Genomic DNA, 72,089 nt, shown 5'->3' on the forward strand with positions numbered 1-72,089 from the left:
ATTTTTTCTTTCTTCCTTTAGGACATTCGCCAAGCTATGGAGGAAGATGGACACTTTTTTTTTTTGTTTCTCATCTACTAACATTAATTGTTTATTCCATACCCTTATTTTATTCTTTCCATCATAACCCATTTACCAAACATGTTTCATGACATGATTTTTGCCCATAAATCCTTGTCATGGCCGGCCACTAGCTATGGGGAAATTTGACATGCAAGTCCATTGTTTTGCATGCATCCTTTAATTAGTCATCACACATTTCCCTCATACTTTCAAAGTTTATTACTAGGTCCTTTCTAGTGAAATTCACATCTATAATTCTAAATCAAAGCATAAAAATATCACACATGAGTTAACACATTATAGGCAATAAAATAAATATTAAATTATTTTTATGCCTTGGTTTTGTGGTCCCGAAACCACATTTCGACTAGGGTCGTTTTAAGGTGTCACAACTCTCCCCACTTTAGAAATTTTCGTCCCGAAAATCTTACCGTAAATAGGTTTGGATATTGCTCTTTCATAGAGTTCTCGGGTTCCCAAGTAGCTTCTTCTATCCCGTGTTTGAGCCATAACACTTTCACTAGCGGAACCTTTTGTTTCGCAACTCTTTCATTTCACGAGCTAGGATACGAATCGGTTCTTCTTCATAACTCATATCGGCTTGAATTTCAACCTCGATGGACTAATTACGTGCGACGGATCAGATCTATAGCGTCGAAGCATTGAAACATGGAAGACGTTGTGAATCTTTTCAAGTTCAGGGGCAAGATCAAACGATCATGGCGGGCCAACTCGTTCGGAGATTTCGTGCGGCCCAATGAATCTCGGCTCAACTTGCCCTTACGGCCGAATCTGAGTATCTTTTTCCACTGCGAAACTTTAAGAAACACTTTATCTCCCACGATACTCAATGTCCTTTCGTTTCAAATCCGCATACGATTTACGACGATCGGAGGCTATCTTGATTTTCACGGATTACTTTTACTTTTGTTCAGCATCTTTAATCAAATCCACTCCAAAAATTTTGTTCTCACCGAGCTCGGTCCAAAACAATGGTGTACGGCATTTACGCCCGTACAAAGCCTCGTAAAGCGCCATCTTAATACTTGATTGAAAACTATTGTTGTGGCGAATTCAATCAAAGGTAGGTACCGTTCCCACGAACCACTCGAACTCGAGGATGCAACATCTCAACATATCCTCAAGTATCTGAATTATCGCTTCGGATTGACCATCGGTTTGGGGGTGAAAGGCGGTCTGAAATGCAACTTGGTGCCCAATGCTTCTTGTAATTTCTTCCAAAATCGCGAGGTGAACCTCGGATCTCTATCCGACACAATGCAATCGGTACCCGTGTAATCTCACAATCGAGAAACGTACAATTCAGCTAGTTTATCCAATGAAAATCCATACGCACGAGGGATAAAGTGAGCCGACTTAGTCGGTCTATCAATAATAACCCAAATTACATCCTTCTTACTTGCGACAACGGCGGTCGGACACAAAGTCCATTGTGACTCGATCCCATTTCCACTCGGGTATCGTGATCGGCTGAAGTAACCCTGAAGGCACTTGATGCTCCGCTTTCACTTGTTGACATATTAAACATCTTGCAACAAAGTCGGAGATGTCTCGTTTCATACCATGCCACCAAAACCGACGTTTCAACTCATTGTACATCTTCGTACTCCCCGGGTGGATTGCCATTCGGCTACAATGAGCTTCGTTCGAATTATCGAAATAAGTTCAATTCTTTGGAACACACAAACGACTTCGAACCTCAAACAATCGTCATCATCAATTTGAAACTCCGATTCCTTGTTCGAAACACACTCGGCCCGTTTTGCACGCAACTCCTCATCAACTTTACGAGCTTCACGAATTTGATGAGTCAACAATGGTTTGGTTGTTAATTCGACTACTAACACATTGTCGGGTAGGATAGACAAGTGTACATTCATCGCTAAAGTAAAGCAAACAGTGATTTCCGGCTTAAGGCATCCGCAACCACATTAGCCTTTCCCGGGTGATAGTCAATGACCAGCTCATAATCCTTTAACAGCTCGAGCCAACGTCTTTGTCGCAGATTTAAGTCTCTTTGAGTCATCAAATATTTGAGACTTTTGTGATCCGAATACACATGGCACTTCTCACCAAATAAGTAATGTCGCCATATCTTTAAAGCGAATACGATGGCGACCAATTCGAGATCATGGGTCGGATAATTTTTCTCATGTGGCTTTAATTGTCTCGACGCATAGGCCACAACTCGACCTTCTTGCATCAATACGCAACCTAACCCAAGTAGGGAGGCGTCACTATAGATGACAAACTCTTTGCCAGATTCGGGCTGTACTAATCTTGGAGCTTCCGTCAAATGAGTTTTCAATTGGTCAAAACTTTTCGACACTTTTCCGTCCATTCAAACTTGACATCTTTACAAGCGGTTTAGTCATGGGTGTGGCTATCATCGAGAATCCTTTTACAAACCGTCGGTAATGTAAGCAAGTCCCAAAAGCTCGAACCTCGGTAATATTTCTTGGAGGTTTCCGATTAAGTATGGCTGAAATTTTGCTTGGGTCGACTCGAATACCCGATCACGAGATACCACGTGACCCAAGAAGCTAACCTCTCTTAACCGAACTCACACTTGCTAAACTTAGCATATAACCGCTTATCCGTAAAATTTGCAACACTAATCTCGGTGCTCCGCATGTTCGGTCTCATCTCTTGAATAGACCAAGATGTCGTCGATGAACACAACTACGAACCGATCCAAATATGATCGAAGATCCGATTCATCAAATCCATAAATACCGCGGGGCATTAGTGAGCCCAAACGGCATCACTAAGAACTCGTAGTGACCATATCTCGATTAAGGCGGTTTTGGGTATGTCCGAATCTCGGATTCAAGAATGGCGATAATAGCCCGATCTCAAATCTATTTTTGAGAACACCGAGGCTCCTTCAATTGATCGAACAAATCATCGATCGTGGTAGCGGATACTTGTTCTTTATTGTCACTTTATTAAGGCGGCGATAGTCGATGCACAACCTCATGGTTCCGTCCTTCTTTTCACAAACAACACCGGTGCACCCCAAGGTGAAAAACTCGAGCGAGCAAAACCTCTATCCATCAACTCTTGCAACGAGCTTTCAACTCCTTTAATTCCGTTGGTGCCATACGATATGGAGCTATCGAAATCGGTGTGGTCCTGTACAAGCTCAATGCCAAACTCTATCTCCCGAACAGTGGCAAACCCGCAATTCTTGGGAAAAACGTCCGGTATTCACAAACCACCGCATGATTTGGGTTCTATTCCTAACTCCTTATCATCAAGTACATACGCAAGGTATGCTTCACACCTTTTCTTACATATTTACGGGCCAACATTGATGATATTACGGTGGCAACCCTTCAAGTTCGTAGACTCAACTCGGATCATCTCGTTGTTTGCATCTCAAATCAATAGTCTTGCTTTTGCAATTCACAACCGCATCATGCACGGTCAACCAATCCAACCCAAGAATAACATCAAATTCATCGAACGGCAAAAGCATCAAGTCCGCCGGAAAACAGGTACCTCGAATTACTAGGGGGCATTTCTTACACACTTTGTCGACCAGCACATAACGACCCAAAGGATTTGACACCCGAATTACGAACTCAGTAGACTCAATAGGCAAAGTCTTACTGGATGCTAAGGTTTCGCATATATAAGAATGAGTAGAACCAGGGTCAATCAAAGCAATCACATTAGTATCAAAGAGAGTGAAAGTACCCGTAATAACATCCGCGAGGAGGCATCCTCGCGTCGCCAGTATAGCATAAGTCCTAGCTGGGCGCGAGCCTCGGATCTGGTCGCAGATCTCTAGATCCTCTCGACCACCACTAGCCTTGCCGTATTTCCGGATGGTCTACCTCGGCGGTGGTAGTACCGGTTTCCCACTCCGATCTACATTCTGCTCGAGACAACCTCGGGCAATCTTTAATGAAGTGGTCAACTGATCCACACTTGTAACAGAGGCGGTCACGGAATCTCTGACTTCAAAATGCCATTTGCCACAATCGGCACTCAGTCCTCTCTCGTCGATCATTCCCACTCTGGCGATCGAAGTGATTCGTGTGGTCACAGGGGTCGATCGCGATCTCGTCTAGAAAAGCCGAAGTGTCTCTAGATCGGCCTAAGCCATCTCTAAGTTTCTTTGATGATTGTTGGAAGGGCTTCCCGAATACCTCTTCTGAAACTCCCTTGCTCCCGCTTCGCTTTCCTTTTCTCCATACTAAACTCCTCGGCTTTGCATCGCTCGCTCGACGAGAGTCACAAACTCTCGGATTTCCAAAATGCCAACATACAGCTTTATCTCATCATTCAGTCCATCTTCGAAGCGTTTACACATCACAGCTTCTGAAGAAATGCATTCTCGCGCGTACCGGCTAAGCCTCACGAATTTTCGTTCATAGTCGATGTAAACATGGAACCTTGTTTAAGTTCGAGAAATTCCTTTCGTTTTGGTCCATAAATCTCGATGATATACTTTTTCCGAAACTCGGTTTGGAAGAACTCCCAAGTTACTTGTTCGCGGGGCACAACAGAAGTCAGAGTACTCCACCAATAGTAGGCAGAATCACGTAGCAAGGAGATGGTACACTTTAGGCATTCATCGGGTGTACAAGATAGCTCATCGAGTACGGATCGTGTTGTCCAACCAAAATTGACTTGCTCGGCATCATCACTATCCGTAGCTTTAAATTCAGTAGCCCCATGTTTTGGATTCTATCAACGGGGCTTACTCGACCTTATTTGGTCAATTACTGGGAGGCATTGTAGGTCTTGAAGTGTGTTTGTTGGGAATGGAGGTTGTGGAACAGTAGTATTAGTTCGAATGTATTGGTTGAACCAATCATTCATCACGCTATAAAAGGCTTGTCTAGCCTCGTCATTCGGATTACTAGCAACAGGTTGAGAGTCCGCCGCGCTGTCCCTTGTCGGGAGCAGCGCCACACTCTCCACATCATCAGCTATCGCTTCGGTTGGGATCGGGATCCATTACTATAAATAAACACAAGTTCAAGCGTCGAAATCACCACACTATCATATAATCACATAAAATGGCATGTATAGCTAGACCCCAAACGCATTACGGTAGTCCTAGAATCGACTAAACCGTAGCTCTGATACCAATAAAATTGTAACACCCGAACCCGAGACCGTCACGAGTCGAACGCGAGGTGTTAACAGACTTCAACCCACTTATTGACAATTTTCAGACAAGCTGCCAATCTGAGTACTAGTCGCTCCAAAATTCATAACTTGAGTTTTACAACTCGAAAATCAGTTCCGTAAATTTTCCTGAAACTAGACTCATATGTCCATCTACATATTTTTTCTAGAATTTTGGTCGAGCCAATTAGTACAGTTTATTAGTTAAAGTCTCGCCTGTTGTAGGGATCGACTACACTGACCTTTGTGCGTTACGAATTGGATATCTCCTGTACAGGGCTTCAATACTAATGCCGTTTGTTTCTATAGAAACTAGACTCAGAGAGGAATCTACACATATATGGAATGACTCCTAATTATCTCTGGTTAATTTACAATGATTTTCCAAAGTTGGAACAGGGATCCAGAAACCGTTCTGGCCCTATTTCACAAGAACTTTAAAATCTGTTAACTTATAACTCATATGACCATTTCGTTTCTTCCATATGAAAGTAGATTCATCAAGGTACACTTACATAATTTATTTGCTATTTAATACCATTCCTACTATTTTTAGTGATTTTCACATCCACGTCACTGCTGCTGTCAGCATCTGCCTTTAGTAGGCTTTACCTATTTCATACTTTCCATGATTCAATTGGCCCTTTTACATACATAGCACAAAGCGTGATCATGATTAACCATTCCAATGGCTAATCGTTTCAAAATAATTCCATACCTCATAAGGGTCAACATACAAACGATTATAGTTCTATGCTAAAACGTATATAAGCCATTTTAGCATGGCTATCCAAGTTTACACAAACCGGAAGGTACATGACCTTCAACAAAGGATGGTCCTATACATGCCATTTCAAAGTTCAACCAAAATTTGTACCAAAATGGGGCTTCGATAGTGTGGATGACTTGACTTCTTTGATCCCGAATCCGATAGCTAACGAGCGAAACCTATAAAACAGAGAGCCAAAGCAGCGGGGTAAGCATTTTAATGCTTAGTAAGTCTCAAGCAATGAAATCAGCTTTGACTAAGGTATTTTATTCACATGGCTAATTAAACCACTTTACTAATTCACATTCCCATACTCATACTTATTTCACATCACCGACCCTTATGTTCATACACAAAGAACAACTTAGCCCAAGGCGGTAGCTCGTTTATCAACTTAGCGCATACTTACTTGTAAGAATTCAATTAGTACAAGCACATACAAACATACCTCATTGCTGGAATTTTCACAAGTGTATAAGCTGAAATTTTCACAGCAAGATTGCTCACTTCGAATCACCTACTTTGGATTTAACCGGATATAGCGACTTCATACGATTGCCTTGGTCATAACCGGTTTGGTGACTTGCACAAAGGCCTTGGTCTTAGCCGGATATATCAACTCGCACGAATGCCTTGGTCTTAGCCGGATATATCAACTCGCATACGAATGCCTTGGTCTTAGCCGGATATATCAACTCGCATACGAATGCCTTGGTCTTAGCCGGATATATTTCCAATGTTCACTTACATATATATATCAATATTCAAGACACGTCCATAGTTCATTTTCGTTACTAAAGCTCTAACACAAAATATCTATCAACCTTTACTATTTCGGCTCAATGGCCACACAAACAAGGAGCATAATTTTGATATAATTCAAGTAGGGTCATCACTCAAAGACTTACCTTGGATGTTGTCGAGCGATTTCGACGGCTATTCAACTACTTTTCCTTCCCTTTATCGGATTTAGCTCCCTTTGCTCTTGAGCTAATTTACACAAATTTAACTTATTAAAATCTCATCATGATAGCTTATGGCGAATATGACAAGGAGTGTAAATGGTCATATGGCCATCCTTTAGCTCAAATACACAATGGTCATGCACATTTTACATCACAACAAGCAATTCAATACATTCAAACATCAACGTGAAGTTCAAAGTACTTGGCCCTTATATACATTAGGCATCAAAGTTGTATATGTACGAAATCATAAATCGAACTCAACACATTAGTTAATATTCCTCTTAGCGAATTTTCTAAGCCAAGAATAGGCATCAATATGCTTGCCTCAAACCGAATGCATGCACACTAATTACCCTCATGTGGCGAATATACACTTAATACCACACAAAAAAAAACAGCATACATTTTACTACTAACACATTACATATCGTAATTCATTGCACATCTCTTATTTAATTCATAATCAACACATCATCACAAGCAAATATACACTTTGAATTAGTATATATGTCATACCAATCCATCATGTGCAAACATATATTCATGTAGGTGCAAGGGCGAATTCTCAAGTGGCTTATATCCAAATATATACACATTTCCAAAGCTTAAATCTTACTTACCATGCAACATGCATGAATTATACTTATGGATATATCATGGCGAATACCACAACACCACACCATTTCAATTTGGTCATGGTGAAACAAAGAACTTAGTATCTCATTCAAAAAATGCTAAAAGAAAATCTAAGAATCTTCAATCCTCCATCACATGTATCACTTTCAAGCTTGTTATTTAACATGCAATGGCATTAACACCACATTCACTTTGGCCGAATTTCATTCCCATGACATAACAAGGATTTGAACCATGGGCTAACAAGAACATTAAGCTAGCAACTAAAAACATGCATGAACCTCAAACATACCTTAATCTTGATGCAAGTTTAGCCAACCTCTTCCTAATCCTCTTCCAAACCAAGTATGAAGCAAAACTCCTTCCTTAACCTTAGTATTTTCGGCCAACAAGAGAGTGAAAAGAGATGAACAAATTTTTTTCTTTCTTCCTTTAGGACATTCGGCCAAGCTATGGAGGAAGATGGACACTTTTTTTTTTTGTTTCTCATCTACTAACATTAATTGTTTATTCCATACCCTTATTTTATTCTTTCCATCATAACCCATTTACCAAACATGTTTCATGACATGATTTTTGCCCATAAATCCTTGTCATGGCGGCCACTAACTATGGGGGAATTTGACATGCAAGTCCATTGTTTTGCATGCATCCTTTAATTAGTCATCACACATTTCCCTCATACTTTCAAAGTTTATTACTAGGTCCTTTCTAGTGAAATTCACATCTATAATTCTAAATCAAAGCATAAAAAATATCACACATGAGTTAACACACATTATAGGCAATAAAATAAATATTAAATTATTTTTATGCCTTGGTTTTGTGGTCCCGAAACCACATTTCGACTAGGGTCGTTTTAAGGCTGTCACATATTCCTCCTCTGAATAAGAGCTTAACTTGAATCAATATCCTGGAATATCAAGACAAGAATTATGAACACATAATTAAGAACAAGCCAAATATTTATCATACAATTCAGATAATAATAACAAGATCTGTCTTAGGTTTCATTTCTCTTAGGTATTTAGGGGTTTTAGTTCATAACTAAAAAGGTAAACATCTCAAAAGAATAATGAATACAAAATATAAAGAAAAACCCAAAACTCCTGAAGGGAAATTGAGGGGAGATCTTCAGTCTTGATGATGAATCCAGCTTCTGAGATGGATCAATCGGCTTTCCTTGAGCAGTTCCCTACCTCCTTCCCTCTGTGTCATCTTTCCTCCTCATCTAGGGTGTATTTATAGGCTTTGGAATGCCTAAGAACCCTCAAAATTGGCCTTTTCCGAATTGGATTAAACTTGGGCTCGGTAGGAACACGCCCGTGTGACACACCCTTGTGCGATTACTTCAGGCCGTGGTCAAGCCTATTAAATAGGCACGGGCTTGTGGTCCACCCGTGTGAGTCGTGCTTCGATTCTACCAAATTGACACGGCCGTGTGGTCTTCCCGTGTGAGGAGGTCTAGGCCGTGTTGATTTCGTACGTTGGCCCATTTTCTCCGTTTTTTGGCCCGCTTCTTGTTCCTTTCACTCTCCTATGCTCACCTAAGTATAAAATATGGAATTAAGGCATTAGGAGCATCGAATTCACCAGTTTTAAGGACAAATCATCCATAAAATGTGCTAAGCATGGGATAGAAATATGTATAAATTACGGTTTATCAAATACCCCCACACTTAAGCATTTGCTTGTCCTCAAGCAAAATCCTCAAATCATAATCAAAATAAATTCTTCTCAACTTATAATTTCTATCGATAATATCTCAAAATAATTCATAGGTAATCTGTGACATCCCAAAATTGACCATAGTCGGGAAGTGGTTTCGGGACCGCTAAACCGAGTCACCGACATGTTCGAACGTAATATTTATTGTCTAGAATATGTGAAAATGCATGTGTGAATTTTGAATTCTTTGATTTAGTTAATTTGATTGTGAATTGAAAGAAAAAGGACTCATGTGAAAGGATTTAAATAGATGTGGCTAATTTTAAGAGATTAATAAAAGGATGAAGTAAAATAAATGGACTTGCATGTCAAATAGCCCATTCCTAAGGGTAGTGGCCGCCATGTCAAGAGTGATGGGCAAGGAAAACATGTTTCAAACATGTTTAGCTAATGGATTATGCTTGAAAGAATAAAGAAATGAAATTGAAAAAAATAGGGATATGATGAAAACAAAAGAAAAAAAAAGTGTTCATTCTCTCATTTTCTCCTTGCTTGGCGAATATACTAAGAAGAAAGGGGAAAAAGCTTGAGAAAATCAGCCATGGGAGCTTACTAGACTAAGGTGTTTTGATACAAGAAGGTATGTTTTATGCCACTCTTGAAAATGCATGCATGATTTGGAGGATTGGTTCAAAATTATCCTTGAATCTCAAATCGAAACTAAGTTGTTAGGTGAGTTAAATTTCGCCATGCATGTTGTTTTCCTTGGTGAGTGTTTTGATGTTGTTGTGATGAAAGCATGGAGATGAGTGAGTTCGAATGTTTAACAAAAGGAAATTTTGTGCCATTGAGTTCTTGTTGTTATGTGTGTGTGTGCATGAGTATTGACCATGCATGTTATCTTCCTTGGTGAGTGTTTTGATGTTGTTGTGATGAAAGCATGGAGATGAGTGAGTTGAATGTTTAACAAAAGGAAATTTTGTGCCATTGAGTTCTTGTTGTTATGTGTGTGTGTGCATGAGTATTCGGCCATATGGGGTATAAATGGGCATAGGTGTTAAATACCTTGTATTGGAAACTTTGATAAATAAGTAGCAATAAATTAAGATGAGATTGAGTAAATTTTCAGCTTAGTTGTGTTAAGTATTCGGCAATAACCATAATAATGCATGTGAATGCCGTATGTTTGTGTTTGATGGAGGGTAAATTGTTTGATTTAGCTCAAGAGCAAAGGGAACTAGATTGGACAAAGGAAAGGAGAAAGCAAGCAGTAGCCGATTTGGAACCGTTCTACCCCAAACAAAGTAAGTCATTAAGCACATATGTTTGATATTGCTTAAATGATTGGAAAATCTATGCAATTGTGTTTAATGGAATGCTATATATGTATAAATGAAATTGTATGTGTATGGAGTGAGGATAATTGTTGAATGTAAAAGAAATAGTGGAATGTGTAGAAAGTTTGCTTTCGGCACTATGTGTCTGAACAATACGTGTGTATGGTGATGAGATTGGCACTAAGTGTGCGTGCTGGAAATATAAGGCACTAAGTGTGCATGCTGGAAAAATATAACACTATGTGTGCAAGCTGGAAAAATACTGACCTTTGGGTGTGCGAGCTCGAAGGGTATGGCACTGTGTGTGCGGGCTTAAATTATGTTGCACTAAGTGTGCGAAATCGAGTAGTAAGCACTGTGTGTGCGTACTCTATATATATGGAGGTGTGTCTCCATTGAATTGAGTATGGACAGCGGATCGGGTAAGTACCTCGAGCCCATGACGAATAGAGAATACGTTCATGCTTGGGTTTGAATTTGGTAAGCCTTAAATCTATGTGATGATTGAAATTGTATGGTTGTGCTGGAAAATGAGTTAATGTGTAAAAATGTTTCGATTATCTTGTTGTGTAGAATATGAAATGTGGATGTATGACTTGGTGCGAGATTGGACCGAAAGGTCCGAGGTATTATGGTATAGATTCGATATGGATGAGTACCTAGCCTCGTTTGTCGTACATGTTGTAGTAACTTTATCAGTGGATTGATGAATGCTTATGACTTACTGAGTTGTAAACTCACTCGGTGTTTTTCTTGTCACCCATTTTAGGTCTCTCGGACTCGTATTGTTTGCGTGATCGGGACCGTCGTTGAAGTCATCACACCGGCTGAAATCTTGTGGTATTGTTTTCGTTGTTGAAGAACATTTGGCATGTATAGGCTATTATATTTTGTCGAATTGTGGGTTGTAAACTTTAAGCCATGTGAAAATGGCCTATATGGTCGTCGAGTGGGATGCTAGAACCTATAGCCACGAGTCTTAGAAACTCTAATTTTGATAAGGTGGCCATAATTTGTGTCATGTATGATGGATGATTAAGGCCAAGGAAAGATTCATGAAATTGGCATAGTCTACTGCAGTAACTGTTGCGGACAGCAGCAGTGAGATGAGATTGAAAAATCACTAAAAATAGTAGAAGCAGAATTAAATAGTGAGTAAATTATTAAATTGAACCTTGATGAATCTATTTTTATATGGACGAAACGAAACAACCATATGAGCAGTATACTGAGAAATATTAAAGTTCTCGTGAGACAGGGCCAGAACGGTTTCTGGGTCCCCTGTCGCGACTTTGAAAATTTACCATAAATTATCCAGAAATAATTAGGAGTCATGCCTTATATGTACAGATTCCATTTTGAGTCTAGTTTCATTAGAAACAAACGGCACCAGTATTAAATCCCTGTACAGAGAGATATTCAAGTTGTAACGCGCGAAGGTCAGAGCAGTCGATCCCTGTAACATGGGTGACTTTAACTAATAAACTGTACCAATTGGCCCGACCAAAAATTCTAGAAATAAATCCATGGATGGGTATGTGAGTCTAAATTCAGGGAAAATTTATGAAACCAGTTTCCGAGTTTTGAAACTCGAGATATGATTTTTAAGGCGACGGTGACGCAGTTTTCCAGCCTGACTGGTAATGTCAAATTGGTTGGTACCTTGAGAGGATTTGGCCGTTAACCCCTCGTGTCCGACACCGGCGACGACCACGAGTTAGGGGTGTTACGTAATCATACATTGAAAATTCAACTGAAAGAACATGAAAGTTTCAAACATTCCAAGTTGAGTATTTTATCATGAAAACATAGGTGTCTCCCCTTGTTTAAATAATTACCTTTGATTCAAAATGTCACAGAGTTTCACATCCTCACTAAAGATTCACTCAAATCACTCGAGGTGATTAAGGTCAATAAATGCAGCACTCAATAGTTAATAATGAAAAGTCATTACCATAGGCTTGCATGAAATCAAATCTCCACCACTATAAATTGAGATGAAACATCTATCAAAAGGTCTTTAGAGGGTTGTAACGTGGCTTTGGTTAGGGGGTGTGGTCACAAGCTGAAAGAAAATGTTAGAATCGAGATTGAATTGAAAAATTGTCTAGCTAGAAAAATGGCTAGTCATCAATTGCATATAACAGAGCTTTTTCTCAGAATATAGAATTTAACTTTTTAGCTCAGAAGATCACCACTACTAAAATGTATACATGTATATATAAATATATATTTATATATATATTTTAAAAACAAGTCAAATTACAAAATAGAATGAAACATAGCTAAGCAACTATTCCAACTCAAATCCCGATAAAAATAAGGATCAAATTAATTTAGGGGATTTCAATAATAATGAGTTCTGGGTTAATATTGAGGGTACATCAATGAATGGGTTGTTAGGCTCAAGGGGGTTCACTAAGGGTTAATTGTGAAGGTAGGCTTTTGTGGAGTGAGTAGGTCAAATCTAAGTGCCTTTATCATTTTGACATATCAAATCAAATGGTGTGGTCTTGACATGCATAATCAAGCAAGTTCTAGAATAACAATTCAATACTGATACACTCATAATGAAAGTGAGCATGAAAGAAATAATAGATGCTCTAAAGGCTCAAGATCTCACAAAAATTATGGCTTTTTTATGTTGAAACTTGTGAATTCCAACTCAAGAAAATACCTAAACTTAGGGAAACAACCTAAAAGTTTTTAATTCTTCAAAAATCAACTTATCATGCTTGATTCCCTAATGTCTTAAAGTTTAAACAATCAATGCATAAATGCCTATGTCTTAATTCAAGATATATCAATAAAAGTCATAAATCAATCAAAATTTATCCAAAACATGATATGAGAGCGTTTCAAGAGAACAAGGAATCATTCAGGGATTTTTCTGATAGTGAAATGAATACCCCCCACACTTAAGATGTACATTGCCCTCAATGTACGAAGATAGATAAATAAAAAAGAATATAAAAATAAGATAGGGAGAGAAATGAAACTTCCTGAGTGATGAATGAATTTCCTTGAACTGAAGTTTTAGAGAATAATCGGCGTGAAGGTGAAGGAGGATACTTTGGTGGTGGTAGAGGTTCATTAGTCCATATGCGAGGATGAGCTTTGGAGCTTTTTTTTACTGTGATAAAATCAGGAACTCATTAAGAGGTATACTGAAGCATAATTACTCGTAATGAAATAGCCAAAGAATAAAAATTGTAAAAACTCAGGGTAAAATAGTATTAAAAGGAAATAAATAAATAAAATAATTTCAAAATATAGAGATAAAAATAAAATAAATAATAGGTGTTTATAGAGAAATTGGGGCACACGGCTGTGGCGCACGCCCGTGTGCTCTAAGCTCATTTCGTCCGTTTCGTATTTTTTGAAATTAGGCGCTTTGGTGTACACGACCATGTTGCATGGCTGTGTCGATCTCCATTCGCTTCTCCCACACCCGTGTAGGCAGGCGCATGCCCTTGTTAAATTGACAGGTTTACCCACGGTTTCAAAACACGGGCGTGTTACACGCCCGTCTTATTTTGGCAGTTTCGCCCACGGCCATGTCACACGGCCGTGGCTACTTATCGTAGCCCGTGCTGGGGAAAATCTTTGCCCTATTTCTACATGGTCCTAAGCCGTGTGTGCTTTCGAAAGCTTGCGTTCCATGAGTCAGTTAGTATGTTAGATGTTAAAACTAAAATTTAAAGAAATTAATATTGTTAGTGCTTGGGTTGCCTCTGGAGAAGCGCTTATTTATAGTCTAAGCTCGACTTACCTTTCCATTGAATGGTCATGGTGGATCGAGGAGTTTATACTCCTCATTCCTGCTGTGAATCTTATCAAAATAAGGTTTTAGGCGGGTATTGTTTACCTTAAAAGTGTCAAATTTGGGATAACTTACCTCGACTGTACCAAATGGAAAAATGCTAAGTGCGTAAGAGGAATTTCTTCATTCGGTTTGGCAGTGTCAATGTGAGGATCTGCGGCATCTAATGAAACTTTATCTCCAACCTTAAGTTGATTTGGTGAGGTATTGAGCTCGTTCTGGCATAGTTTTGGTTTATCGTGTGTTCTCGGTTTATGTGTCCGTCGAGCCTTCATTCTTCATGAATAGGTCGTCCACTATTGCTTGAAAATGGCTCATGTACTTCCTTCAAACTCATTTCCTACAAAGTAGATTGCACCATATTGTCAATTTTAGTAGAATGGTTTAGACAATCACCTTCAATTTTTGATGTGTTGACGGAATTGCGAGCTTGAAGGGTGATTGTTTCGTCTCCCACACGAAGTGTGAGCTCACCTGTGCCAACATAAATAATCATTCTACTAGTTGCTAAAAAGGGTCTTCCTAAAATCAAAGGAGTGTTTCTATCCTCTTCTATGTCTAGAACAACGAAGTCAACGAGAAATATAAATTTATCGATTTTAAGTAGCACATCTTCAATAAAACCCCTAGGAAACATTATAGTTTTATCTACTAATTGAATGCTCATCCTAGTCTGTTTAGGTTTCCCAAGACCTAATTGTTTAAACATCTTGTAAGGCATGACGTTAATACTAGCCCCTAAATCAGCTAATGCATTATTAACATCTAAACTACCAATTAAGCAAGGAATTGTAAAACTCCCTGGATCTTTCAATTTTTGGGTAGCTTATTTTGTAGAATAGCTAAGCAAACTGTGTTTAGCTTCATATGTGAAGCCTCGTCCAACTTCCGCTTATTTGCTAAAACCTCCTTTAAAAATTTCATTGCGTTTGGCATCTGCGATAGAGCTTCGATAAACAGTAAGTTAATATGTATTTTTTTTAAAAGTTTAAGGAATTTACCAAATTGTTCATCTGAGCGGTCTTTCCTTGTCGCATTAGGGTATGGCACACGAGGTTTGTATTCTGTACTTACCGATTTCTGCTCATTATGGTCTACCTTACTTTTACCTTTGCTTATCTCAGTTTCTTACCTTGGTTCTGGTTCAAGTGTGACTAACCCTTCCTCATCTTGACTAGTAATCGTGTTGAGTTGCTCCCTTGGGTTAGATTCTGTATTGCTTGGCAAGCTACCTTGTGGTCGTTCAGAAATCAACTTGGCAAGCTGTCCAATCTGAGTTTCAAGCCCTTGGATCGATGCTTATTGATTTTTGAATGCTGTCTCAGTATTCTAAAAACGAGTTTTTGACACCAAGATGAATTTGGTTAGTATCTCCTCAAGGTTCGGCTTCTTTTCTTGTTGGTAAGGTGGTTGTTGAAAGCCCGGAAGATGTTGTGGCCTTTGATTTCCTTGACCGCCCCACGAGAAATTGGGATGGTTCCTCCAACCTACATTATAAGTGTTACTATATGGGTTATTTTGGGTTCTAGAGTTATTGTTACCCATATATTGGACTTGTTCCTCCTTGATGCTAGGGTTGAAGGGTTGATATTATGTACATGCTCCTCCTCCATTCAAATCGCACCTCATCACTGGATGTACCTGAATAGAACCACACAAACTGTCAATCTGTTTATTTAAGAGTTCTACTTGGTTAGATAGTATAGTAACCGCGTCGAGGTTGAAAACACCAGCTGCTTTCGTCGGCTTTGTTCTCATAACTTGCCACTGATAGTTATCCAGTGACATCTCCTCTATAAATTTGTAAGCCGCCTCAAATGTCTTATTATTGATAGTTCCTCCAACGACTGCATCAATCATCTATCGAGTCGAAGGATTCAGGCCATTATGGAATGTTTGAAACTGTAGCCAAAGCGGTAACCCATGGTGAGGGCACCTTCTCAAAAGGTCCTTGTATCTCTCCCATGCATCGTAGAGTGTTTCTAAATCCATCTGCATAAAAGAAGAGATATCATTACGTAATTTGGTTGTTTTAGCCGGTGGAAAATATTTTAATAAAAAATTTTCGGTCATTTGTTCCCAAGTAGTGATTGACCCTCATGGTAACGAGTTCAACCACTATTTAGCCTTAATCCTTAACGGAAAGGGAAACAACTGAAGACGTATGGGATCATCAGAACACCATTGATTTTAAATGTATCGCAAAATTCTATGAAATTTGTCAAGTGAGCGTTGGGATCCTCGTCCTATAAACCATCAAACTGAACAAACTGTTGTATCATTTGAATTGTGTTAGGTTCTAGTTCAAAATTATTTGCAGCAATAGCAGGTCTAACTATACTTGACTCAGTTCCTGTTAAATTTGGTTTAGCATAATCATACATAGTGCGCGGAGCAGGATTCTGATTAACAGCAATCAGAGGAGGTATCAGTTTTTCTTGGTTTTCAGCCATCTCCTTGGTTGTGGCTTGAATATCGTCCTCTTACTCGTTCTCTGTGTATCTTAAGCTTCGCCTTATTTCTCTTTGGTTTCTACGAACTGTGCAATCGATCTCACTGTCAAAAAGTAATGGTCCTGACGGGTTTCTTCTAGTCATAAACTATAGGAACCTGCCAGAAAAAAGGAAAAGAAAGAATTAGTAATAAAAATTAGAATAAAATTTCAATTGCAGTAAAAGTAAATGGCTAAAGTAATAAAAATTGAGTGTTCCTAATATCTTAGTTCCCCAGCAACGGTGCCAAAAACTTGATACGTGATATTCGTGATAGGTTTTAAATATTTATAATGAATCGTTCTTGAAACTAACTATTATCACGATGAAGGCAAGTGTACCTATCGAACAATAGTATAGCTTTAGCAAGACTGGATTATCAAACCCAAAGGAACTAAAAGTACTGGTAATGACTGTCTTTTTATTATAATAATGAGGTTTGTTTTTTAACTAACTAATTAACTAAACTAAAAATTCACAGAAAATAGAATTGAAGAATTACTTTTGGAAAAACGATTGAATTAAGACAATACCTAAGGAAAAATCCACCTAGACTTCACTTGTTAGTTGACTCTGAATCGGACGATTTATTCATTTGACTTGATCCGTAGAAATCCCTAAGTTATATTATTATCCCTTACGAGACTAACAACGTCTAACCCTAGGTTGAATAATAGAAATCTCTTTCTAATTAACTCCCTAGGGTTGCATTAACTCTATCTATGGAACCCCTTATTAGGTTTCACCCTAATCCGGCAAAATCTTGTCACCCTATCTCTAGGCGCGCAACCAACTCCGCTTAATTATGACAAATGTACTCTTAGACAGGGTCTATTCCTCCTCTAAATAAGAGCTTAACTTGAATCAATATCCTGGAATATCAAGACAAGAATTAAGAACACATAATTAAGAACAAGTCAAATATTTATCATACAATTCAGATAATAATAACAGGATTTGTCTTAGGTTTCATTCCCCTTAGGTATTTAGGGGTTTTAGTTTATAACTAAAAAGGTAAACATCTCAGAAGAATAATGAATACAAAACATAAAGAAAAACTCAAAACTCCTGAAGGGAAATTGAGGGGAGATCTTCAGTCTTGATGATGAATCCAGCTTTTGAAATGGATCAATCGGCTTTCCTTGAGCAGTTCCCTGCCTCCTTCCCTCTGTGTCCTCTTTCCTCCTCCTCTAGGGTGTATTTATAGGCTTTGGAATGCCTAAGAACCCTCAAAATTGTCCTTTTTTGAATTGGACTAAACTTGGGCTCGGTAGGGACACGCCCGTGTGCGATTACTTCAGGCCGTGGTCAAGCCTGTTAAATAGGCACGGGTGTGTGGTCCACCCGTGTGAGTCGTGCTTCGATTCTGCCAAATTGACATGGCCATTTGGTCTTCCCGTGTGAGGAGGTCTAGGTCGTGTTGATTTCATACGTTGGCCCATTTTCTCCGTTTTTGGCTCGTTTCTCGTTCTTTTCACTCTCCTATGCTCACCTAAGTATAAAATATGAAATTAAGGCATTAGGATCATCGAATTCACCAATTTTAAGGAAAAATCATCCATAAAATGTGCTAAGCATAGGATAGAAATATGTATAAATTACAGTTTATCACAGTTACTGTATTTTTTTAACCCTTCCTTAATGTAAAAAAGGTAGAGCGATTTTTTTGGATGAATGATGAAATTCAATCATCCAAGAATGCAGTTAAACTACTACAAAAGAACAAAAAAATATTGTACAATAACTTTAAGTTATACAAACAAATTAACCAACGATACCCCAAGAAACACAAATTGAAACATTAACAAGATCAATTCTATTGATTGGTATTCTTCCTAAGCAAGCTTGCACAATCTCTTTAATCTGCATTAGGACAGCATCTTAAATCAAGAAAGATACACCAAAATACATCTTGTTCCTCTGTCTCCATATCACACACAAATATGCACTCCAATCAAGCTTGAGTATAGCAACAAGCAAGGACTTTCCTTTAAGTTTCAATATCGCCCAAGCTAACTTTTGCCTGCAACTTCCTATAGCCCTATGAATGGAGCAAAGGCGCAAAATTGATTGCCACACCTTTCTTGAAAAACTACATTCAAAGAAAATGTAGTCATGTCTTTCTGCAGCATCCATACAAAAAAAAAAGAAGCAACAAGTATCAATCAAAATCCTAAAAGCAAGTAAAAGATCTTGGGTTGAGAGTCTATTAAAAATGACCATTCAATCAATAAAAGAATGCTTAGGAATATGTAAAGGGAACCATAGTAAATGGCATCATTCCACCTTCATACCACGAGTTCTAATTGTCTCCCACAAACGAGAAGTACTCGTTTTAGTATTAGCAAACTATTGAGAAGTGACAGTAACCAAAGGCTTCAACTTAAGCATCCTTCGCCAATTCTATCTACTTATTAACGTAGGAGTTACATTTAGAAAAACCCTACCTTTTAACACATATTCACTAACCTAAGCAATCTAAAGAGACCCTTCTCTTGCAAGTAAGGCACGGATAAGCTGCAAAATATAAGTTTGATTCATTCTATTACATTTTTTAGTCTCAAGCCCTCCTCAGATTTAGGTAAACAAATCGCCTTCTAACAAACACGAGCCCCTCGACCTGAGCCAACCTTCCCTTTTTAAAAAAAGCTAAGACAGTATTGATAAACCTTCTTAAGAACATTCTTAAGCATTAGAAATTGACAACTTTAATAGGCTTGCACACTAAAGATCACAACTTTAATGAGTTACAGTCTACTAGCATAACTCAAGTGCTTAGTAGACCTTCCTTGAATCCTGCCCAGAATCCTATTGGTTAAAACAACACAATTAGACTGAGACAACTTTCGAGAAACAAGAGGAACACCAAGGTACCTCACTGGTAGCCTATCAACTTTAAACCTTATGCAAGTAGTAATGAGAGCTAACTCCTATTGAGACACCCCAACAACAAACAATTCACTTTTAGATGCGTTGAGTTGCAACCCAAGAAGTAAATAAAATTGCTGAAGAACACAATAAACATTACCCATCGAATCAGTAGTACCCTTAGAAAAATAAGAAGATCACCGACAAACATTAGATAAGTCAACCGCACTCGAAGGCACTTAGGATGATACTTGAAGAGAGCATTTATGGTAGCAACATCAAATAACTTGGATAACACATCCATTGCAAGCACAAAAAGGTAAGGAGAGAAAGGATCTCCCTGCCTAATACCTTTCCTCCCTCAAAAGAACCCAATAAAGCTTCCATTAAATGATATAAAGAATCGAGGTGTAGTTAAACAAACTTCAATCCATTTCAAGAACTTTTCAGGGAACCCTTGAGCTCTAAGTATTGAAAGCAAAAAACCCTAGTACAAATAATCAAATGCCTTTTGAAGATCAACCTTCAAGGTACATATAAGAGAAATATGTCTACTACCATTCCCTCGCATTAGCTCATGATCCAACATGGTATTATTAGTGATACTACGCCCTCTAACAAAGGCACTTTGACTATTAGAAATCAAAACAGGTAGAAAATGAGTAATTCTATTAACCAAAACTTGGTTATGCACTTATAAGTAACACTGCAACAAGAAATAAGCCAAAAATACTTTACATAGCTAGGATTATCACATTTAGGAACAAAAGAAATTGAAGTAGCATTAAAGGAAGCCAAAAGAGTAGAGGATGCAAAAAAAATACTGAATAGTCTCAAGAAAATCATGCCCCACTATACCTCATGCAGATTTGAAGAAAAAAGCTATAAAACCGTTAGGACTAGGGGCTTTCTCATTCCCCTGCCCAAAAATAGCTGACTTTATCTCCTCATTGATAATAGGTCTAGTTAACACATAATGACCATCATTAGACAGTTTAGGCAGTAACTTCTAAACCAAAAAATCTGACCACCCAACAACATTGGAATCAACTGCGCTAAGAAGATTTTGATAAAACCCTAAAATCTCTACAAAAATTTGATCTAAAGATTCCAATCGATTACCTACTACATCAAAACGAGAAGTAACAGTGTGTTTATTCCTCTTAATTGCAACAATACTATGAAAAAATTTAGTGCTTTGATCCCCTTCCCTAATCCACTGCACCCGACCTTTTTGCCAATAAAAACATGCTTCGGCCTCTTGCAAAACCAAAGATCAACTCTCACCTGATCAATATGACCATTTCTAACTAGATCAACTCACAACAAAGCAAATTGCAAGCTCTCCAACTCCTTAGCCTTAGCCTTAACTTGAGCAGAAATATTACCAAAAGCCTCAATGTTAAGCATCTTTAAGATAGGCTTCAGTCTCTTAAGATTGGTAAATAACTTCAACAAAGGATCACTTACCACAATAGGCTGCCAAGATTTAGCAACAAGCTGCAAAAACCTATCATACTTAGCCCAAAAATTAGAGAACAGAAAAGGCTTTGGCAAGGATTGCATAGGTCTTTCCAACCAGACAATACAAGGACAATGATACAAATAACCAAGAGTAGCAAACTCAACCCTTGAATGAGGCAGAAATCGCAATCAAGCTGCATTAACAAGAACTCTATCAAGCTTCTTCGCAATCGGCCTATCTAATTGATGATTAGACCAAGTAAAAACATGATCAAAATAAGCATGAGCAAAGACTTCAATCTCCCTAACAAAAGCTTGAAAGTCCTTCATACCAATAGTAAGATACTAAGAACTATCGAAAGAATAACTCTCCTCAAGCAAAAGCGTGACATTAAGGTCACCACCCAACAACCATGGAGCATCACCAACTTGGCCACTCATAGAACACAAGTGAGGCCATAGCTCTCAACGAGAAACACCATCATTACAAGCATAAACAGCTAAAAAGAAAACTTTCTGATGTTGCACTTCCACACTACATATAATACATTAACCAAAGACATACAACACATCCATAATACAAGCACTCTTCCAATTAAGTTAAATTCGACCATTAACAAAATGATCATAATTGGAAATAGAGTTCCACCCCTAAAAATACTTCCCTAAAATAATCGAAGCATTATTACACTTAACTCTAGTTTCCAAAAAACAACAAACATCAATCTTCAATCTAACTAACCTATCAACTACAAGTTTTTACCTTAGAGGATTATTAAACCCCCTAATATTCCAAAAGAGAATAATTATGGAGCATGAAGTGAATGTGCACCTCCCTTACCATCTCTCTTACCACCTCTTTTTTCTCGTCCTTTAACAGGAGAATTATTCATCTTCTTCTTACCTTTGTCAAAGTGATCTCACAAAAGGAGCTACTGTCAGTGAGGCTAACCAAGGCTTCTGAGGAAAAAACTCAAGTTTTTCAGTTTGATTATCATCAACAACAACACATTGCTTAACATCAATATCAAAAGCAACTACATCATTAGAATCCTCAAGCTCAACACTTAAAGCCTCAAATCTATTACTAGATCCCGTAAGACTAACATGCTTCTATTTAAGAGTAGGGGAAAGATCCACAACCACGGCTTTACCTTTAAAGGAGATTTCAAAAGTTGAAGTCAAAGCTGCACCTCCATCAAGAGCACTCTCATTTCGAACTGCAACGGATTTTTCAGGAACAAAAATTTGAGTAGTTCTACACCATTTTGCATAGCCCTTCAAACTTTCACCTCATTCTTCTTAGAACATTGCTTACCATAATGACTAAAATATTGGCACTGTAAACAACGCATCGGCAGCCATAGTACTTCAACTCTAATAGAAACAAATTAACCATCATGCAATTTAAAATTAATAAAATGAGGGAGTTAAAAATCAATAGAAATCTCAAGACACACCACATTCACATAAGCAAGACATTGTTGCAAAGTTGTGATATTATCCATGTAAAAATAAAATAACAAGCACACTTGCAATGTAGCTAAGCCCCTTTTGAGTAAAAAACTCTAAAGGGACTAGACTTAACTGAACCCAAATCGGCATATTGTCAAGGGAGAATCCAATCTCTGAAGATTAGGCTCCCACTTCCTCAACACTGTCTGCTTGTTCTGGATTTGCCAAGTTTAACGGCCTGATTTTCAGTGGTGTCGAAAATGGTGATTTGAGATCACTAAATCCAACAAGTAAGATTGAACAAGATAGCAATTTAACATTTATGATTCAACTAAGAATTTAGAAGAATTCGTGAATTGGTGAATTTAGTGAATTAAAAGAATTTATTAGGCCAAACGGGTCAAAAAAATAAGGTATCGAGACCTCAAATTTGAAAACCAAGCCATAAATATTTTTATAAATATTTGCGGAGTGTCATTTAGTTAGTATTAAAGTTTGGTTGAGAAATTTTAACATTTGGGTAGTCAATTAAATAAAAAGAACTAAATTGTAACAAATGCAAAATTTGCTAGAAGGATTAAATAGCTCAAGTGTTAAAATAAAGAGGATTTAAAGGGTAATTAAGCCTAAAAGTGAATAGGCTGGACGGCAAGGGTAAGAAAATCAGCATAAAAATAAGGGAAATAAGGGCAAAATTGGAAATTTTACAATTTTAACATATAAAATAAGGACAAAATTGAAAAATCTAGAGATCTCTTCATATTTTCTCAGCCAAAAAGCCATAGAAGGTCTAGAGAAATCTGGTTTTTCATAGTTTTACATCATATCAAGAATCCAAAGAAGAACGAGGAAAAGAAAAAGTTGCGGAATAGTCCCTAAATTTCAATATCTTTTACAAATCAGTCGGGTAAGTTCATATGGTTGAATTTAGATGTTTATTTGTGAATGATTGAATGATATAATGTGTTATTACATGGGAATTTGTTGTGGGATTGTGAAAATTTTGTTAATGAAAGAATAAATGTGGAAAATGCAAATTAGGAAAAAACGCAGGAATTGAGTACGTTCGTATCGTGACATGTGATGAATTGACGGATAAGACCGTGATTGTTCCATGGCGAAGTGTGAAATGTAGGTATGGTATCATCCATACTGAGTTGTGAAATGTAGGTATGGTATTATCAAATCCATACTGAGTTAAGAAATGTAGGTATGCCATTTCCCACACCGAGTTGTAAAATGTAGGTATGGTATTTCAATAAGAAAAACCATACGGAGTTTATGAATCGTGGCATTGAACAACGATGTACTCAATTTCGTAAGTCGTTTCCTAATTTGATAATAAGAAATACAAGAGAAGTGAACCAAATGAAAGAGATTGAGTAGTTGTTAATGTTGAGCTCAACTATGTGAAGTATTATAACGGTGGTTGTGAATGGCAAGAAACTTAGTAAATGTTTTGGTATTGTTTGGAAATATTATGTTTGGTAAGCATTACTTTTAAACCTATGAACTTGCTAAGCTTCAATAAGCTTACTCGTGTGTGTTTGATATTTTTATGTAGATTGAATTGAAGTGAAGTTGGAAGATCGGATCAACACAACAAGGCACACTATCCAGATCAATTCTGGTAGCTTTTGTTTTATGTTTAAAGATTTATATGGCATGTATAGAGTTTAAATGAATTGAAGTAAAGATGTTATAAACTAGTTAACAATAATTTGTACTAAAATAGTTTTAGGTTAGTAGTAGTAGTTTGACTTTGAAAGTTCACCATAAATTACGAAAATCTAATTAGAGGTTGAATAAGATATGAAATTAAAGCCTATTGAATCTAGCTTCACATAGAAGAAACGGTGTAAGAAAAAGACTTTCATATCAGGAGATATTTGAATTTTTGTGAGAAAAGGTCAAAGTGATTTTGAGCTCCCCTATTCTGACTTGTAAAAATCATTAAAATTTGTAAAAAAATAATTGTGGACATAATCTATATGGCTAGATTCCTTAATGAGTCTATTTTTAGGAGAAATAACCCATAACATTATTTGAATCCTGTACAAAGAGATAATTAAATTTTAGTGAAGAGTGGTGAGAACTGTCGAGCAGTGAAACAGGGGAGACTTTAAGGAATAAACTGTACTTATTGGCTAAACAAAAAATTTTGAAAACTTTATGGTAGGAAGATACGTGAGTCTAGTTTCAGGAAAAATTAGCGGATCTTAATTTAGAGTTTCGTAGCTCCAAATATAAATAATTTAGTGATTATGACTTGAGTGGATAGCTTTGATGTGAATATAGGTAAATAATGGGATTTTTGTATAATTATTCCGTAAACTTCGGTAACATCTTATAACCCTATTCCGATGAAGGATGTAGGTTAGGGGTGTTACATTTATTGGTATCATAGCTTTGGTTTAGTCGATTCTCAGAACGAATGTGATGTGTAAAGTGTTTAGAAATACATACCATATAAATCTGTGATAGTGTGATGTGAATGAACCGATCTAACTACTAATTTTTGTTATAGATTGTAAAGATGTCTGATAGACCTGAGGGTGCTGGTCAAGAAGAGGAAGTTAATAGTAGAATACAGACTTCTGAGCAAGGAACAAGTGGTAATGTTTTGATTTCTTTGATGAGAGAGGAAGAACTTAAAAATATGATTTACGGGTTAATAAATCAATGGTATCGTGGAACAATACAAGGAAGAAGACAAGCACAAAAACCTCCTCCTCCCCCTACTGTACCACCAATTATAACCCCGGTTGCTCCTCCTTTAATAGATGAATCTAGTAAAAGAACACTGATTGAGAAACTCAGAAAGTTCAGAGCTGAAGAATTTCAAGGGAGATCGGACGATGATCCAATTAAAGCAGAGTATTAGTTAAAGAGGTTGGAGAGAGTTTTTAAACAAATGATGTGTTCTTCGGAGGACTATCTGGGGTGTGCGGTTTCACTATTGAAAGAAGAAGCGTATAATTGGTGGGAAACTATTGAAGCAGTGGAACCTGCAAATAAACTTACCTAGAATTCTTCCAAAATGAGTTTAAAAAGAAGTATGTGGGAAAGAGATATTTAGATAAGAAGAAAAGGGAATTTCTTGATCTTCGACAAGGGAATAAAATAGTGGTCGAATATGAAAGAGAATTTGTGTATCTTAGTAGATATGCTCGGGATGTTGTACCAACAGAGGAAGAAATGTGCATTAGATTCGAAGAAGGGCTTAATGATGAAATCAGAATGATGATTGGAGGCACAGAGATTCGAGAATTTGTGGTTCTGTCTGATCGAGCTCAAAATATGGAAGAAGTGTATAACAGAAAGATGCAAAGAGAAAGAAGAGGTAAAGAGGTATACAAAAGAAGTTTCTCTAGACCAACTTTGACTTTTCCAGCTAAAAAGTTCAGAGATGATTCTAGTCGACCTGTTACAATTCTGGAACGATCGAATAAAAGTAAAACAGCTCAATGAGATGTCGATGTAACTAATAAACCAGCAGCTAGTGCTAGTAGTGTGCAAAATATTCCGAGACCTAGATACAAAAATTGTGGTAGATTTCATATTGGTGAATGTTGGGGAAGAACCGGAGCTTGCTATAAATGTGGTGGAACTGATCATTTTATTCGGGACTGTCCTCAATTGTTAAAAGAAGACAGAGAACAAGGGGAGAAGCAAGCAAATACTCCTAAAAAAAGTAAACGTTCAGGTCAAAGCAGTGCTGCTGGGACTATTCGTTCGGGAACGAGAGATACTGCAGCCCGATCAGAAACAAGAGCACCTGCACGTACATATGCTATCTGGGTAAGGGAAGAAGCTTCTGCTCCAGATGTGATAGCTGGTAATTTCTATCTTTTTGATGATTCTGTGTATGCTTTAATTGATCCTGGATCTACGCATTCATATATTTGCACTGTATTAGTGTCAAAAAAGAAAATGACTGTTGAGTCCACTGACCTTGATGTACAAGTCACTAATCCGCTAGGGCAAAGTGTGTTAGTTAATTTAATATGTCGAAATTGTCCACTGAAAATACAAGGATGTGAATTATCTGCTGAGTTAATGTTGTTACCTTTCCAAGAATTTGATGTTATTCTTGGAATGGATTGGTTGATTAAACACGATGCCATAGTGAATTGTAGAGAAAAATGGATTGATTTAAAATGTCAGACAGGGGAAATAGTTTTAGCTGAGTTTGGGGATAAAAAGAATGATATCAGAATTATTTCAGCCTTTGCAGCTCAGAAATTGATTTGGAATGGTAATGAAGCATTTTTAGCTTATATTCTTGATGCTCGAGGTTCTGAATTGAAGATGGAACAATTGCCAGTTGTTAATGAGTTTACTGATGTGTTTCCTAAGGAATTACCTGGTTTACCCCAGATCGTGAGGTTGAATTCGCAATTGATGTAATTTCGGGTACAGCTCCGATATCAATAACACCGTATAGAATGGCACCAGCTAAGTTAAAAGAGTTAAAGACACAGTTGCAAGAGTTATTGGATAAAGGGTTCATCAGACCGAGTACATCACCTTGAGGCTCACCTGTCTTATTTTTGAAAAAGAAAGAGGGGTCGTTGCGATTGTGTATTGCTTACAGACAGTTGAACAAGGTAACAATTAAAAATAAATATCCATTACCTCGTATCGATGATTTGTTTGATCAACTGAAAGGTGCTGCAGTGTTCTCAAAGATAGACCTTAGATCTGGGTATTATCAGTTGAAGGTTAAAGAATGTGATGTGCCAAAGACTGCTTTTTGAACTCGGTATGGTCACTACGAATTTTTAGTAATGTCTTTTGGTTTAACAAATGCCCCTGCTGCATTTATGGATTTAATGAATCAAATTTTTAGCCTTATTTAGATAGATTTGTGGTGGTATTTATTGATGACATATTGGTCTACTCAAAGACAGAATCCAAACATGCATAGCACTTGAAAATTGTACTACACACTTTGAGAGGAAAGCAGTTATATGCAAAATTTAATAAATGTGAGTTTTGGCTTCATGAGGTTGGATTTTTGGGTCATATTGTATCAGCTGAAGGAATTCGTGTGGATCCAAGTAAAATTTCAGCAGTGGTGAATTGGAAAACACCGAAGAATTTAACTGAAGTGCAAAGTTTTCTGGGATTAGCAGGATCCTATCGCTGTTTTGTAAAGAATTTTTCCATGATTGCTTCACCAATGACTTGTTTATTATAGAAGAATGTTGATTTTGTGTGGTTTGATGAATGTCAGCAGAGTTTTGATCAGTTAAAGAAAATGCTAACAGAAGCTCCAGTCTTGACTCAACCAAAATCAAGTATACCGTATGTTGTGTACAGTGATACATCTTTAAGTGGTTTGGGTTGTGTGTTAATGCAGTCAGGAAAAGTTGTGGCTTATGCTTCACGATAGTTAAAACCACATGAAAAGAACTACCTTACACATGATCTTGAGTTAGCTGCAATTGTTTTTGCTTTAAAAATTTGGAGACACTATTTATATGGTGAGAAGTGTTATATTTATACGGATCACAAAAGTTTGAAATACTTAATGACTCAGAAGGAACTGAACTTAAGACAGAGACGGTGGTTAGAGCTGCTGAAAGACTATGATTTGGTTATTGACTATCATCCAGGGAAAGCTAATGTAGTTGCTGATGCACTTAGTCGAAAGTCATCCTTGTTTGCACTTCAGGTAATGAATGCTTATTTGGCTCTTAATGAAGAAGGTGTTGTATTACTAGAATTGAAAGTAAAACCAATGTTCCTTCAACAAATTCAGAAGCTGTAGAATGAAGATCCAAAATTGGTGTTGAAACGACAAATGGTTCAAGATAATTTAGATTCAGAGTTCAGTATTGATGATGAAGGTAAGTTGCATTATCATAATAGGATTTGTGTTCCAAATAATTCTGATTTGAAGAATGATATTTTTTCGGAAGCACATAATAGTATGTATTCTATTCATCCGTATAGTACAAAAATGTATGGTGATCTGAAAAAGACATATTGGTGGCCTGGTATGAAAAGAGAAGTTTCAGAATTTATTGCAAAATGTTTGATTTGCCAGCAAGTTAAAGCAGAGCATCAAGTGCCAACGGGTTTATTACAACCCATTATGATTTCTGAATGCAAGTGGGAGCATGTTACAATGGATTTTGTGTCAGGATTGCCTATGACTCCAAGAAAGAAATATTCAATATGCGTGGTTGTTGATAGATTGACAAAGTCAGTACACTTTATTCCAGTCAAAACAGATTTTTCACTTAAGAGGTTAGCAGAATTGTATGTGTCAGAGATTGTGAGACTACATGGAGTTCCAATTCTATCATTTTGGATCGGGATCCAAGGTTTACTTCGAGATTTTAGAATAAACTGTAAGAAGCTTTAGGTACCAAATTGAATTTTAGTACAGCATTTCATCCTCAAACAGATGGACAGTTAGAGCGAGTGATTCAAATTTTAGAAGATATGTTAAGATGTTGTATACTCGAGTTTGGTGACAGTTGGGAAAGGTATTTACCGTTGGCTGAGTTTGCTTACAATAATAGCTATCAGTCTAGTATAAAAATGGCATCATTTGAGGCTCTTTATGGTAGAAAATGCAAGACTCCATTGTGTTGGTCTGAATTGAGTGAATCAAAAATAGTTGGGGTTGATTTGATTCGGGAAACTGAAGAAAAAGTCCGCATTATTCGAGATAGTCTAAAAGTTGCTTCAGACTGTCAGAAGTCATATGCAGATTTAAAATGAAGAGACATAGAATATGCAGTGGGTGATCGAGTATTTTTAAAAGTTTCACCGTGGAAAAAGGTGTTACGGTTTGGTAAAAAAGGAAAATTAAGCCCGAGATTCATAAGGCCATATGAAATTGTGGAAAGGGTTGGTCTTGTAGCTTATCGGTTAGCTTTACCTCCGGAACTTGAAAAGATTCACAATGTGTTTCATGTGTCTATGCTAAGATGGTATAGGTCAGATCCTTCACACGTAATTCCTCATACTGAAATTGAGCTTCAACCAGATATGACTTATTCAGAAGAACCATTGAAGATTTTGGCTTGTGAAGTTAAAGAATTGCGGAACAAAAGAGTACCATTGGTTAAAGTATTATGGCATTGACATGGCATGGAGGAAGCAACATGGGAAACAGAGGATTCAATGAGATCACAGTATCCAAATCTATTTTCAGGTAACAAATTTCAAGGACGAAATTTTTAAAGGGGGGAGAGTTGTAACGGCCTAATTTTCAGTGGTGTCGGAAATGGTGATTTGAGATCACTAAATCCGACAAGTAAGATTGAACAAGATAGTAATTTAACATTTATGAGTCAAGTAAGAATTTAGAAGAATTCGTGAATTAGTGACTTTAGTGAATTAAAAGAATTTATTAGGTCAAACGGGTCAAAAAAATGAGGTATCGAGACCTCGAATTTGAAAACCGAGCCATAAATATTTTTATAAATATCTATGGAGTGTCATTTAGTTAGTATTAAAGTTTGGTTGAGAAATTTTAACGTTTGAGTAGTCAATTAAATAAAAAGGACTAAATTGTAACAAATGCAAAATTTGCTAAAAGGATTAAATAGCTCAAGTGTTAAAATAAAGAGGATTTAAAGGGTAATTAAGCCTAAAAGTGAATAGGCTGGACGGCAAGGGTAAGAAAATCAGCAGAAAAATAAGGGAAATAAGGGCAAAATTGGAAATTTTACAATTTTAACATATAAAATAAGGAAAAAATTGAAAAATCTAGAGATCTCTTCATATTTTCTCAGCCAAAACGTCATAGAAGGTCTGGAGAAAACTGGTTTTTCATAATTTTACATCATATCAAGAATCCAAAGAAGAACGAGGAAAAGAAAAAGTTGCGGAATAGTCCTTAAATTTCAATATCTTCTACAAATCAGCCGGGTAAGTTCATATGGTTGAATTTAGATGTTTATCTGTGAATGATTGAATGATATAATGTGTTATCATATAGGAATTTGTTGTGGGATTGTGAAAATTTTGTTAATGAAAGAATAAATGTGGAAAATGCAAATTAGGAAAAAACGCAGGAATTGAGTACGTTCGTATCGTGACATATGATGAATTGACGGATAAGACCATGATTGTTCCATGGCAAAATGTGAAATGTAGGTATGGTATCATCCATACTGAGTTGTGAAATGTAGGTATGGTATTATCAAATCCATACTGAGTTAAGAAATGTAGGTATGGCATTTCCCATACCGAGTTGTAAAATGTAGGTATGGTATTTCAATGAGGAAAATCATACTGAGTTTATGAATCGTGGCACTGAACAATGACGTACTCAATTTCGTAAGCCGTTTCCTAATTTGATAATAAGAAATACAAGAGAAGTGAACCAAATGAAAGAGATTGGGTAGTTGTTAATGTTGAGCTCAACTATGTGAAGTATTATAACAGTGGTTGTGAATGGTAGGAAACTTAGTAAATGTTTTGGTATTGTTTGGAAATATTATGTTTGGTAAGCATTACTTTTAAACCTATGAACTTTCTAAGCTTCAATAAGCTTACTTGTGTGTGTTTGATATTTTTATGTAGATTGAATTGAAGTGAAGTTGGTAGATCGGATCAACACAACAAAGCATACTATCTAGATCAATTCCGGTAGCTTTTTTTTATGTTTAAAAATTTATATGGCATGTATAGAGTTTAAATGAATTGAAGTAAAGATGTTATAAACTAGTTAACAATATTTTGTACTAAAACAGTTTTTGGTTAGTAGCAGTAGTTTGAATTTGAAAATTCACCATAAATTATGAAAATATAATTAGAGGTTGAATAAGATATGAAATTAAAGCCTATTGAATCTAGCTTCACATAGAAAAACGGTGTAAGCAAAAGACTTTCATATCAGGAGATATTTGAATTTTTGTAAGATAAGGTCAGAGTGATTTCGAGCTCCCTGTTCTGACTTGTAAAAATCATTAAAAATTGTACAAAAATAATTATGAGACATAATTTATATGATTATATTCCTCAATGAGTCTATTTTTATGAGAAATAACCCATAACATTATTTGAATCATGTATAAAGAGATAATTAAATTTTAGTGAAGAGTGGTGAGAACCATCGAGCAGTGAAACAGGGGAGAATTTAAAGAATAAACTATACTTATTGGCTAAACCAAAAATCCTGAAAATTTTATGGTAGGAAGATACATGAGTGTAGTTTTAGGGAAAATTAGCGGATCTTAATTTTGAGTTCTGTAGCTCTAGATATAAATAATTTAGTGACTATGACTTGAGTGGATAGCTTTGATGTGAATATAGGTAAATAATGGGATTTTTGTATAATTATTTCGTAAACTTCGGTAACATCTTATAACCCTATTCCGATGACGGATGTGGGTTAGGGGTGTTACATCAAGGGCCATGATCCAGAACCTAATCTCGAGGAGCAGAAGAAGAAAATTGAAAAATAAATAGATTTTCACTTACCATGTTGACTTCAACAACCCCCTATTTACTCCAAAGCATATCAACCAACTTTTGCAAAGAACCAAAATTGGGAGGCTGCCCAAAAAATTGAGCCACCAGTGAGTGATGCCAACGTCGAATCCCTTTATCAAATACCTCAGCTGGAGGTTTTATAGTAATAGAACCACTATGGACTTCTTGTGGAAAAAAACACCAAACTTTGCTCAGAAGACGAATCAAAAAGTTTCCTCCAATCCAGAGCTTGTGAAAAGGACATAACACAAAATCAAAGCTGAGAAGCTATAAATAACACAAAATCAACAAGAAAATGAAGAAAAACAAGCCATCCCCCCCCCCCCCAAAAAAAAAAATCAAGAAGAAATAGCAAGGAACTAAGAGAACTCCCGCATGCCAAAAACAACTAATATGCACCAAGAGGATTCTCTTAACGTAAACCCTAACTCCAAACACTAAGAAGAAGTTTTGTTTCTACTCTATTGGAAATTTCATCGAACATCTTTAAGGAACCGTTGGGGACCTTTGGCTTATAGAAAAAAAGAGAGAAAAAATTAGCAAAATTAGGGTAGAGCGATTTTTTATTTGATAATACGTATAAATTTATGACTTAAATTAATTTCATCCAATGATTTAAATTATTTTAATTTTACTTTTTCAATTTTTCTCACGGTTACAAAAATTCTCACCATATTGTAGTTGTCTCAATATTATGTAAATAAATGCACGACCATTGATGATAAATGTAAAAAAGGAAGAGATAGCAAGTCTGTATCGTTGCATGTATTTTAGCCACATATGTGTATATAGCATATTAATTACACATCTCTCTTTTTCTTTTAATTGGTGTATTTAAAAACATTGGTATGGTACTATGAAGTTAGGATATCCAAACCAATTCTCCCTCCTCCGCTTTCCCACAACTGGTAAAAAAATCAGGACCATGAACTGTTCTAAATCTGTGTAATTAATATGTGAACCCTAGTTCCTTCCAAATCGACGGCTTCTTTTGTTCTGACATTTGGTCTTTGATTCTCATGAAAATTTATCTGATCTTTAAACAATAAATTATTATTACTTAAAAGCTAAGCATAAACGCAATAATTAAATAAAGGAAAAGATAATATATTATATAAAGAATTTATAGCTTTAACAATCAATGAAACAAAATTAGCTTCCTTATAAATATAATAATATCCACACCCCCAATCACTAGCATGACTTTGATTTTTTTATACAACTATTATTTAAATTTAAATTACTTTTAGAGTAGGTAATACCCAATTAATAGACTATAAATTTAAATTTATTTTTTATTTTAATTTAATCCATTTACATTTATAATGTATGAATTTATTTTAATAATATCCCTTTCAGAAAAAGAAAAACAGTTGAAAAGGTTGTTTTATCATATAATTATTAAATTATAAGGATTGATAACCATATTATAAAAATAAAAACCAAATTATGTGAAATCAAAACATAAAAACTAAAATTTAATACAACATAACAGAAGACGAAAATCATAACAAAACAATATTGATTTAGTTTAAAAGTCAAAAGAAACTGAAAAGAGATCAGGAATGAAGCTAGTATCTATTAGATACGACTGGAATAATCTAGTTCTATTCCACATATATATATATATTGGAAATATTGGAAAAGGAGACGTTTTGATGGAGGGTCATAATTTGACCACTATAAACAATTATAATAAGTAAAAGCTAGAGTTTCTTAGTTAGGGAATTAGTTGATAATAAATTTTATATATTAGTCCTTTCAAAAAAATTATTTATTACTTCTGCATATATAATTAACTAAAAACACAATGCAATATTTGTTGGATTCTACTTTACCTTTATGATTTTCAAACAAACCAGATCAGATTTTCAGGTACTAGTGAAAACAATAATTATTACGGAATCAAAATAAAAATGGTAGCTCCTAGCTGCCTCAATTAATTTCACCTTCCTGGCTTCGCATTCATAGTTCACATGATATCACAGCAGTTAGAAACCCTGTTTTTTTTTCCGGATTAAGTTTTAACGTGTGTTCATACTTCATCTAAGAGTCATTCGATCTTAATTAATCTATCAACAATGTCGGAAGTATACGGGGATACAATTATTTTCATTATGATTTCTTTCATAGAGAGGCAAATTTAAAAATTAACTTTAGTTATTTATAGAATAAATCACTACAAATTAAATTTGATAACCAAATATTTAAATTTAATTCAAACCAGAAAAATAAAATTAAAAACAATTTGATATTGACTCTCTTTTTTTTTAATTTTCACCTTAGAATCAATCATTAAAACTAATGAATTGAATAATTAAATTAGCTAAACTTAAACAAACTCATTATTTATGCATAATTTGAGATATCAAAATTTTAGAGCCCCAATTTTGTTATAAACTAAAATCTCATTGACTTAAGTAGATTATGACACATCCCTAATATTGAAAGTTAAAATAAACATCACAAAACATCATGACGTTTGAGATATTTGTCACCATAAGGTAAAAAATAAATTTGAATTATTTGTTTCATTGTATAAACGTCATGAAATTTTCACCCTAGATTATACCTAAAATCAATGTTGATTTATTTTTGAAATATGACGAAACATTATTTTTGTGTAGTGAATGTTGGTGAATTATTAAAAGTTTTATATAAAAATAAACGAAATTATAAAATTAAAATATGTGTGATTTATTATGTTTTAGATTCAAATTTCACTATATTTTTAATTAATTTTAAAATATTAAAGAAAAAATAACCTCTTCATAATAAAATTTATTTTGTAGAAAATAATTTTCAAATATTTTTTAACTAAAGTAGTGCTCAAGTCGAGACACCAAATTAGTAATAAGCTTAAATATAAGAAAAACTATTTAATAATTCTTCCCATCTTATGGGTTCAATTAACCACGAATTTTAAATATAACTCGAAAATTATAATAGAATTAAATTTAATTAATTTAGTATGCAAAAGAAGTGTCATATCTCTCAACCATCTTTGAATAAATGCAATCTTAGCAACATGGAAACTTCTTCCGTTTTTAATGGTTGATATGAAGACATCCGTGAACGCAGTAACACACTCGTTTTCTTCTTTTTTTTTTTCCCTTCGGCATAAACCAACTCCCTCAAGGAAAATCAGTCAATCACAAACTCCTTTCTTGTTTTCTCACTTTCTTTTTTGTTTTCCCTCTTACCAAACAAGATGGAGAAATCCCTAGCACGATACCAGAATCACCATCCCCAGGAGAAGAAGGAAAAACTTCAACAACAACAACAACAAAAGCAAAGTCAAAACCAGGAGAAGGCCAAGCAGCATCCTGTTTGGGACTGTGGTAGCAATCTTTATGACTCGTTTGAACTCAACTCCTTCAACCGTCAACTCGACTCAGCAATCCATTCAAGAACCATGTCCATGCCTCATCTAGTCGACAGAGCTCCTCCACAGTCAACCGCCTCTGCCCTTCCGCCTCCAGTTTCCAAGAAGCAGTTTTCCAAGTTCTCTCGGTCTATTCAAAAACTCTTCAAATCCATGTTTAGATTCAGACAAAGTTCGAGTTCTTCCCTTATGTGGCTGAAACAAAGATCGCACGACGACTACTACGTGGTTTACGACAAGACAGGTTCGCTCACAACCATCCCCGAGGTCCCGGAGATTGATTTTGGAGGGCTTTCGCCGGAGATTAACGCCTTGGTTGCTAAGAGAACTGCATCCGAAAGATTCACTGCAGCCTCCACTGTCGGTATTTCATGTGCTTGAATTACAAAAACTATAAAGAAGCATATACAGATTACTGATAGTATATCTGCACAATGAAGATGCAGTCAAATAGTTTGTGGATATTTTTTTAACAATATTTTGAAGTTTTTTTAGGATGTTTTCTTTTAGTCCTTAAGGTTAGGTTACTTGGTGTTTTGAACTTTGACCTATTCATATCTAAATAATGAACTGGATTGAGTCATTTCTTTATGATCTTTTGTTGGCCAAACTTCGTGATTAGCGTTCTCGTTTTGTTGGTTAATTAATCTACCGGCAGGGAATTAAGCGATCTATAAGTTCTACCTACTCCAGTGACTGTAATGGCTCAAACCACCATTGTCGCTGCTATGAGGTGGTCAAAGTTTTTTCATAGTTGTCGCATAATCAAAACATGTTTTTGTTTCACCAAAAAAAAAAAACACATGTTTTTGTTGCTGAAATGTGGGAAAGAAATTAAGGTTTTTCTTTCATATAATATGCAAGAACTGAAGGGTATTCATTTGCTTTATGTATGTGGTCACTATGCATAGCTAGCAAATGACTGGGAACTTTTATCTAGCAAAAACCATTAATACTACACCAGTTTAATTACGGATAAATTTTTGTTTTAATCACTTAATTAAAAAATACAATTTAATTACTAATATTTTTAAAATTATTTTTTAGTCTTGGACTATTAAATAGCTTACAATGGTATTTTTAATTACTATAATAATAATTTTAGTTCTCATTTATACTTTTGGCAATTAACCCTAATTATATATATAAATAATAATAATAAACCTCAAATTTATTTAAAACTAGAAAATTTTATAAAAATTTCAAGTTATTGCTAGGTTATTACAACAACAACTATTTAGCGTTGCCATAAAATCATAAAACGAATAAAAAATAGATCAATTTCAATCTCTTAACAAAATATTCATCTTATATAAAGATTAAATATGATTAAAAATTAATGTTCATGCAAGAAAACTCAAGATTCTATCGTAGTAAAGCTCAAGATTGTTTGATATTGTGATATAAGAACGAAATAATCATTTAGTAAAATCCAATAAAAATTAATAACACAACATAACCAAATTAGTAGTAATATCTTCAAGTCAAGTTCTATGATATTGAAGAAATTCTTCTAGAATTGATATTTTGAGACTTTTGAATTGACTCGATGCCATTTGTTTAGCCAAAAATATAAAATTTTCTTTTTATTTAAAATTATTTTCAAAACTCAAATGATAAACTCAAATTATATTTCAAATCTTTTCTTTTATTATAATGAAAATATATATTTCCTCGTCCTCTCTCACTTTATCTATTTTTTATTTTTATTTTTGAACTTTTATGTGTTTTTAAATTTTATTTATTTTTGAATTTTCAGAAATTCTTTTATTTATTTTTGAATTTTCAGAAATTCTTAGTATCCTATCAATTTTAGAAAAGGGTATTGTACAAGCCCAATTTGTAGGCCCAACTAACACAATGAAGCCCAAAACCCAAGTTAGCCCAATACCCAAAATCAAAAAATAATAAACAAACCCTAGGTGCACCGCACCTAGGGGCCTTTTACCAGCCGACGCCTGCAGCACCGCCCATGTCACATCCACCGCCCGAGTACCTGCAAGAAGAACAGAGTAATCAATTGAAAAACAAGTTGTAAAGAAATAGGGTTATAAAAAGCCAAGCAAAAATAGATGTTTTTTGGCAATCTTTGATATACAAAAAAGGGCATTCGGTCTTTTAAGCAAAAAAAGCAGCAACTCTAGTGATATCAAAAGTAAGAACATAGCATCAAATCAAATCCAAAAACCTAAGAAATCGAATCTGAAGGCCCAAGGTGATTCTTCTACCTTTTTTCGTTTCTATTTCATGGTCGAATCTATCCCTTCCATATTCATATATGCATGAATATACAATATTAAGAAATAAAAAAATAAACACATCATTAAAACGCAAAAAAAAAAAGAAAGAGATTCTTACCTCCGACCGCCAGACACGGCGATACATGGCAGCAACGAGAGATGCGGCGGAGGCGGTGGCACTCACCAAGCCTGACCCAGGACCAGAGCGCTGCACAAAGAAAAGGAAAGAAAGAAAGTGTTTTTTTAAAAACAAAAAGGAAGAATGAAATTTTAAAAAAAAAAATTAGTTTATATATAGGTATAAAACGACGTAGTTTTAGGGGGATTTTGGAGACCTCAAAACGGCGCCGTTTAGGCGACCCGACCCGCTAGAGGATCCGCGTATTTTTGTATAATGGTCTAATTGCGCGCGAGGTCCTTCTGCTTTTTATATATATCGCAATCAGGTTTTCATATCTTTTAAATTAGCCCAGAAGTTTATCGCATTTTTCAATTTGGTCCTTAAGGGCTCGAGAAAATTGCCCTTTTGGCCCTCTGTAGTCGCACGCGTGTTCAAATAGGTCCCTTATTTTATATTTCTTTTTAAATTGGCCCCAAAACCTCACTTTTGATTCGAATTTAGTCCTTTTTAGATTTAGGTTGGTTTTTATATTGTTTTACCATTTTTATTTTTAATATTATTTATTGTTCTATTTATTATTATCATTATTATTATTAGCATATTTTACTACTATTAGAATTATTATATATATATTTTTTAGTTTCAATCAATACTTGTACATACATATATTTTATATATATATATATATATATATATATATATATATATTTATGTTTTTTTATTTTTTAATTATATTATTATTATTCCTAATATATATTTGATGTATGCATATTTAAATACTATATTATATACATATTTTTAATACCACGTTATACATGTATTATCATTATATCTATTTTACCCTATTATACTCGTTATTAACATTAGTATATGTTTTATTATATATGTATATATCTTTAACATGTACATACGTATATATTTATGTATTATCATTAATAATTTTTGATATTATTGTTTGTTAATACATTCGTGTGTCAAATACATCCCTTTAATATACATATATATTATACTCCATATTATGCACATGTATATTAATATTATATCATGCATATAATTTTTTATTATTATAATTTTATATATATTATGTATATGTATATTGTAAATATCATATTATTCATACATTCTATTATGTATATTTTATAACTATTATGTACTTATTTCACATATGTATCCCGTGCACATATTTTTAATGTTATATATACTTTTATTTCTATTATTACGTATATATTTTAATACCATACGTATCATTATCGTTTTATGTTATTATTATTTATATTGTTATTATTATTGTTGTTTTTGTTATCATTGTCATTTTTATCTTGCCATGCTTTATTTATTTTTATTTTTATCTGTTTATTAATTTACTTATGTATTCGATCATTTCGTTTACCTATTGCTTGTGTTTTATACTTTATATTACTAGCCTTGCTTTCATTGCTTATATCATTGTTATTGATACTGTCGCACTTATTACTGCGTATTAGCACCATGATTTGGTTTTTTGTTTTACAATAAATCACATTATATTTTTCACTCGATACCTTAAAATAATTCCTTCATAAAAGTAATATTCTGTATTTGGTAATTCGAGACAATCGTGCCCTAACTTATTCGGTTTCGATTTTTCTCATTTAACCTAAATAACGGAATACTCTTTTAAATTGCAATACGAGTTTTGAAAAATGCTTATTCTCGGAGATACAAGGTGTTGTGCCCCAACTTACCGGGTATGACATTTTGTCATCTCGAGATAAGAATTTGTTTTAAAACAAAGGCAATATTCGGTGTTTGAGAATTCGAGAAAACGTGCCCTAACTTACTGGGTTTCGATTTCTCTCGTTTACTCTAAATAATCGAATACCCTTTTAATAAGTTAAAATACGTAAATTTTATATAAAAGGCAAGCTCGCTCTCGAAAATTCAAGATGTCATGTCCTAACTTACTGGATGTGACCTCTTATAGTTTGAGACGAGAAGGTCTTTAACATTTGAGCATTTTCTTTACAAAGAGGGATTGTATTTCAATGTCTTTCAAGTTTTCAATCTTCGACACTAAGACACTAATTAATCAACTGGGTACCAATTTTTGGGCGTATTGAGGGTGCTAATCCTTCCTCGTGCATAACTGACTCCCGAACTCATTTTCTGATTTTCGTAGACCAAAATTTATCGTTTTATTAAATCTTAAATTTTATTAAAATGATTAATTTGAGGTGACCCGATCACACCTCATCAAAAAGGATTGGTGGCGACTCCTCTATTCGTTTTCATTTTCAAAATCTAAGTCGATTCCCTTTTTTTTTCCCAAAAATGGTTACGACAGGTATAATTTTATTTTTATTTTTTATATAGAATCAATGTAAAATTAACAATGTATAAAACATGAGGACTAAAATTGTTATTATATCAATTAAATAGTGTCACCATTATCCACTTAATGATCAAGTGACAAAATTAATAATTTTAAAAATGTTAGTGATTAAATTGTAATTTTTTAGTTAAGTGATTAGAACAAAAAAATTATCCATAATTAAGTAACTAATAGCATAAATTACCTAAAATGAATGGTAAAATATATATCGATATCAATGAATTGTAAGCAGGCAACCTAAGGAAATCGAACATGTGCCCACTATGGTAATGGTTATGGGAGTAGTATTAAGGAACGTGGGTGGGCAATAGATTATGAAAATAAGTAATAAATATATTACATGTGTATGGGTGGAAACCACATTTTAGAATATAAAGATATATTTATATATAACATTCAATAATTAATGAAATATATAGTTTGAAACTAATTAATAATAGCACACGAAATATATATGATATTAAAATTAATAGATAGATTAAATTATAAGTAAAATTAAATTTAAACACATAAATACATCATATTAAGAATACTAAATAAATATAATTTTTTCATGATGTTGACATCGACTCAATAAACAACATTATTAATACTAGAAATTCTACTACACGCGTATATGTGTGAAAACTGCATAGGTAGAATACAAATGTGTATTTAAAAAATATACAAAAATAATGAAACACATGATTTGAAACTCGTTAATAATAACACAAGAAATATGTATGATATTAAAATGAAAATACATATTAAATTAGATTAATTTGAGAATAAAAGAAAATTTAAACACATAAATACATCAAATTAATAATACTAAATGAATACAATTGCTTATCATGGTATTGTTGTCTATCTTAAGTTGGTGTTAGGTTAATTTACGACAGTAACTCAATTAACAACACTATTAATAATAGAAATTCTACTACATGCGTATGTGTTACAAGCCGCGCAAAAGAGCCCATGACCAATGCACACTTTGATCCCTCTTGCTCACTGGGGGTCATTCGGCCCAACAAGACCGACCCATTGCTTGGAAGAGACTTAATACCCATCTACTTGAATCTTGGTTAAATTAAAAACACTCTAGTAAATTGTATTTTCACAAGGATAATTATTGTAAATCCTAAAGGATAAAAATGTATATATTTTAAATCCATTAAGACTCTTTTATTGTAGATGGGAACTAATCTCAGTCATTGATGTAATTCAACTTGTACTATTGGATCTAGGGGAGATCAACTATAAATAAGCCTTCCCCTTTCATTTGTAATCACTTTACTCATTCTTGAGTTAAAGAATATATTAAGAGTATTTACCCAAATACCTTGTATGCATTATTTTCTTTTGGCTTTTTAATTCTTTTGTTGTTCTTTCATTTCGAGTTACTTTCGCTATATTTTTCGATGCCTTACAGAATTTTTGTGAGAACTCTCACTTTTCAAGAGTTAGGCCAATTGAGGCAGTTTTGAAGCAAAGAAATCTCCCAAGGCCATGCGATTTGCTAGAATAGAGTTCTAGCCCTATGACAGTTGGTACCCGAGCTAGTGTTCAAAGGCACCAGTTGAGATGTCGAAAGGAGTAGACATGCAAGTTAAGTTTATGGAGACACATGGGAGGAGCAAGAAAGCTAGCAGCTTGAGGGATATGCTGTCAGCATTGGAAGGCAGGGCTACCAAACTTGAGAGCTTCATGGTGATGTGAAGGACCCTTGAGAAAGTTAATAGACATACCACAGTGCTGGAATCGATGCAAGATCATCTTAAAGGAAAAGGGGCAGAGGCCTTAAGTGCTAATGTCAATTCGATGCAATGGGTCCTTAATACTATTGTGGGTGATTGATTAGAATAATGCATTTGAGGTTTGAGGAGCTCAATATCTTCAAAGTTCTTTGGGTAACGGGGTGTTATCTACAACACCAAAGCCTAAGGTAGATGTCTCGAAGCCGAAAGAGTTTAATGGGATGAGGTTAGCAAAGGATGTGGACAAATTATTGTAGGGAATGGAGCAATACTTCCATGCCAAAGGCATCATGGATGATGATACTAAGGTAAATATTGTTGCCATGTATTTCACTAATGTCACTTTCTTATGGTGGCGTCATAAGTCCACAAATGAGAGATGAGGTGGTACCGCTATTAGGACTTGTATTTAATTTGTTCCAACTTAGGTATTTTGTAATAAAATTACAAGAATATGCTAAAGAGAACTTGGAATTTGCAAGAATTATCAGTCAGAGAGTGCTAAAAAAGTCTATATAACCCCTAAGTCTAGTATATTACAAAGCATATAAGCAAAAAGATTATCAAATATATTGGTCCATCAAGAAATTACATAAGGATTTCAATTATACTAGCAACATACAAACAACTATCATTATGATCACTTAATACAATGTCCATCTACAAATAGATTTACCTAGGTCACAGAGAACTTTTCAACTTATAACGTTATAAGGCTTAAGGTTGGTATGGAATTCAAGAACATGGAGCATCAAAATGTTTTCAAGCATAAAATAAGTTTAGCGCATCGTATTGTTCCCAACCTCTTCTCGCTCACTGTCTTATTTCTCCTTCTCTCACCTTCCTTATTATATATCATTTTTATATAATGTAATATTAATTATTATTTTATATTACTAGGTATATATGTAATTTAAATAATTTTGAATACAAATATATATTTTTTGAATAATCTTATTATAGGTTTTGGTCATATTTGCGCTTTTTGATACAATACCTAGAACTATTTATAGTCCCTCTCCAACCCATAAATAGGAAGATAAAGCGCTTCAGCTCAATTGAACCAATGTACTCCTACATTGGTAACAATGCCCATGTCAATCGGGTTATGACTCAATCAACTATATAAATATATTTTTAATAACTTTTAACTATTATTTAACTTTATATAATTTTAATATTATATCCTTAAATGTCACTTTTTACTTTTATCTCATTGCCATTGTTATATTTAGATTTAAACACACATCTCACCACTAATTTTAATTTCACCATTATAATACTTAATCTCAATGCTATTATAATAAATCACATTATCACTGCTATTTTTAATTTAACTAAAGCTAATCTCACTGCTCATTCAAAGGTAACCTTAATTATACAAGATAACTTAAGTAATTGCTTAATTTGCTCAATGCGAAAAAAGAAGGAAACTGATTAACAGTAATGAGTCATTCAAAGTCATCCATTTGATTTATTAGTCATATAAAGCTGCTCAAAAGTGAAAAGAGATTAATATAAAAACTAAATAAGAATTTATTTAATATGTAATTTGATCAATGAATTTTAATTTAATGTATTGATACATATAAAATATTAGCTATAATTTAAATGTATAAGTAAAATATTATTTTATTCATTTCTTCACTTTTAAAAATGAATATATTATTTTTATACTGCATAAATATAATTATTAGTGCATGTAATATGTAAACATAAAATATTGTTATATAAAAATTATATTAGTGATTTTTAAAATTAGATTAAACTAACATTTAATATATAAAATTACACAAAATCAAAATTTATATATAATATTATACATTAAATAAAAATTTATTTATAGTTTTAAACTTTATTCAAAATAAAAATAAGTTATGATAAACGACAGGTGCAAACTCAGCATTCTTAATTAAGGATAAAAAACATATTTATATTCTTAATTAGCAATAAAATTGGTGAAATTTAAACATTCAATATTACCAGATTCGTCATACAAAATTACAAATTGTATAAAAATAAATCAAATTTAATAAACCTTGATACCAAATTGTAAAATAAAAAATGTTAAGGGTTAAAATAAAAATGATCTTATCTTAAAATATTTATTACAAAGACGAAAGTGGATTTCGAAAGAATTTTGAAGGCCAGGCAGCCACCTCCTTTTATTTATTTATTTATTTATTTATTTATAAAAGTTTGGTCTCCGTGTTTTATTCAAACAAAAAGAAGTGAAAGACAAAAACAAAATTCAACAGTAATAACACTACAAAAAATTGGTAAAATTACCCTAAGCCCAAACTTAAAAAACAATTAAACTTGAAAAAGAGAAAAAGACCCTAATACTCCTTTCCCACAGCTAGATTCTTCATTTATGAACATCTCTCCTTCTCTGAAAGCATTTCGCGTCTTTAGTACACCGAAAGATGGTCATCCCCTTTTACATGTCTCCGATAGAAGGCATCTCATCAGATTAGTGATGTTACTCACTTATTTAGAAAACTGTTTGACTAAGTTTCTATGAATCTGAGTTACCTTCCTCTAACCTTTCTTCCTGTTTCTGAGAATACCATAGCTCTGTCCATTTTTTAGATCTGTGTCGTCCGCTTTTCAAATATCCTCTTATTTTTGTAATCCTTAAAGCTTAACCTGAGGTTGCCACCTCCTAATTTCGACATTGTTTAATAAATCGTTAAAGAAATAAATTAATTAAAATCAATATGTTTGATGATTTTCGTTTTCATATACGTTTAATTTAATATTAAAAATATTTTTAAAAAATAAAATCACCAACATTCATTTTAAATCTGAATAACAAAAAGCAGTCTTTTATTCATTCATTTATTTATTATAATTAGATGTTGATAAATTAATCTCAATAACAAAACATCAGTCTTTTATTTATTATACCTAGATGTTGATCAATTAATAATTAATGATCATTTGTCTGTCCTTTTAATGGTGTATGTTGCATTGTGAGTCAGCTCAACTGGTTATTGAGTTCCCTTTTTTTGCGGGTTATTTTTTTCAAAAGAAAATATTAGGGGAACTCTTTCATTCTCATTGGTAATGGTAGGTAAAAATTAGGAGACCCACCACCCATAAATTTTTGGCCTTACCCATTCCATCTATTTTTCAACAATTGAAACTTAAATAACCAAAAAGATATTTTTCACATTAGTAGCTCACAATTACTTAAAATTAAAATAATTGATGGTTCAAACTTTCGAATTTAGTTTAATTGGATCATATGATCATATTTAAGACTTAACATTTAATAACTTTAACAACCCTATTATATTTCTATACAGTTCCCTCTTTCATAAGCTCAGTATACAGATCCAACCTACAAAAATATTAAGGGTTGCTTGATAAGGAAAAAAAAAAAAAAGGAGTAAAGTAAAATGGTTAACTTATAAATTAGAAAAGTGATCATAAATGTTGACCGTTAAATTATCATTTGTTTCATCTTTACCCCTTTGCATCATTGTTATCAACTAAAACTTTAGTGTTGAACCCAAACTTACTAAATATTATCTCTTAAATATAATTATATCAACAGATTAAATTAAATTGAGTTCGTCTCTGTATTGTTGCAATTGAGATGTGTTAGCATGGTTTAAAAAGTTCTTTTGAAATGTTTTGTGGGAAAATCTTGTGTTCATAATATAAATTGTTAATTATACGTGTTTAATATTAAATTGTTTATTTTAAATATGATATTAAAATTAAATATAATGACAAATTATATTAAAATAATTTAATATAATAATTCATAAAATATAAATTAATTTAAATTTTTAAATACATTTTAAATAGCTAATACAAATAAATACAAAAGCCAAAAAATACTTAAATCTTATCTTTTGTGTTAATATTTTTTTAAATACCATTTTACTACAATTTCAACCTAAAAAGAAAAGCGTGGAACCAGCCTTAATATAGCTTAACAAATTTGGGGAAAAAGAAAAAGTAAAACGTTCCGTCGTAACATGTACAGAACCAAATGTCCAAACTTGCTGGTATGGCTTAAAGCTAAAATCAATATAGTATTTGATAGGGCTAGTTTATACTTTATCTTCCCGTTGGTATAAAAAACTTTGGATCTAATTAGCACTTTGTTGAGGTGTTTTTCTCATGTCCCCTTGAGAGGGATATTGGGGGTATTTATACATGCCTCGATTATTATTATTACAGCTCATAACTGGGCCTATCATTTTATCTCGACCTTGGGGCCTCCAGTATTGACATTCCTTGCCTCTAGTGCTGACATTCTCTACGCGCCCCCTAGTTTGTTGGACGCCTGTCTGCGCAGCATGTGGTCTTTTCTCATATCCTTCCTGCAAGCATCATTCGTGACCCCATCCCGCGAGGTGCGTTCGCAAACTCTTCTTACGAGCTGTTTTGGAAAATATACCTCTTCTGAGTCGGGTCCATCTGGGACAAGCGTCGGAGACCCGAATCATTTTAGGACATTTAGGTTGGCAGTTACAAATATATATAAAAAACCAGTCCCCCCTTAGTTGGCCTAAGGGGCATTATCAAGTCGCGGGCCTTAGGTCCATCATGTTAGATTTGAGTGTAGCTTGTTGGGTATGCTCGTGTCATGAGTGAGGCTGAGTGTTGGGTGCATGGATCTGATCGTCAAAAGATGAACCGTTTTCTGCTTGCTTGTATCTGGGCCATTAGTTCTCTTCAAGCATTTGACTATTAAGAGATGAATCGTTTCCTATCTGCTTGCATTTGGGTTGTTGGTTCTCTTTGGCCATACAAACTGTTTGAGGAAATCCTCTTTAAAGGGGGGCTTTTTAGGGGTTTGGGTTTTTCATAGTTTGGCATTTTCCATATGTTAGAATCAAGGTAATTTTTACGAAATCTTCATGCTTTCTAGTTTCCATTTCTATTTTCCCTTTACTCAAACCATGCCAAAGATAAGAGGAGCCCACAATCAGATCATCTCAGTTTGGCCATCTCGATCGACTTCGTTTATCGTGATAGAGAAACCCTATGTTTATACCACCACACTGGAGGAAATGGGGCTGGCTTTAGCCGTGCAGGGAATAAAACTTCTTCACTTCACCTAAGAATTCTCTATTCTTGGGGGATCGCATTGGATATGCAAGACGATGGATGATAGCTTCCTTTTGCCACTGCATGCCTTGAATAGCTTCCTTTTGCCACTGCATGCCTTGAAGGTTGGGTTCTATCTAACTCTGCACCCCTTCTTCTATAGCCTCCAGAACAACTATCGCCTCACTCCTAGACAACTTTCTAGCTTCTCTTGGTGGCTGGCTATGGCCTATTTCCTCAATAGTTGTCAGCGCGGTGAGGTGCCAATGCTTGCCGTTTTCTAACATCTATACTAATTGAAGAGTAGCGATGTGGATGAATTTGCAGGGTTCTATTATTTCTCTTGTCGCAAAAAAAAAGTTTAAAAAATCATTTGAAATTATTGTAAGAACCTACGCTTGAAACGGGGGAAGTATATCTGAGTTCGCAGTATTCTTAGTGAAGACTTCGGATTCCCACCAAATAGTCTTCACCTAGCGTGGATATGCGCGTGTTCTAGAGAAGCTTCCCCATGGATGAATCTGTTACGCAATTTCAAAGGTTTCACGTTGGTTGCCTGCTAGCCTTGGAGATTGTTCTCATTGCGAGGAATGTTTTCAAATTTTGTCTAGAAGATCTAGCCCTAATGGGTGGAGGACAGGAGATAATAATGTGGTCGTTTGATCAATTGGTGGGCTACCTGTAGGGGCTACTTGACCTTGTGGCTCCTGTGATCAGTTGGACCGAATACTGATGGGACGCAAGGAGGAGCTTGCGAACTTCTTCTATAATTATTACAGGATGAAAATCTGTCCTTTTGCTCTTCCCGAATTGATTCAAGAGGAAGGAGGTAGGGGAAGTTCTAACTTGTTAATTGCTCTTACTGACCATAGGTTTGTTATTGGTGGAGGGAATAATCAGGGTTACGACGATAATTCAAGTGGGACTGACAGCCTCTCGTGTGAGCTTAATGAAGCTATGGACATTGATGTTTTGATAGCTAGTGGTAGTAAGAAGTGTAAGACTCCTGTAGATGCTGTGCACGTCAACCTTTCCAGGGAGGAAGAGGAGAGCAGTACTCGGTTGGTGCATCGTTGAAGGAGAAGAGAAGACCTTGTTGATCCTAATGTTACGATCACTCAGGCTCACTCTCCTCTTATGACAAGCTTGCCACCTGTTACCCAAGTGAGCTCACCAATTGCGGTTGATGAAGATACTCCGCCTCCTGTCCCTCGGAGTTCTCCTCCTACCCCTACTACTGAAGAAGTGCCTACTGAGATTGTTGGGGGTCCATTTTCATGGCACGGAGATTTAGATACATATGAATTTTCCTCATCTTTGCATTTTCTGTTATTTGACGTTAGCAACGTCAGATTGAGGTATGTAAAAGCCCATCATAAGGAGCTCGCAAACATGAAGGTTAAGTTGAATAGGGTGCATGAGATGTATCAAAAGATGCAAGAAAGAATTAAGTAATAAATGAGAAATAAGGGGATCTCATCGAGCGTCTCATCACAATGGAAATAAAAGCATAGGGGTACGCCGTTGAGCTCGCATTGAGAATGAGAGGTCAATAATTGTGGAAGCAGAGTTGAGGAAGACCACTGCGAAGCACACTACTGAAGTGTAGAGGATTATTAGGGAGTGCCAGGAGCATGTGCATAGCACTTTATAGAAGCAGGTTGTTGCTTTGGAGACCTTTATGAAGGAAATGTCTAAAAATATCCTAATCTCCCTGCATAGGTTTAAGGAGAACATATTGCTCCATGCCTGGGTTGCTTGTGGTCCTTTTGATGCTCGTAAGGTGGACTTCGATGTTCTTGATGGTATGGTCATGAACAGCCTGGGTTTTGATGTGTAAAGCCCTTCTAGAGTAGTGTAGGACTCTTTTGCAGCCACCCGGAAGGAAACCTTTACTTAGAGGAGGATTCGGCTGCTGCAGACATGATCTCCTCTATCGTTGATGGTGATACGACCACAGTTCCTTTTGCTGTAGGTGAGGATGTGAACGTGGCTCCTTCTATTAGAGAGGATGCTTCTCATACTACTAATGATACGAACCTAGACATTGATGGGGGGAATGATGATGTGCAGTAATTATGTCTGTAATCTATTTTTTAATAAAATAAGTGTTTGTTTCCATCTTTTGTTTACTTACTTCCTTTGTCTACTTTATACTTAGAGTGTTTCTAATAATGCGTTGGGGATGTAGACCTACAAACTGTTTCATACATAGAGTAGGAATCGTGAGCCGTCTAATACTTAGAGATTTTTCTCGAAATTATAAGCTAGGAACATGAATTCGCGATCTGTTTTCTATTTAGTGATTTTTCTCAAAATTATAAGCTGAGAATATGAATTCGCGTTCTATTTTTTACATAGATATTTTTCTCAAAATTATAAGCTAGGAATATCAATTCTCGGTCTGTTTTATACTGATATTACAGCTAGGAGCTTTGCGCTTGATATTACAGTTGGGAGATTTGCTCTCGCTAGCTGTTTTGAAGGCTGTGGCTCTTCACCTACGAGCCTTGATCTTTTTGCTGGGAGCTTTGCTCTTGCTAATTATTCTGGAGGCCGCGACTCTTCGCCTGTGAGTCTTGAGATTACAATTGGGAGCTTTGCTCTCTCTAATTGTTTTAGGGACTGAAACTTTTCACCTACGAGCCTTGATCTTACAGCTAAGAGCTTTGCTCTCGCTAACTATTCTAGGGCAGTGGCTCTTCGCCTGTGAGCCTTGATCTTACAATTGGGAGCTTTGATCTCACTAACTGGTTTAGGGGTTGCGGCTCTTTGCCTGCAAGCCCTGATCTTATAGTTAGGAGCTTTGCTCTTGCTAACTGTTTTGAGGGCTGAAACTTTTTGCCTACCAGCCTTGATCTTACAACCAGAAGCTTTGCTCTTGCTAACTATTCTAGGCCAGTGACTCTTCGCTTGTGAACCTTGATCTTAGGGTTGGGATCTTTGCTCTCACTAACTGGTTTGGAAGTTGTAGCTCTTTGCCTGTAAGCCCTAATCTTATAGCTAGGAGCTTTGCTCTTGCTAACTATTTTGGGGGTTATAGCTTTTCACCTACAAGCCTTGATCTTATAAGTGTGAATAAATATAAAACATTAAAATAAATTGTAAATTAACATTAAATGTATAAGGTATAAATGCAAATAAAAGGGAAGATATAAGTGTAAATAATTGTAACACCTCTTACTCGTATCCAACATCGAAATAGGGTACGAGTACATCGAAATAGGGTACGAGTTATACACAAGCAATCATACAATTTCAAGTCATAAATTTGGCATCAAATTAAAAATTTTCAACAACCAATCATATCGTCCCTAAATCGAGCCTACGAGGCCCAAAACTTGCTTTGAAAGCGGTTTGGGACTAAACTAAGAACTTTAGAAAATTTTACAAAATCTAGAAAATTCTTCATGTTGTAAGGGCAGACACCCGTGTGGCTTGGGACACGCCCTTGTGGGTAGGCCGTGTGGTCACACACGCTCGTGTCCCTAACCGTGTAACTCTTTATTTGTCATCCAAGAACAAATTGAAGTCACACGGCTAAGACACACGCCCGTGTGCTTAGGCCGTATGCTTAGGCAGTGTGCTTAGGCCATGTGCTCAATACTGAGCATTCTGTTTTGTAACAATTTAGGTGCAGGGGATACACGACCAGATCACACGCCCAGGGGCTGACTATGTGAAACACACGGCCTAGACACATGCCCGTGTGTCTACCCGTGTGGACAAAAACAAGGCTATTTACCAAGCCATTTTGCCACCCTCACTTGCACACATCTACACAACAATACATGGCACAATTTCAAGCATGTAAGAGCTACCAAACCAATCACAATTATGACCATCACATACCAATACCATATCAACATCTATCATACACACAACATTTATCATGCCATAAATCATTCATGTCAATTTCACCTTCATTAGACTTCGTTTAACTACTTTCTAGTTACCTTATTGTACTCACAAATTTATCATCTCATCAATCGGCCACATTACCAAACATTTCCCATTCATGCCATAAATCATATTTCCAAACAATTCACGTTTACCACGCATACCATGATCATATCACCAATGCATTGACATATATATGAATATACTCATAACCAACATTAGCCAACTTCCAATACTATATACAAAATGAACCATGAATCTTTACAAACCAATACATATGACCAAAAGACCGAGCCCTTATACATGCCATAAATTTAAAATACTTGAATTCATTAAGACCCAAAATGATAGCTTGATAATGTGATAGGATCTCTGACGATCTCTAACTCGAGCTAGCTTGACAACACTATAAAACATGGGAAAGGAAGGGGGGTAAGCTATATAGCTTAGTAAGCCCGTACATAAAATAATAAGCAACTATTACCAATCTTTTAACAAGTCTAACAATTTAAACACAAAATAATACAAATTGCTATGAATCTCACAGTTATAATTTTACTCAGGGTCAGTTCTGCATTGCTTTTCAAAAGCACTTCTGGCTCCAAAAGCACTTCTGAAAGAAAAGTTGTGCAGAACAAGCTGCTTTTGGCTGAAATTTTTAACTTTTCAGAAGTGCTTTTCAAAAGCACTTCTCAAAAGGAGAAGTTAAAATTTTTAGCTTTTCCTCTCCCAAAAGCACTTTTAGTGCTTTATTACTTTTTCACCCCTCCAATAACAGAGTACTTCTCCTTTTTTTTCTTGGTACTTAATTACAAATGTGTTAAAATCATTAATTAAAAATAAAAAATATTTTTAAAATACTAATTACAAATATTTAATAGTTATATTTAAATATTTAAAATATAGTTTATATATTCTAATTAAATTTTATAAATAATTAATATTTATTGCTTAAAATATTTAAAATTTATATTTTATATATTAAAATATTAACAAGAAATTATAATATATTTTTTATATTCTTACTAAAATATAATAATATTAACTAATTTAAATATTATTTAAATGTATATTTGTTACTTGATAATAACATGTCTAAAATAGACATTTTATTTCTCAAAAGTACTTTTTGACAGCAATGCTAAACACTCAAATTTTAAACCAAAATTTTCAAAAGCACTTCTCAAAAGCACTTTTCCACAGCACTTTTCAAAAGCACTTTTCAAAAGCATTGCCAAACTAGCCCCAGTCACAATGTTTACTCTATCAACTTATAAGCATAATTTTAACATATCTTGGCATTAGCCAAACAAACCAAAATCTCTCCTTTGTAACATATTACATCAATTAACAAATCATTTCGAACCTTATAGTAAACATGCACATTAATTATGAGTATTCACATTTCAAGTCTATATTTCAACATCTTTCAATTGTTTAAAGCTCATATCTTCTCATACTTCCATAATCATTTTAATAGGCAGTTATGCCAATATTTCATTTTTCTCTAATTTAATAAATCACATTTGTGTGAATATAACATGATATACCATAACTCAATTTGGCCCAAAGCCAATCACACGATCACTAACCAAATTTACCATGTATTTCGTACATCACAAGTATAGATCAATAATCACAAGGTTTTCACAAAAACATTCTCATGGAAATCATGAACTCACAATTTCATGAAGTCAATGCTTATAAACTTTACGTGCATACCTGTGCCAATTCGTAATATTTCAAGGCTCTTTCTCTTCTTTGAAATACCCATTAAATAACCCGTTGAACCACTTGTTGTAATATCCTAAATTAGGGCTTAATCGGAATAGTGGTTTTGTGACCACAAATCCGAGATAGAAATAATTATTTTACAATGATTTTGATGTTTATGATATGATTGCATGATTGTGTGAAAATTTCGTGATGAAATTCTATGCATAAAGTGCTTAAATTGAAAGTAGGGACTAAATCGAATAAGTTGCAAAACTTGTATTCTAGAAGTTTTTAGTATGAAATTGCTTTGGAATATTAATGAGGAGGTCTTAAATAGCAATTTGACCAATTTTAAGTTCATGGACAAAATTAGGACATGGAAGGAATTTTTGGAAAGTTTAGTAGTAAGGGTATTTTGGTCATTTAGTTATTAAAATGAATTAAAAACAAAATTAAAAGCCAATTTTTGTCCATCTTCTTCATTAGGCCGAAATTTCAAGGGTTCTTCATAGCTAGGGTTTGTTTCAAGCTTCCAAGCTCCATAATCAAGAAAAACGAGATTCAAGTCGTGATCGAGGAAAAGAAAAAATTGTGGACTAAATTGCAAAATCTTTATATTTTGGTACCAAGGTAAATTCATGTGTAAATAATGTAGCATAAATGTTATTTTTAAGTTATTAATGTTAATTATATGATATGCTGATTTTTAGTCGTGAAATATTATGCTTTGTGGTTAATGTTGAGTAATATGCAAATTATGTTTACTACTTGATAAATATGAATTGCTACCGAGTATCGGTTCCGATATTCCATGGAAGACGGCAAATGTGAGATCGAGGGAAAAAGCCCGTTTGGACCTTAGGAATAGATTAAGATACAAGTGACATGTCACTAGGATGGTTGAGCATCCGAACTCGTTGAGTTGAGTCCGAGTTCACTTATGGATGCTAATGTCCGAACTCGTTGAGTTGAGTCCGAGTTCGTGAAATGTAACTAGGCATCCGAACTCGTTGAGTTGAGTCTGAGTTCACTTATGGATGCGAACGCTCGAGCTCGTTGAGTTGAGTCCGAGTTCACTTAGGGGCGGGTTACATGATTTCTTGATTACATATGAGGCACTTATGTGCAAATTATCCGTGTATCCGAGTTGTATTCCGATGTGTTCAACGGGTGAAATTTCTAGTGAAATGAAAGAACACTTAAGATGCAAGCGACGTTTTGGTAAGTGTTGTGAAACGGACACTTTGGACAGGTATGTTCTTAACCCTCGGGTTGAAAATAGATACAACAATGATAAGGTGGTAAGATGAGGAATGATGTTTAGAAATGTGATATATGTTTTGGTGATACCATGCTAAAGTTGTTTGGTATATTTGTATTGTCATGTTACTTGTTATTTACATATGAACTTACTAAGCATTTATGCTTACTCCTTCCTTTTCATTCACTGTAGTTTTGAACAAGCCGGCTCAGGAATCGGGACAGGTCGAAAGTTCGATCACACTATCCAAAGGACTTTTATCTTGGTAAATGGCTTGTACAACTACTTAAGTATGGCATGTATAGCAATATACCTATTTTGTGTAAATAATTTTATGATATGGCCATGTTTGGTTGAGAAAATGTTTGATATTGATAAGTCATGGTGATGGCTAATTTAGATCATGTTTGATATTATGGAAGTTTAATAGGTTATCTAGTTCATAAAAATTCATGGAAAGATGAAACTTGCCTTAAAACAGAATATTGCTGCAGCAATGACATGAATTTGAAAAATCACTAAAAATAGTATATATGGAACTAAATGATGAGTAAGTTATGAAATTGAAGCTTAATGAGTCTATTTTCATGTGGATTGAACAAAACAGACATATAAATTATATTTTATGAGATATTTAAACTTTTTTGAAACAGGGCCAGAGTGATTTCTGGATTCCCTGTTCTGACTTTAAAAATTCATAATAAATTTTACTAAAATAATTAGAAGTTTTTATTTATATTTACAGATTCCTTATTGAGTCTACTTTTAATATAAATAAACCTCATAGTCATTGAAATTTTTATAGATATATATCTGATTCGTAATACACAGAGGTCAGAGAAGTCAAACCCTGAAATAGGGGATACTTTAATTAATAAAATGTATTAATTGGTCTAATAAAAAATTATATAAAAAAATTAGTAAATAGATATATGAGTCTAGATTCAGGGAAAATTTACGGATCTTGATTTTGAGTTTCGTAACTCGAGATATGATTTTTCTTGTAACTGTAACACGAGTAGCTAGAAAGCTGTGAATGTAGAAACAAATGATTTGAAGTTCTTAAATTGATAAATTATGTTCGGTAACCCCTCAAGCTCGACTCCGGTGATGGTCTCGGGCGTAGGGGCGTTATATTTAGTGGTATCAGGGTAGGTTTAGTCGGTTCTCGGACTACGTGTTGTATGTACGGATTTTGCTATACATGACATATGTATGAATTGTGATAGTGTGACGACTTCTGACCTTTTGATTTTTATATAGTAAATGGATCCCGATCCATTTGTGGCGAGATGAAGTAGAGAGTAATGCACCAGCTCCGGCTGAAGGGGCGTCTTGATGAAAACCCACCTCCTCTTGTTGGTCGGGGAGGAGGAAAAGGGATCGGAAACCTTTCTCCAAATGATGAGTGCATGGTACATTGAGTTCGTTAAATGCGAACCCAAATGTACGACCTCCCCCACCTCCCCCAATTCCTCAACCTATGCCTCCAATGCCTCAAGGAGTGGATATGATAAAATTTCACAGAACCCCCGTTGATAGAATTCGTAAACAAGGGGTTGAAGAATTTAGAGCAAATATTGATGATGATGCAGAGAAAGCAGAGTTCTGGCTTGAAAATTTTGTCTGAGTATTTGATGAATTATCTTGTACACCTGAAGAATGTTTGAAATGTGCTACATCTTTGTTGAGAGATTCAGCCTATAATGGGTGGAAGACTTTGATTTCGGTGGTACCACACGAGAGGGTAACCTGGGAATTCTTTCAAGAAAAGTTTCGGAAGAAATATATTAGTGAAAGATTTATTGATCAGAAATGTAAAGAGTTTCTTGAGCTGAAGCAATGTAATATGACAGTCTCAGAATATGAAAGAGAGTTTGTTCGATTGAGTAAGTATGCCAGGGAATATGTTCCTACAGAAGCCAAGATGTGCCGACGATTTGAAGACGGGCTCAACGAAGACATTAAGGTATTTGTCGGGATCCTTGAACTGAAAGAAATGGTAGTACTAGTTGATCGAGCTTGTAAGGCTGAAGAACTACTGAAGGAAAAGAAAAAGGTAGAATCTGAAACACGAAATTGGAAGAAAAGGCCAATGAGTAAGGCACCTTCACAACGAACCCGGAAAGTCAAGAAATATGAATCCTCGTTCCCAAGTTTCAGTTGGGCAATCATATGGAAATTTTAAGAAGCGAATGTGGGTCCTAAATCTCAGACTACTTCTACGGCTAGTGTGGAAATCTGAAATTTGTTAAACCCGAGTGCCGGTGTGGTAGAAATCATTTTGGTCCGTCAGAGCAAATGAATGTTTTCGATGTGGTTCTCCGGATCATTTTATTAGAAACGCCTGAGAGAGAGAAAGAAAAATTTGAGTGTAAAAGCTAGTGGTGCAAACTCGAGGGAAGGTATCCGAGAAAAGTGGAAGTGAAACAAGCGATGAAGAATGTAGCGAGATGCAGCAGTTAGATTTGAGGGAAGAGCTCCGGCTAGAACTTATGCTATTAAAGCGCGTGAAGATGCTTCCTCACCCAATGTGATTACCGGTACATTTTCTCTTTATGATATTAATGTTATTGCTTTGATTGATCCTGGTTCTACTCATTCATATGTATGCATGAAACTGGTGTCTAGTATGAATATACCTGTTGAGAACACAGAATTTATGATTAGAGTGTCGAACCCGTTAAGCAAATGCGTGATAGTTGATAAAGTAAGCAAGAAATGCCCTTTAATGATTCGGGGTCATTACTTTCCGGCCGACTTGATGTTGTTGCCGTTTGATGAATTTGATGTTATTTTGGGTATGGATTGGTTGACATTGCATGATGCTATAATAAATTGCAAAGAAAAGGTTATAGAATTAAAGTGTGAAAGTGGTGAAATTCTGCGGGTTGAGCCAGACAAATTAGAGGCATTATCTAGTATGATTTCTTCGATGTCGGCTCAGAGATATTTGAGAAAGGGTTATGAAGCTTATTTGGCGTATGTAATTAATACAAAAGAAGTTGAAAAGAAAGTTGAATCGGTCTTGGTTATTATGCGAATTTGCGGACGTATTTCGGAAGAATTGCGGGTTTGCCTCCGTCGGGAAGTAGAATTTGGTATTGATTTAATCTAAGGAACACTCCGATCTCGATTGCTCCATATAGAATGGCACCAATAGAGTTGAAAGAATTAAAGTCGCAGATTGCAAGAGTTGGTGATAAAGGCTTTGTGAGACCGAGTTTTTCACCTTGGGGTGCTCCGTGTTATTTGTGAAAAGAAGGATGGTTCTATGAGATTATGTGTTGATTATCGGCGGTTAAACAAGGTGACAATCAAAAACAAGTATCCGTTGTTGAGAATTGATGATTTGTTTGATCACTAAAAGGAGTGACATGGTTTTCAAAGATTGACTTGAGATCCGGGTATTATCAATTGCGAGAAAAAGAGTCGATGTGCCTAAAAGCGCTTTTAGAACAAGGTACGGTCATTATGAATTTTTAGTTATGCCGTTCGGGTTGGCAAATGCTCTCTTTGTGTTTATGGACTTAATGAATCGCATATTTCGGCTATACCGGACAGATTTATTGTGGTGTTTATAGATGATATTTTAATTTATTCAAAAGATGAGACGAGCATCTTGAGCATTTGAGGATAGTTTTGCAAACTTTGAGAGATAAGCATTTGTATGCTAAGTTTAGTAAAAGTGAATTTTGGCTCCGGAAGTTGGATTTTTGGGTCATATTGTTTTAGGTGATGGTATACGGGTTGATCCTAGTAAAATTTCAGCCATTGTTGATTGAAACCACCAAAAACGAATCGAAGTTAGACGTTTCTTGGGGCTAGCTGGGTATTATCGGCGGTTCATAAATGAATTTTCTATAATTGCTGCTCCTATGACTAGACTACTCGAAAGGATGTTAAATTTGAATGGACGGAAGAATGTCAACAGAGTTTCGAAGAATTGAAAAAGTTATTAACTGAAGCACCAGTGTTGATACAACCCGAATCAGGTAAAGAATTTGTGGTGTATAGTGATGCTTCTTTAAATGGTTTGGGGTGTGTACTCATGCAAGAAGGAAAAGTGGTGGCTTATGCTTGAGATGCTTAAAACCTCATGAGAAGAATTATCCTACTCACGATTTGGAATTGGCTGCGGTGGTATTTGCTTTGAAGATTTGGCGACATTATTTGTATGGTGAAAAGTGCCGAGTATATACCGATCACAAAAGTCTTAAATACTTGATGTCACAAAAAGACTTGAATTTGAGACAGTGAAGATGGTTAGAGTTATTGAAAGATTACGAGCTTGTTATCGATTATCATCCGGGAAAACCGAATGTGGTTGCCGATGCTTTAACCAGAAAGTTGTTGTTTGCTTTAAGAGTTATGAACACTCAGTTGAAAATTTCAGATGACGGTTCGATTCTAGCAGAGTTAAGAGCATAACCGATGTTTTTACAAGAGATTTCTGAAGCTCAAAAAAATGATCAAGATTTGCTAGCCAAAAGAAAACAGTGTGAAGCTGATACGGGATTAGATTTCAGAATCGATTCTGATGGTTGTTGATGTTTAAAAATCGGATTTGTGTACTGAAAAATGATAAGTTGATTCAAAAGATTTTGCATGAAGCACATAATAGTTGTTTAGCGGTTCATCCGGGCAGTACGAAGATGTATAATGACTTGAAGAAAATGTACTGGTGGAGTGGAATGAAAAGAGATATTTTCGAGTTTGTATCAAAGTGCTTAGTTTGTCAACAAGTGAAAGCTGAACACCAAGTACCTTCAGGATTACTCCAGCCTATTATGGTTCCTGAATGGAAATGGGATCGGATTACTATGGATTTTATATCGGGGTTGCCGTTAACTCGGGGAAGAAAAATGCCATCTGGGCAATAGTTGATGATCGACTAAATCGGCTCATTTTATTTGATGCGTGCATTATTCTCTTAATAAGTTAGCTGAATTGTATATCCGAGAGATTGTTAGACTTCATGGGATACCTTTGTCAATCATTTCGGATAGAGATCCGAGGTTTACCTCACGGTTTTGGAAAAAGTTTACAAGAAGCATTAGGTACAAAGTTAAATTTCAGCACTGCCTTTCATCTACAAACTGATGGACAATCAGAGAGAGTAATTCAGATTCTTGAAGACATGCTCAGATATTGTGTATTGGAATTTCAAGGTAGTTGGGAAAAGTATTTACCGTTGGTAGAATTTGTTTATAATAATAGTTATCAGACAAGTTTGAAGATGGCACCTTATGAAGCATTATATGGTCGTAAATGTCGGACGCCATTGTATTGGACTGAACTCAAGGAAATTCAGATTTATGGAGTTGATTTAATAAAAGAAACCGAAGAAAAGGTGAAAGTGATTCGAGATTGTTTGAAAGCTGCTTCAGATAGACAGAAATCTTATGTGGATTTGAAATGAAAAGAAATGGAGTTTCAAGTTGGTGATAAGGTATTTTTGAAAGTGTCTCCATGGAAGAAAGTCCTTAGATTTGGACGAAAGGGCAAGTTAAGTCCGCGTTTTATTGGGCCGTATGAAATAATTGAAAAAGTTGGACCGGTAGCATATCGGCTAGCGTTACCACCTGAATTAGAGAAGATTCATGATCTGTTTCACGTATCTATGTTACGTCGGTATCATTCAGATCCTTCACATATAATTTCACCGAAAGAAATTGAACTACGACCAGATATGACTTATGAAGAAGAACCAATTAAGATTTTAGCTCGAGAAGTCAAACAACTAAGAAATAAAAGTGTTGCACTTGTAAAAGTGTTGTGGCAAAAGCATGGGGTAGAAGAGACTACATGGGAACCTGAAAAAACTATGAGAAACCAATACCCACACCTGTTTACCGGTAAGATTTTCGAGGACGAAAATCCTTAAAAAGGGGGGAGAGTTGTAATATCCTGAATTAGGGCTTAATCGGAATAGTGGTTTCATGACCACAAATCCGAGATAGAAATAATTATTTTACAATGATTTTGATGTTTATGATATGATTGCATGATTGTGTGAAAATTTCGTGATGAAATTCTATGCCTAAAATGCTTAAATTGAAAGTAGGGACTAAATCGAATAAGTTGCAAAACTTGTATTCTAGAAGTTTTTAGTATGAAATTGTTTTGGAATATTAATGAAGAGGTCTTAAATAGCAATTTGACCAATTTTAAGTTCATGGACAAAATTAGGACATGGAAGGAATTTTTGGAAAGTTTAGTAGTAAGGGTATTTTGGTCATTTAGTTATTAAAATGAATTAAAAACAAAATTAAAAGCCAATTTTTGTCCATCTTCTTCATTAGGCCGAAATTTCAAGGGTTCTCCATAGCTAGAGTTTATTTCAAGCTTCCAAGCTCCATAATCAAGAAAAACGAGATTCATGTCGTGATCGAGGAAAAGAAAAGATTGTGGACTAAATTGCAAAATCTTTATATTTTGGTACCAAGGTAAGTTCATGTGTAAATAATGTAGCATAAATGTTATTTTTAAGTTATTAATGTTAATTATATGATATGCTGATTTTTAATCGTGAAATATTATGCTTTGTGGTTAATGTTGAGTAATATGCAAATTATGTTTACAACTTGATAAATATGAATTACTACCGAGTATCGGTTCCGATATTCCATGGAAGATGGCAAATGTGAGATCGAGGGAAAAAGCCCGTTTGAACCTTAGGAATAAATTAGGATACAAGTGACATGTCACTAGGATGGTTGAGCATCCGAACTCGTTGAGTTGAGTCCGAGTTCACTTATGGATGCGAATGTCCGAACTCGTTGAGTTGAGTCCGAGTTCGTGAAATGTAAATAGGCATCCGAACTCGTTGAGTTGAGTCCAAGTTCACTTATGGATGCGAACGGCCGAGCTCGTTGAGTTGAGTCCGAGTTCACTTAGGGGCGGGTTACATGATTTCTTGATTGCATATGAGGCACTTACGTGCAAATTATTCGTGTATCCGAGTTGTATTCCGATGTGTTCAACGAGTGAAATTTCTAGTGAAATGAAAGAACACTTAAGATGCAAGCGACGTTTTGGTAAGTGTTGTGAAATGGATACTTTGGACAGGTATGTTCTTAACCCTCGGGTTGAAAATAGATACAACAATGATAAGGTGGTAAGATGAGGAATGATGTTTAGAAATGTGATATATGTTTTGGTGATACCATGGTAAAGTTGTTTGGTATATTTGTATTGTTATGTTACTTGTTATTTCCATATGAACTTACTAAGCATTTATGCTTACTCCTTCCTTTTCATTCACTATAGTTTTGAACAAGCCGGCTCAGGAATCGGGACAGGTCGAAAGTTCGATCACACTATCCAAAGGACTTTTATCTTGGTAAATGGCTTGTACAACTACTTAAGTATGGCATGTATAGCAATATACCTATTTTGTGTAAATAATTTTATGATATGGCCATGTTTGGTTGAGAAAATGTTTGATATTGATAAGTCATGGTGATGGCTAATTTAGATCATGTTTGATATTATGGCGGTTTAATAGGTTATCTAGTTCATAAAATTCATGGAAAGATGAAACTTGCCTTAAAAGCAGTATTGCTGCAGCAATGACATGAATTTGAAAAATCACTAAAAATAGTATAAATGGAACTAAATGATGAGTAAGTTATGAAATTGAAGCTTAATGAGTCTATTTTCATGTGGATTTAACAAAACAGGCATATAAATTATATTTTATGAGATATTTAAGCTTTTGTGAAACAGGGCCAGAGTGATTTTTGGATTCCCTATTCTGACTTTAAAAATTCATAATAAATTTTACTAAAATAATTATAAGTTGTTATTTATATGTAAAGATTCCTTATTGAGTCTAGTTTTAATAGAAATAAACCTCATAGTCATTGAAATTTTTTATAGAGATATATCTGATTCGTAATACACAGAGGTCAGAGTAGTCGAATCCTAAAACAGGGGATACTTTAATTAATAAACTATACTAATCGGCCAAATAAAAAATTCTAGAAAAAAATTAGTAAATAGATATATGAGTCTAGATTCAGGGAAAAGTTATGGATCTTGATTTCAAGTTTCGTAACTCGAGATATGATTTTTCTTGTAACTGTGACGCGAGTAGCTAGAAAGCTGTGAATGTAGAAACAAATGATTTGAAGTTCTTAAATTGATAAATTATGTTCGGTAACCCCTCAAGCTCGACTCCGGTGATGGTCTCGGGCATGGGGGCGTTACACTTGCAATACCAAAGGGTACTATGGAATCTTGTACATACAGTACCGTACCAATGCCATATCCCAGATATGGTCTTACATGAAATCCCGTATCGATGCCAATAGCCCAGCTATGGTCTTACACGAAGTCTCATATTGATGCTATATCCCAGATATGGTCTTACACTAAGTCTCATATCGATGACATATCCCAGATATAGTTTTACACAAAATCTCATATCGATGCCATATCCCAGATATGGTCTTACATGTAATCTCAGTAACCCTAATGTCATGACATTTGTATCCTATCTATTCCCAAGATTCAACCGGGATTTTCGCTGTATCGAATCTCTATCGGTCATTTCTGTAGTATCGTACTCAATAGCATTCACATTTCATTCCAATAGTATAGCATTTACCACAATCATATCAATTAAGCATTTATACATATATAATTTAATGTTTATTAAACGCACAAACTTATCTAGGCATAAAAATGATGAAAGGACCTAGTCGTTAAATACTCGTTTTTCCTCCGTTCTAATTTTGAACCTCATTTTTCTTGATCTATAATATCACATTTAATTTATTTAATCATTATACTATTCAAATCAGCCTAAAATCACATTATGGAAAAAATTACATTTTTGCCCCTAAAGTTTTACATGTTTACAATTTAGTCCCTAGGCTCGTGAAATGAAATGTACTCAATTTCTTCAATACCCAAGCCTAACCGAACCTTATAAATGCTTATAGTAGCCCACATTTTTCTTTAATTCGCATTTTAACACCTACTTTACAACTTTTTACAAATAAGTCCTTTTTAGCCATTTTCACCGAAAATCACTTAGCAAAAGTCGCTTATCATACACCAAACATACATTTTCTACCATTAGACATCAAAATACACAAATATCCATCATTGGTAAAATTTAAGACCTTGATTATTTCTTAAATTAGTGGTAGAAATAGATAAATCATGTTAAGAGGATTTCAAAAACATAAAAATCATTAAAAACGGGGCTAGAACAGACTTACAATCGAGCTTGGAAGCTTGAAAAACCCGAGCCATGGCTTCTACTTGTAAAATTCGGCCATGGGAGGAAGATGGACAAAAATTGGCTTTTTAATTCATTTAATTACCCAATTACTATAATGCCTTTAATGAAAAACTTTAGAAACATACCTAACCATGTCCATTTTTGTCCATTAACTTAACCAATGGTCTAATTACCATTTAAGGACCTCCAATTTAAAATTTCATAACAATTAGACACCTCTAGCACGTAGAACTCAACTTTTACACTTTTTTATAATTTAGTCCTTTTGACTAAATTGAGTGCCCAAACGTTAAAAATTTCGAATGAAATTTTCACAAATTAATTCCATAGAACTGTAGACTATAAAAATATAATAAAAACAATTTTTTCTACTTCAGATTTATGGTCCCGAAACCAATGTTCCGACTAGACTCAAAATCGGGCTGTTACAACTCTCCCCCCTTTAGGGATTTTCGTCCCCGAAAATCTTACCAGAAAAGAGATTAGTGTAACATTCTTGTATTTTCATCTACCTCATCCAAGAGTCCTCTTCGAGAGAAATACTTCTAGAAACACTCTGTCATCGATCTGGAATCCAATATCTTAAATTTTCAAATCTGTATACTATTTATATCCGTCTGAAGTTGCTTTCGACTTTTATGAATCACTTTCACCTTTTTCCTCAGAATCACAAATCAATTCCACCACGTATATCTCTTTCCAATCACTTTTGAACTCTGAAACATAGTGTCGGAGCATATCGTCAAAGATCTGAATTACTCTCTGACTGAACAAATGAGCTACTACTGAGTCTTGTACAATATTTTCTGCATAAGCTCTGGATAATTCATTGCACAAATTCTATCTCGGATTAATAATAACAGAAATCAAAATAAAAAATCGTCTCACACTGTACTCGTTTAGTTTACCACTTACAATCACAGTCTTTAGGTTCTCAATCTTGCAAAGAAAAGATCTCCTTAGCTTTTTAATTTAGCTCGATTCAGACTTCCATCAAATAAGATTAATCATGTAACCTGTAACAGCCCAAAATTGACCCTAGTCGGAATGTGGTTTCGGGACCACAAAACCGAGGCATAAAAATAATTAAAAATTTATTTTGATGCCTATAATATGTGTGTGCTCATGTATGACATTTTATGATGATTGATTTAGTGTTATAAAGGTGAATTTCACTAGAAAGGACTTGTGTGAGAAAATTTAGAATTGAGATAGGCAAATGTGGAAGTGGTCTATTGATGCACACTAGGAAATGTTGTCCTTGCATGGCAAATTCCCCAAATTTGACTATAGTGGCCGCCAAGGTGGGCATGATGGGCAAGGAAAACATGTTTCCAACATGTTTGGCTAGTGAGTTATGTAGGAAGTATTATAATAAAAATAAGCATAAAAAATGAAAAAAAAAGAAAGATGAGCTTGGATGCCCTTGTTGCCGTGAGTGTGGAGAAAGAAAGAAGAATTTTTGTTCATCATTTTTCATTTCCTTTGGGCTGAAAATTCTAAGGAGGAAGGAAGGAATTCTTGTTTCATGTTGGTTTGGAAGAGGTTTAGGAGGAGGTTTGGCCGGACTTGTACCTAGATTAAGGTAAGTTTGATGTTTTGCCATGAGATTCATGTATATTTTAGTTGCTAGCTTGATGTTCTTGTTAGCCCATGGTTCAAATCTTTGTTATGTCATGGGAATGAAATTCGCCAAAGTGAATATGGTGTTAATGCCATTGCATGCTAAATATCAAGCTTGATAATGATTCATGTGATGGTAGGTTGAGGATTCTTAGATTTTCTTTTAGCATTTTGAATGAGATACTAAGTTCTTTGTTTAACCATGACCAAATTGAAACGGTATGGTGTTGTGGTATTCGCCATGTTGTATCCATAAGTATGATTCATGCATGTTGCATGGTAAGTAAGATTTAAGCTTTGGATATGTGTGTATATTTGGATATAAGCCACTTGAGAATTCGCCATTGCACCTACATGAATATATGTTTGCACATGATGAATTGGTATGACATGTATACTATTTTAAGGTGTCTATTTGCTTGTGATGTTGTTTGGTTATGAAATAAATGAGAGATGTGTATAGAACTACAATATGTAATGCGTTAATTAGGAAAATGTATGCTGTTTTTTTGTGTAGTATTAAGTGTAAAATTAGCCTCCACATAGACATGCATATTCGCCAAAGGAAGTAGATTGGTGTGCATGTATTCGGTTAGAGGCAACCATATTGAAGCCTTATCTTGGCTTAGATTGTTGACCAAATGGGTAATAAGTGAGGATGGTTGCGAATATACAAACATACATATGCATGTGTAATTGAATTATGAATGTTTAGCAAGAGGGTTAAACTAGTTGATTTATTGATTAAGCTCAAGGAGTTAAAGAAGGAGAATCAAGCAAGGGAAAGACGAAGGTCATCGAGTAGCCGACTTGGACTGTTTTACCCAACACAAGGTAAGTCATTAAGCGCATATTTGGTGTTGATTTAAATGATCAATATATATATGCAAATGTGTTTAAATGAGTTGGTGTGTAAATGGAAATGTATGTGTATGGAATGATGCCATTGTTGAATGTATAAAGGCAGCAAAATACATAAGGTATTGGTCTCGGCACTAAGTGTGCGGGTATAAATGGACACGGTGACAAGATTGGCACTAAGTGTGCGGGTTTAAAATTGTACAGCACTAAGTGTGCGAGTTTGATTATATAGCACTAAGTGTGCGAGTTGAATACATATAGCACTAAGTGTGCGGATTCACTATATGTTCTTGCATTACAATTGGCACTTGAGTGTGCGACATTATCGAGCTAATCCGGACAGCGGATCGGGTAAGTACCTCGAGCTCTTGACGAATAGAAAATATGTTCATGCTCGGGGTTGAATTTGGTAAGCCTTAAATCTATGTGATGATTGAAATTGTATGGTTGTGCTGGAAATTGAGTTAATGTGTAAAATGCTTGATTATCTTGTTGTGTAGAATATGAAATGTGGATGTATGAATTGGTGCGAGATTGGACCGAAAGGTCCGAGGTATTATGGTATAGATTCGATATGGACGAGTACCTAGCCTCATTTGTTGTACATGTAGTAGTAACTTTATCGGTGGATTGACGAATGCTTATGACTTCTGAGTTGTAAACTCACTCGGTGTTTTCTTGTCACCCATTTTAGGTCTCTTGGACTCGTATTGTTGCGTGCTCGGAACCGTCGTTGAAGTCATCACACCGCTGAAATCTTGTGGTATTGTTTTTTGTTGTTGAAGAACATTTGGCATGTATAGGCTATTATATTTTGTCGAATTGTGGGTTGTAAACTTTAAGCCATGTGAAAATGGCCTATGTGGTCGTCGAGTGGGATGCTAGAACCTATAGCCACGAGTCTTAGAAACTCAAATTTTGTTAAGGTGGCCATAATTTGTGTCATGTATGATGGATGATTAAGGCCAAGGAAAAATTCATGAAATTGGCATAGTCTCTGCAGTAACTGTTGCGGACAGCAGCAGTGAGATGAGATTGAAAAATCACTAAAAATAGTAGAAGTAGAATTAAATAGTGAGTAAATTATGGAACTGAACCTTGATGAATCTATTTTTATATGGACAAAACGAAACGACCATATGAGCAGTATACTGGGAAATATTAAAGTTCTCGTGAGACAGGGCCAGAACAATTTCTGGGTCCCCTGTTGTGACTTTGAAAATTTACCATAAATTATCCAGAAAGAATTAGGAGTCATGCCTTATATGTACATATTCCATTTTGAGTCTAGTTTCATTAGAAACAAACGGAACCAGTATTAAAGCCCTGTACAGAGAGATATTCAAGTTGTAACGCGCAGAGGTCAGAGCAGTCGATCCCTATAACATGGGTGACTTTAACTAATAAACTGTACCAATTGACCCAACCAAAAATTCTAAAAATAAATCCATGGATGGGTATATGAGTCTAAATTCAGGGAAAATTTACGAAACCAGTTTCTGAGTTTTGGAACTCGAGATATGATTTTAAGGCGACGGTGACGCAGTTTTCCAGCCGGTCCGAAATGCCAAATTGGTCGGTACTTTAAGAGGATTTGTCTCGTTAACCCTCGTGTCCGACACCGGCGTCGGTCACGAGTTAGGGTGTGACAATTTTATTGGTATCGAGCTATGGTTTAGTCGGTTCTAGGACTACCATAGCGCGTGTGAGTCTAGCTATACATGCCAAATTGTTAGCGCTTAATAATGTGATGACTTCGACGGTTGGGAATTTTTGTTTTGATTAGCAATGGAACACGGGTAGAGAGACCCTTGGCGGATGACGTTGAAAGTGTAGCGGCTGCTCTGCGCAAGGGACACCGCCTGTTGAGCCTCGATCATCCGCGAATAATCAAAATGAAGGGGCGAAACAAGCCTTCTTCACCATGATGAATGGGTGGGTCGCGCAATATGCCCGAACCAACCCGGCTGTCCAACCATTCCCGAATTTAAATACTCCACCCCAAGAGCACGCAATGCCTCCGATTCTCGATCCTGTGAGGCTGAGTAAACCACCATGGACTTGATTAGGAAGCGTGGGGCGAGGAGTTCAAGGCCATAGTTCTTGATGATGCCGAAAAAGCCGAGTTCGCTCGATAACACCATTAGAGTGTTAGATGAATCTGTCATGCACACCGACGAATGTCTTAAGTGTGCTATATCCTTGTTATGAGACTCGACTTACTATTGGTGGAGGACTTTAATTTCCATAGTCCCAAATGAACGAGTTACTTGGGATTTCTTCCAATCCAATTTTGAAAGAAATACATTAGTCAACGGTTCATCGATCGAAGCGTAAGGAATTCTTGGAACTCAAGCAAGGCCGATGATCAGATCTCAATCGAACATGAGTTCGTAAGACTTAGTCGGTATACTCGGGGCGTGTGGCTGATGAGGTTGCGATGTGCAAAAGATTTGAAGAAGGATTGAATGAAGAGTTAAAGTTACTAGTGGGAATTTTGGAGATAAAGGAGTTCGTGACACTAGTCGAACGAGCACGCAAGGCGGAAGAACTTGGGAAGGAGAAGAAGAAGGCTGAATTTGAAGCAAGAGATTACCGTAAAAGATCGACTAGTAAAGCTCCGTTCTCGGCTGTAAAGAGGTTCGGGGAGGACACCATGAAGTCGAGGATGATGCGGGAATTTCCATTAGAGCCCGACCATTGACGGACTCGAGCTACTTGATAGCTAGTGTGGGCAATAATCGTCAAGAGAGACCTGAATGCCCCCAATGTGGAAGACGACACCTAGGTGAATGTTGGGGTAAGTCATTAATAGGGCCTGTTATGGATGCGGTTCGAAGGACCACTTCATTAGAGATTGCACGAGCTAGATGAGAGGAATAAGACGCAAGGTGCAAGACCTAATGGAACGACGGTGGAGGTAGGCCCCGAGAATCTCTGGAGGTAGGGGTGGTAATCGAGAGGAGCCTCTAATACGGCTGTCCGATCCGAGACCGTACTCTGCTAGAGCATATGCCATCCGCGCACGAGAGGAGGCATCCTCCCCTGACGTTATCACTGGTACTTTTACTCTCTTTGATACTATTGTGATTGCATTGATTGACCCCGGCTCTACTCACTCATATGTATGTGAAACCTTAGCATCCAGTAAGACTCTACCTGTTGAGTCTACTGAGTTCGTAATTCGAGTGTCAAACCCTTTGGGTCAATACGTGCTCGTTGATAAAGTGTGCAAGAGATGCCCCCTAATAATTCGAGAATCCTGTTTTCCGGCCGATCTGATGCTTCTACCATTTAATGAATTCGATGTTATTCTTGGTATGGATTGGCTGACCGTACATGATGCAGTGGTGGACTGCAAAAGGAAAACCATTGATTTGAGGAGTGCAAATAATGAGGTAGTCCGAGTCGAGTCTACTGATTTAAAAGGAGCGCCAGTGATAATATCTTCTATGACCGCTCGGAGGTATGTGAAAAAGGGGTGTGAAACATACCTTGCGTATGTGTTTGGAAGTAAAGAGACGGAAAGGAAACTCGAATCGGTACCAGTGGTTTGTGAGTATTCGATGTTTTTCTGAGGAGTTACCGGATTGCCACCGGTTCGAGAAGTGGAATTCGACATCGGTTGTACCGGTACTACGTCGATTTCAATAGCCCGTATCATATGGCATTAACGGAATTAAAGGAATTGAAGGTTCAATTGCAAGAATTGACGGATAGAGGTTTCGCTCGACCGAGTTTTTCTCCATGGGCGACTTTGTATTGTTTGTGAAGAAGAAGGACGGAACCATGAGGTTGTGCATCGACTATCGTCAACTCAATAAAGTGACGATAAAGAATAAATATCCATTGCCACGAATTGACGATTTGTTTGATCAATTAAAGGAGCCTCGGTGTTTTCAAAGATAGATTTGAGGTCGGGGTACTATAAGTTGAGGGTCCGAGAATCGGACATACCCAAAACCGCTTTTAGAACGAGGTATGGTCACTACTGAATTCTTGGTGATGCCGTTTGGGCTCACTAATGCCCTACGGTGTTTATGGATTTAATGAATAGAATTTTCAGGCCATACTTGGATCGGTTCAGTAGTTGTATTTATCGATGACATTTTGGTCTATTCGAGAGATGAAACCGAGCATCTTGAACACCGAGGCTAGTGTTGCAAATCTTACGAGATAAGCGATTATACGCAAAGTTCAAGAAATGTGAATTTTGGTTGAAAGAGGTTAGCTTTTTGGGGCACATGGTGTCCATCGGTGTCGGGTGGACCGAACAAAATTCGCCATAGTCGATTGAAACCACCAAGGAATGTTACCGAAGTTAGGAGCTTTTTGGGGCTTGCGGTTATTACCGACGATTTGTAAAGGTTTCTCGACGATAGCCACGCCAATGACGGCTTACTCCAAAAGGATGTTAAGTTCGAATGGACGGAGAAATGTCGAAAAAGTTTCGATCAACTGAAAGCTTATTTGATGAAGCCCCAATTCTAGTGCAACCCGAATCGGGCAAAGAGTTTGTCATTTATAGTGACGCATCCCTACTTGGGTTGGGTTGCGTATTGATGCAAGAAGGGCGAGTTGTGGCCTGTCGTCGAGGCAATTAAAGCCACATGAGAAAAATTATCCGACCCATGATCTCGAATTGGTCGCCATCGTATTCGCCTTAAAGATATGGCGACATTACTTATTTGGTGAGAAGTGCCATGTGTATTCAGATCACAAAAGTCTCAAATATTTGATGACCCAAAGAGACTTAAATCTGCGACAAAGGCGATGGCTCGAGTTGTTAAAAGATTATGAGCTCGTCATTGATTATCACCCGGAAGGGCTAATGTGGTTATGGATGCCTTAAGCGGAAATCACTATTTACCTTATGACGATGAATGTACACTTGTCTATCCTACCCGACAATGTGTTAGTAGCTGAATTGAAAGCCAAACCATTATTGATACGTCAAATTCGTGAAGCTCAAGAAAGTCGACGATGAGTTGGTTGCAAACCGGATGAGTGTGTTCCGAACAAGGACTCGAATTTCAAATCGATGATGACGATTGTTTGAGGTTCGAAGTCGTCGTGTGTCCCAAAGAATTGAACTTATTCCAATAATTTTGAACGAAGCCCATTGTAGCCGAATGGCAATCCACCCGGGGAGTACGAAGATGTACAACGATTTGAAACGTCGGTTTTGGTGGCATGGTATGAAACGGGACATCTCCGACTTTGTTTCGAGATGTTTAATATGTCAACAAGTGAAAGCGGAACATCAAGTGCCTTCAGGATTGCTTCAGCCGATCACGATACCCGAGTGGAAATGGGATAGAGTCACAATGGACTTTGTAACACCCCAAACCCGAGACCATCGCCGGTGTCGGACCCGAGGGTTAACAAACCAAGTTCACATGTTTTTGCCCACCAATTTGACATTTCCAGTCAGGCTGGAAAACTGCGTCACTGTCGCCTTAAAATCATATCTCGAGTTTCAAAACTCGGAAACTGGTTTCGTAAATTTTCCTGAATTTAGACTCATATATCCATCCATGGATTTATTTCTAGGATTTTGGTCGGGCCAATTGGTACAGTTTATTAGTTAAAGTTACCCCTGTTACAGGGATCGACTGCTCTGACCTTCGCGCGGTATAACTTGAATATCTCTCTGTACAGGGCTTTAATGCTGGTGTCGTTTGTTTCTAATGAAACTAGACTCAAAATGGAATCTGTACATATAAGGTATATCTCCTAATTCTTTTGGATAATTTATAGTGAATTTTAAAGTTGCGACAGGGAACCCAGAAACCATTCTGGCCCTGTCTCACAATAGCTTTAATATCTCTTAACCTGTAACTCCTATGACCGTTTCGTTTCTTCCTTATGAAAATAGACTCATAAAGGTTCATTTAAATAGCTTATTCACTATCTAATTCCATTCCTATAAATTTTGGTGATTTTTCACATTCATGCCACTGCAGCTGGCAGCATCTGTTTTAAGATAGGACTTACCTATTTGGTGGTCTCCATGATTCAACTAGCCTTACCATACATAGGTTCATATATGATCATTTTAACCATGCCAATGGCTGATCATATGACCAACATTCCCATTTCCAAGTCATAGCCACATCATGACACAAAATATATACATACAACCCACAATTAGTCTAAGTTCATGCTTCCTTTTCGAGCCATTTTACACGGCCGTACATACTTACATTACAACATATTTAACAAACAAGGGGTAGTCCTATACATGCCATCTCAAGTTCAACCAAAATTTATACCAAAATGGAGGCTTGATAGTGTGGATGACTTGACTTCAACGATCCCAAATCCGATTGCCTCGAGCGAAATCTAGAAAACTAAGAGCCAAAGCAACGGGTAAGC

General features: G+C 35.6%; 1 protein-coding gene and 1 non-coding gene across 2 annotated transcripts; both read left to right on the forward strand.

The window, feature by feature from the left end:
• Window positions 1–16,348: 16,348 nt before the first annotated feature.
• On the forward strand, window positions 16,349–16,455 carry LOC128280167 (small nucleolar RNA R71). The gene has a single exon (XR_008270347.1). It is a non-coding gene; the product is annotated as a small nucleolar RNA R71 (small nucleolar RNA).
• An 18,706-nt stretch (window positions 16,456–35,161) lies between these two features.
• On the forward strand, window positions 35,162–36,147 carry LOC108465216 (uncharacterized). The gene has a single exon (XM_017765539.2). It carries the CDS (start codon window positions 35,383–35,385, stop codon window positions 35,935–35,937), a length of 555 nt encoding a protein of 184 aa, XP_017621028.1. The 5' UTR covers window positions 35,162–35,382; the 3' UTR covers window positions 35,938–36,147.
• The last annotated feature ends 35,942 nt before the right edge of the window (window positions 36,148–72,089 follow it).

Source organism: Gossypium arboreum, chromosome 8 (genome assembly GCF_025698485.1).
Source record: "Gossypium arboreum isolate Shixiya-1 chromosome 8, ASM2569848v2, whole genome shotgun sequence".
In the NCBI taxonomy this organism is placed as follows: Eukaryota; Viridiplantae; Streptophyta; class Magnoliopsida; order Malvales; family Malvaceae; genus Gossypium; species Gossypium arboreum.

Coding starts and splice junctions, on each gene's coding strand:
- LOC108465216 (XM_017765539.2), top strand. CDS start 35,383: ATGGAGAAATCCCTAGCACGATACCAGAATCACCATCCCCAGGAGAAG.